The sequence below is a fragment of the Denticeps clupeoides genome, chromosome 2, assembly GCF_900700375.1.
Source record: "Denticeps clupeoides chromosome 2, fDenClu1.1, whole genome shotgun sequence".
In the NCBI taxonomy this organism is placed as follows: Eukaryota; Metazoa; Chordata; class Actinopteri; order Clupeiformes; family Denticipitidae; genus Denticeps; species Denticeps clupeoides.
Genome location: NC_041708.1, coordinates 21,996,300 through 22,052,464, shown reverse-complemented (window position 1 = coordinate 22,052,464; position 56,165 = coordinate 21,996,300). Strand labels below are relative to the sequence as shown.

The window sequence follows — 56,165 nt, the reverse complement described above, 5'->3', positions numbered from 1 at the left end:
TTTGGTTGTCTAGTTACTCCATGATTGCGTGCAGCTGCAGAAGGAGAGATCTGTAAGTTCAGGTAGATAGCAAGATCCTGATGTGAAGAATCTGCTGGAATTAATATTTTTTTGGATTTGGTGTGTTTTAGATTCCATCCAAGATTAAATGTCTGTTAGACATGCATAGATTTTGAAAGTGGCATGTATGTCTGAGGGAGGAAGAGAAGAATTGTGCCTACTAGTACCCAGCTGGGAGCAGAACTTCTTCTTATAGAGCTCTGCAGCTGTGGAACAGCTTGCCAGTCAGTGTTCAGACACAGTCTCAATGTTTAAATCTAAACTGAAAACACATCTGTTCACTCTGGCCTTCTGTTAAAATTCCGGACCGTGTCAGTTTCACATTTTCATTGTGAAACACTGCAGTCCAGCACACAGAGACACAATGAAACAAGTCCTCTGCATTTAAACATCACCCTTGGTGAGCAGTGGGTAGCCATGACAGCCTTCTGATTACAGGGCCACTTCCTTAACCGCTAGGCCACCACTGCCCCGTTACGGTACCGGGCCACTGTTGCACAAATATAACACTATAAGCACATGTTTCAGTGTCAGACGTACAGTGCCACCATCTGCCGCTGCTTCTGTTTGTTCTCTCCAAGGCACTGAATCAAGCGGCCAGACCACAGAACTGCATCCATTGCCCATCCATTGTCCAGATGCAGAACTGCATCCATTGCCAGATTGGACATTTTCTTCCCATAACCTTCACTATTTTAAATGAAATCTTGATTTTATCCTTTGACGTGTCATTTCAAGACAACTCATTGGCCGTCAGACACGGAGCAGGGTCATGGCAGCATCTGGCTTGGTGTTACTGGCAGATGTGACGTGAAACACTGTTGATGTTTTTGTTTTGTGGGATTAAGGAGGGATTGACATGTAATCCCAGCAGAGACAGGGAAAGTGCTGTGATTGAGTGCTCTCACACACAGAACACAATCTCACACTGCTTTTCTTCAGGGTTGCATCAGAAGCAGATCTGAACCTAAAGGCTGGTGTGTATATGTCAAATTTGCATTCGTTTTTGCACGGCGTGCGTTCATGTGTTTATTTGTATTTGTGCTACTGTTCAGAGTTACAAACATTGATGTAATATGTGCTTTAATCTACGGTTTTAATCTTTGCTTCTTTTTTTTTTTTTTCCTGTGATGGGGAAACAGAGCCTTGTAGGATTATTGGACGATTGCTAATCTAATAAAGTTGGGTGCTGGGGTCTGTTTTTGTGTCAATTCCCATGTCTTGGCCTCAGTTTTTGTACTCTACTCCCATGATCACCTTCACTCTGTCTCCTACAGCAAGCTTGGGGGAAAGTGGGTTGACACACAAACACACACACACACACACACACACACAGACGCCTGCAAACGCAGGCAGAAATGCAGTATGTATACAGCGGGGAAGATGTGTCTATAGAAATGCATGCATTTGATATTCTCCATCACACTCACACACAAACACAGTGATTTGCCTACTGACTACAAAAACTATATTGTGAGTGCATTTTGTGCGTGTGTTTTTGAATGAAGGTTAGCTGCACGCTGTGTCTGCCTTGCTCATTCAGCGTAAGAATAAACCGCGTTTAAACGGCCAAAACGCACACATAAGCCAGCACATGCCCAAAAACTGGACGCTTTTTCAAGACCATTGTCCCCTAATGATGTCATTACGGAGGGTAAGACCCATATGGCCGCTAGTTGCGTGCCAGCATGTGTCATTTTTGTTTAACAGGCCCATCTGGAGTGGTGTCATCGTGTTGCATTAATTATATATGTCGCTGAGACGGCCGAGCGGAAAGGCAGAAAGAAGTTTCACAAGCACAATGTGGCTGAACTGCCAGTGACTCGGCTGGGCTGGGGTCAGGATATCTGGGCTCTTGATCAGCGCGAATCTGGGGATTATCCCTACTACCAGACCAAATTGTATTTTCAGTCCAGATTCGACATTAATCCCTGTTCATGAAACTATTTGTGGATTAGAAAGCTGAGACTGTAACAATAACTACATGTTCATTATCTGCATGATTTTGTCAAATTTGATTTCTTTTGGTGAAACAAACAAACAAAAAATGTGGCTTTAACAAGACAGCAGGACATGCATACATGTAAAATCTGACAGCATTCAGTGTAAATGCATTTTATCCAAAAGAAAATATCCATGCTTATTTTTATATAAAACAGACATTGTGAAATGACATTATTAAAGGGGTCACACAGTGCCTTTCAAGGTTGTGAGTTTGTATCTTGGATGCCAATCCATGCACCCAGATGGGCTCTGTAGGACCCAAAACTGAAGGACCAAACATTTTCAGATGTATTTTTTGATAGCTGTACCATCCTCTCATGTCTCCATGATTGTCCTCTTCCACAATGTTTGACTTCAATTGACTTCTTTTCATACAATATCCCACACAAATTTCTCTGATGAAAAAAAGAGAGAACTCAGAGCCAGGGCAGGAACCCATGTGCTGATCAGAGGTCTAGAACCTGGGAGACCTAGCATTAAATGCATGCTGCACTTCCTGTTTGTCTGAAGTCACAGACATGGGAGCGCGGAGGAAGGACTCTGCTGCGGATGCAACATGACTGCATTTGGGTCAAGATACATTTTTAATTTTTCCTTCACCTGTAGCAGAAAAGCCATTTAAAGAGAGATACCCTTATTTCTGCAGAGTGATGCTGGTGTGGTTTAGACAATGTGGTTATTGCAACACCAAATTGGACAGGATGCACCCAATCTGGCAACGTTTGAAACAAACCAATGCAATGGATGCAAAGGTTGACCATTTCATGTAGTTTACAACATATTCTGCCTACTGTATTACCACACTTCTAGCAAAATATGGTACGCAAACACACTTAATGGACTGCCACCTACTGACCTGGCATACATGAAACCACACTTTCTCTTGCATTTGCATTCTGGTGTGCAAACAAATATTTTGGAATGGCTGTCCCATACGTCACCTTGACTGACACCATGGTCATGTATGGCGCAGTGTCACATCCCTGTCTAGGGGTCAGGAGACGCGACAACAAACGAGGGGAATGTGTGCAGTGGGAAGACACAAATACCAAACCCAAGTGAAATATTGTGCTTTTATTTACAGTGAGCAGTGAACAACAAACCAACCAAAAGTGCTATATACAACAACTACACAATTCACAGGAGGACAACACACCATGAAAGGAGAGACAAAACAACTACACAACAAAGCCACACTAATCACTAACACAACAACAACTCTTATCCAACTCTAACACAATCCAAAACTCCAACTCTAAACTCCAAAACTCTCCTCTTGCTTCCTCCTCCTCCGGCTCCACAACAATGAGCCCTGAATGGTGGCTGGAATGGTCCTTATGTAGTTCTCTGTCCTGTGCGTTGATTGGCTGCCAGTTGACGAGGGAATTGGTGGGTGGAGCTGTAATCAAAATCTCCTCCCCCCAGCAGCCAGCCTAAAAGAGAACACGCACAAAACAGAGCACCCCAAGCCATTTTACGGCCTAAAGGACGTAACAGCAGTCTTTCAATTGTTCTCACCCTTTCATTTGTTCTGACGAAGTTTGTTACCTGTGGTCAAAACTGTCCTCGTTATCCCAATTGGTCGTCCTGGGGATCAAACAGGTGCAGTAACGTACTGCGGGCAACAAGATCTTGATTAAACATCAGCACCAGTCAACCACAAAAAGCACAGAAAATCAATGTCACTCTCCAACACCCCGGACTTAGGAAACGTGATGCGAATGCCAAACCCCGCCGGAGCCGACCCAGGAAAAATACTCCACATGGGGTAAAATGCAGCCAAATAGATTACGTGGCTGATGGGCATAGCAAGGGCATTGAAGATGAAACGTGGCTGGGTCTTTCAGCATGACAACGATCCCAAATACACCGCCCGGGCAACGAAGGAGTGGCTTCGTAAGAAGCATTTCAAGGTTCTGGAGTGGCCTAGCCAGTCTCCAGATCTCAACCCCATAGAAAATCTTTGGAGGGAGTTGAAAGTCCGTGTTACCCAGCGACAGCCCCAAAACATCACCGCTCTAGAGGAGATCTGCATGGAAGAATGGGCCAAAATACCAGCAACAGTGTGTGAAAACCTTGTGAAGACTTACAGAAAACGTTAAACCTCCGTCATTGCCAACAAAGGGTATATAACAAAGTATTGAGATGAACTTTTGTTAGTGACCCAATACTTATTTTCCACAATAATTTGCAAATAAATTATTTTAAAAATGATTTTCTGGATTTTTTTTTTCTCATTTTGTCTCTCATAGTTGAGGTATACCTATTATGAAAATTACAGGCCTCTCTCATCTTTTTAAGTGGGAGAACTTGCACAACTGGTGGCAGACTAAATTCTTTTTTGCCCCACTGTACGTGCTGGATAACAGGCGTGAACCTTGCCTGAGTTATAGCACCACCTACAGGTGTGGAGGAGCGTTAAAACAGCGTTCGGGACATTCTCTGTCTCTCCGTGTGGATGTCAACATTTCAGATAACGCTCCAGTGTGGATGCAAGTAATTTTGAAACCAAAAAAAATAATAATGTTTTTGAAAAAACTGTTCTCGTGTGGACTAAACCTTGGTTTCTTCCCGGTGTTTGTTGATGTTATGTATTAGTATGCAGCTGATTGGTCTACAGTTCTTTAGTTGATTTATTCCAAGATTTATGGGCTAGCAAGCCTGAATTAGCCTTTCTTAGATGTGGCATGAATACATGGACTCAACATGACCAGACACCCCTATACGCATCATATGTCTCTGCTGGTAGAAGCAGGTTTCCCCAGCAAATCTTCACAGTTGGACCTGAGGTTTTTCAGCTGCACATTTAGAGCTACAAAAACTTCAGCACATGTACAATATAATGTCGATAGAACAGAAGATCAGCGCAGAGAAGCTGGTGTTCTTGTATTCTGCATGTTCTCCTCAAGTCTTCTCATGGTTGCAGTCCTAAGAAAATTGCTGTGTCTGTGCGTGTTGTGTGTGTGTGTGTGTGTGTGTGTGTGTGTGTGTGTGTGTTTGTTTCCAGTGGGGCAGTGGTGACCTGGCTGGTAAGGAACTGGACTCATAATCGGAAGTTTTCCGGTTCAAACCCCGAACTGCCAAGGTGCCACTGAGCAAAGCACCGTCCCCACACACTGCTCCCTGGGCGCCTGTCGTGGCTGCCCACTGCTCACCAAGGGTGATAGTTAAATTTTACATTTCGTTGTGTGCACCGTGTGACAATCACTTTCACTTACAGTAGTCCTGGCTTTGTTGCTGCTTTGCACCTGATGATTGCTGTGAAAGGACGTCTCCAGTTTCCCCTGCAAAGTGGATAAAATTGAGTCTACTGCAGTCTAGCAGTCATCTCATCTCCTATTCCCTCTGTAGTTAGCAGAATAATGAACATTTCAGCATGAATATCCTGACTGCAGGAACCTCCATCAAAAAACGTCATACAAAAAAAATCCCATCAAGGTGAACAAGAGTTTTTCTTCCCCGGGTGACAGACGAGAGAGATGGGAGCCGCCACAAGCCGACGTGTCATTCTGCCGCAGCAGGATATAATAAAGTTGGCCTCACTCCACGCCATCACAGAAGAGACATTCACATTTCGGCCCTGTTTCATTTTTCCTGACCGCTTAATGCAGCGCATTAAAACACCGCCTCTGGTGGCCATTCATCATTGTCACCGGAACGTGGTGACAGCAGCCCTTCTCCTCTAGGCTGTTTTTTATATATATAAATCCCACTATGCAGGTCCCCATGCTGGCTTTGGTTTCTCACTTTTGCGCCACAGTTTCAGCTCAACTGACCTCAGAACACCCAACCACAGGCCTGCAAATGCCAGCTTGGTTTTTGTTGGCTATCGATTTATTTGCGTGAAATGCGCATTATATATCCGTGTGTCCCTTTTGAAAACACTTCACCCTTGTGCACTTTTAATATTTGAAATATTATTGCCTGCAACCAGGCAGATACTGAAATGCTTGATTACAGTAATGCTGTCTCTTCACTGGTCAACCTTAGAAATCCCATAAAGGTCATTTAAAAATGGACCTTTTCTGTCCTTTTAAGGCCTTTACATTGGTTTTTAAAATCACTAAATTTGGTTTACACCATGTAGGTCACTGACACTGACCTCTTACATATTCCTCAGTTATAATGAGATGGTGTTTAGACTCCAGGGATCACACCTTTACTACATTATTCATTTAATCAAAATTGATCTAGAATTCTTTCTGATTTGTAATTTGTTTACTTCATATTCTTTCGCATTGCTCTACTATTGCGTTTTTTTGCACACTGTGGATATGACTTTTTGGCCTTGAAAGGACAGTTTTTTGTAAATAAAAAAATGAGACGACAGCTACCAAATTCCAGAACTTTAATGTGGCCTGATACAATTTACAATTAATATGATTGCCTGAATTTAAAAAAGGGGGCTTGCATAAGTGTGCACACCTGTAAACTAATACTTTGTTGCTCCAAAAGTCCTTTATGAAGCCTGAATGGTAGATGGATTGAGTGAGGGGACGTCTATGTTGAATGAGTGTGGAGCGCCGATGCTTGTGGCTCCACCACACTCAGGTCTTGCTTTATATTTGAGTCGAGCAAATTTTGCCCCCACAGCAGCAGAGTGGCACTAAAACATCCCACATCCAGCTGCAGATCTCTTTTTTTTTTTTTTTTTGCTCCTCCATCCACTCGGCTTTTCATTGTATTGCTCCCCTTGTTTCTTTTGCCCTCTTGTCTTGGCGCTGAATAGGTCATGCCGCAGATCTCGGAGGAAATAGATTCACCCCCCTTCCTCCCCACAGCACTCTCTCAGTCTGCACCCTGCAGATAATGCCATTTTCTGGACTTCAACATTTCTGTCTTCGAGTCTTAATTGGCTGTGAGGATGAGGGAAGCCGAGTGGTTGACTGGTAATGAGGTTTCTGTCTTAAATAGTTCAAAAGGAGATCCGCTTGTGAGATATTTGCATTTGTTCCCCTTTTTATGGCTTCATTTCCGCCTCAGTTTAATGTGTCATGGCAGGCAACATAATGCCCCGTTTTTAAAAAAAAAAAAAAATTCTCTCTCCAATGTCTACGGTTCACCATTCTGGATTAAGTGAATGGCTGAACTTCTAAGCAAAATGATGAGTCTCATCACATCACAATTCCTCTGACATCTGTGGAGGCTCATGGTAGCTCTGCAAACATCTAAATTTATTACGTGGCTACTACAGGAGTCAGATATCGAATGGAAACAGGGAACAGACATTGTTGGAGAGGGAGAACAACGTTTCCAAAACCCAGAAGTAAAATGATGTTTTCACTAGCATGGTTTAAAAAGGAAGCCGCCTGTGCATGACTGCAGTCACTGCAGGCTGCGTATGGTAGTAGCCTAGTGGGTAAGACACTTGCCTGTGAACCAGAAGACCCGGGTTCAAATCCCACTTACTACCATTGTGTCCCTGAGCAAGACACTTAACCTTAAGTTGCTCCAGGGAGACTGTCCCTGTAAAATACTGATTGTAAGTCGCTCTGGATAAGGGCGTCTGATAAATACTGTAAATGTAATTGTAAATTGTAAATGCGTATAGGTGTCATTCACAGAATTATGTGAATTGCAGTTTGCTAATCTAACAGCATTTGCATGCACCTTGCACAAAACAACCGTGAGTGTATTTGAGAATGGATTTCCTGATGTTTTAGGCGGCCAAGGCCGGAAACAGGTCTTTTTATTGTCCTTGTCCCTGTTTATTGACCAGCAGGTTATCTAAATCAGGTGAGATAAGCAGGCAATAAAGGCTGAGGTTCTTTTCCCCCCTCACGCTTCAGTGCAGTCTGTCCACCTGTAAAACACATAACCGTCTGGTAATAACATACATCAGAGGATGCTTATTACACACAATATCATGCAGGTTACCTCAAAGCAAAGCATGCACGTTCTCCCAGCGTTCTTTCATGTTTGTCATACATTCTATTACATGATCAGGGACAATGCAAAAGTTGTTAAAAGCCTGTGGAACCTTGTCCATTGGTAGGTGACAGTAGAGTGGAACTGTCTGTGGTGCTGAACCACAATGGTTTAAGAATGTAAGAGGGCGTGAAGGATTAATGTCATGAAGCATTATTTTACAAACTATAGCTTTACATAGTCATTTTATGACACTCTCAACATGAAATGTTCATGAAATATGTTTAGACTGCTGAGTTCACACTTTTCTCTAAAGCATTTCACTGCATATCATACCGTGTATGACAAATAAAATTAATTTGAAAACCGCACCTCTGTCATTTCAGATTGCAAAATGTTTAAATAAGATGTTGTCCTTGTTTACATGTGATTATTAGCCCAGCTTTTAGCTAACCTGTCTAATTGCTGTGTATCACATGTGACAATCACTTCACTTTGTAATTGCTTACCATAGATGGAGAGCGTGCTATGATGAGAGATTAGAATGGGTGTACCCACTAGTGGTCATAAAGGACATCATCAACACCATTCACGAACCACAATGATTGGCGTAGACAGAACGTCATAAGGGGACAAATTCCAGATCTGAATATCTGAGCTGCCGCTCTCTGAATGGCGAAGCAGAATGACTAAAGTATTCGTTACACCTATCACCATTTCTAGCCACTACAGGACCATAGACAGGAACTCGTATTAATGTTGAGTTTTCATGTTAGGGGACCTTTAACATTCACACATTTAATAACATTCTGTAAAAAGCTGATCAGGATGCTGATAAATGAAATCATATATGTTGAGCGCAGCAGAGTAGCCGGGCCCTCATAAGAAAAGGCTCAAATAAAAATAGATGCATCACTTCCAGGCAATGAAGCAGTTCCAAAGGGGCTTCTCGAGGTGTATGGGACCCTTGATAATGTTGTCAGGAATGACAGACTACAATTAATATAGTTTTTTTTTGGGTGGTACTTGAATGAGAAATGGATCGAAAGGACCGGTTTGACATTAACAGAAATGTACATGAACAGCAGTGTACTGGCCATCCGGGTTCACGCAGGGGGTCCGATGAGTTATAAAAAGTCAGTGTCCACCCACCCCCATGCGCTGACTAACACATTCACAGATTTCTCACGCGGCTGGAGATCCCGGCGGGACATCGCGCTGTTTCTCGTGCAATGGGGAGGATTTTATTTACGGTTCATCTGAATCATCGAAATTAATTAATTCCACTCGCTGGCGCTGTCCTCACAGCACCGTCACATACAATTAATTTGCAGTCTAAACACGCTCTGTGCACCTAACGTCTCCACTTGCACCTTCCACTCTGCGGGGTTTCATGAGACCCGCCTGACAGTTAAGAGATGCCAACCCAGTCCTTTCTACTAAATGGACTGAACAGTCCTTCCGGCTTTTTTCGAAGGAACTAAATGTGATTAATCATCCAGTCGTAACTGGCAGCAGCAATTTTGTTAAATGGTTTAATTAAACGCTACTGAAAAAAGATGCAGAACAAGAGACAGAGGGAGAGAAAAGATTAATGGAGACAGACAGAGAGAGAGAGAGAGAGAGACAAGAGAAGTAAGTGGTAGACAGAAGGCCCTGTTTCCGAGCACTTTGTTAGAACTTGCACTTAAGTCACATTCTGAACATTTTAAATAAAAAAGTTTATAACCTGCATGTTGGTGGTGCTAGTGGGCGTGGTCACATTTGTGTTCAAGAGTATTAGGAGAGAACGGAGGGAAACTGGGGAGAAAGGGAGAAGCTGGACCTTGGCGAGAGAGGGTTTCAACCCTCCAGAATGAGGAAGCTGGCAGTCATGTCTACAGGCTCCTCCCCTTTTAAAAACTCATCTTCTGGGTGTCAGAAAGAAATAACACGGCAACGAAAAGCCCTGGGTGGGTCTGCATTCAGGTAACCAGCATGCAGCCACTTCTTCGTTCTCTACGTTTATGTCCGTAAATCCAGAAGAAATATTTGATGTGGCATCAGTGCTACATCTGAAGATAAAGAGGGAGTGAGTGAGACAAAGAGAGAAAAAAGAGAGAAGAAAAGTTTTTCAAAAGGCCTCTGGTCTGCGTCCGCAGTCAACATTAGATGAGAAAACTTCCTGTTCCCTCAAGACGTGATCAATCCAAAGTTTCTCTACTACAGACACACACACACACTCAGGACTGTGATACACGACTCCATTCCCAAGCCAGGAGAACGAGTGGCGATGGATCTGTGTGTGCATCCCCCGCTGACAGAGCCTATTTGGGAGACTAATGCTTGCTGTCTCTAGGTGAACTTTGACATGGGAACTGATTACCCCCGTGCTCCCAGAGCCTGACTCAGGAGCCATTTGGGTCCATTTTGTCTTAAAGCAAGGGCAGGTATGTCACATCATGGGAGGAGGAACACTTAAAAAAGTTCCAAAGTCTTCGTCTGCTGTTCTTTACAGCTTCTTGTCCGGTAAATAAATATTACTTTCATTAGAAATAAATATCGGTGCATCGTCACCAAAATGACGACAGGACAGTGGAAGTTTTAAAAAAGCAATCGGTCAGGAACCATGGAACCATGTAAATTCTCTGGCAGAATGAGATTTATGGAAGGTCAGTCACCTGTGAGTCTGTGTCGGGGCTATTAGTCTCCGCCACTCCCCCTCTCCCTCCTTCACACTGAGATCTGAAAAAGCAGCTGATGGAAGCCGCATTGTCCTTCGGCCAGCTGCCCTCCTGTAAATCTCGTCTCGCCGCCGATTCTGTAATCATGCAGACCCAGTCCTTTCACATGCAGGCCCTGTATACTCTGTAATCAAAGGGCTTCTGGGAAATCTCTGCGTGTGAGCAGCGAGTCGGTGAAAAAAACAACAGCCTGAGACTGAAGGATGAATCACTATGACCGATTAATTATCAGTCAAGCCGCCGGATTAGATCATGCCCCGATTCTTGACCGAAAAGCCTCTAGAAGGGCTCTAGAGAAGGTCACAGGGTTAAGTGTTTCCCACTCATTCTGTTTAACTATGACAGAACCAGCACAGAGATCAACAGCAAGAGTTCATGCTGTTTTACCTTTAACTGTAACTAATTTATATACTGAACATCCTGATGCTGTGAGACCAAGGTGTCCATGGGGCCACCATGTGGCTCCAACTTAATATGTGTGCTGGGTCCTAATAACCCCCAGGTTTGGGCACTGGGCAATTAGAACCCACACTCCATTGTCAATCCATCAAACAATCAATCTTTATTTATATGGCACTTTTTACAATGCACATTGTCACAAAGCGCCTAACATAGAACAGTGCTCAAGGCCCCAGGTGAGCAAGCCTGAGGCAACTGTGGAAGGAAAACCTCCCTCTAACCGAAAGAAAACCTTGACAGGAACCTAGACTCAGCAAGGGGAACCCATTCTCCTCTGGTCAGCACTGGATTACATGTTAAATGAAAAAATCCAGAAAATGTCAATGTCACGTTTGGAGGAAACCGATCATCTCCAGGCCAATCCCTACATTGAAGCATGGTGGTGGCAGCATCATGCTTTGGGATGTTTTTCACCTGCAGGAACTGGGAGACTAGTTAGGATAGAGAGAACGATGACTGCTGCAATGTACAGAGACATCCTGGATGCCAGATCCCAGACTTGAATCTGATTGAACATCTCTGGAGAGATTTTAAAATGGCTGCACTGATGCTTCCCAACCAACCTGATGGAGCTTGAGAGGTGCTGCAAACTGGAATGGGCCAAATTGGCCAAGGATAGGTGTACCAAGATTTTGGTGTCATATTAAAAAAGACTTGAGGGTGTAATTGCTGCTAAAGGTGCATCGACAAAGTATTGAACAAAGGCTGTGAAAACTTATATACATGTGGTTTCTCAGATGTTTTATTTTTAATAAATTTGCCAAAACCTCAAGTAAACATTTCATTATGGGGTGTTTTATGTAGAATTATGAGGGAAAAAATGCATTTACTCCATTTTGGAATAAAGCTGTAACATAGCAAAATGTGGAAAAAGTGATGCGCCGGTGTCACGATTTGGTGCACCTGCAGACGCACCTGGCACCAATCTGCATGATCATCCCCGGCATCCAGCAGCAGCACAATCACCGGTCCCAGGGCCGCGGTCAGCCTGTGATTTTAATGGTCATGGCCTGAGTCGGTGGAATTCGAGGGAATTAGCGGTTTCAGGTGCTGTGCAAGTGTGGAGTGTCTCCATGTGTGCAAGATTCTTCCTTTCCCCGTCTCCACTTCCCCTTTCCCGAAGCGGAATTTTTTAAATCCCATTCTTGCCTGGGTCCTCCCCCTTCCTTGGTGTCATGACAATTGGGGTCAAACACAAATCATACATGATTTATTGCACTTTATTCTCCTGCTCAGGCCACATCTAAATTCACAACCTCTACCTCTCCTAACTCATACATATACAGATGCGTATGTACACACACACACACACACACACACACTTCCATTATTTAAGAAGTGTGACAGAACTGAAATAGCTCTCCATTCTGTCTCGGCCTCTTCCACAGCATAAATTTGTTTTGACTACAGTCCACTGAAAGCAAATTGGATCTTAAACATTTGTTTGATAAGATTTACGTCACAATCCTGCTGCACCCACTGCTCTGTTATTTACTACAACACACACACACACACACACACACACACACAACCAGATGGGCCTTCGTTTCCGTGGAGCAGGTTTGCATGTGTGTTTGTATGTATGTACAGATGTGTTAAATTCTGATGCCGCTGACGTTACCACGTCGTCCTGAGAGGTTCCCCAAACACGATTGTCCGGGACACATCATCACTCACCACGCCAAACACACCGAGCACAGCCATCACGACTCAATTGACCTCATGTCGGCCCGTAAATCGAAGCGGCAGCGGCTTTTTAACGTCAGTGCCAGGATTCATCACTTTCTCCTCCCGCCACGCCGGAGTGACGGACCTGAGCGTAACACCTGAACCACTGGCAGTTAATCATCGTCTTAATAATGCCCGCCACACCACCACTGAAGACCTGGTGGAGATGGTGCAGCTCAGACCTTCAGGGGGGGGTCAACTCTAGTGCTATTTCTGTCACCAAATTGTTTGTTCTGTCAACAAAAACAAGACAAGACACAACGGTCATGTGATGATAACTATAATGAAATATATCATGTAACATTGTTGACGAATAAAAACGGGATTCAATGTTGTTTACAAAGTAATGACTAGTCTAAAATGTCTTCATTTTTGTTGACGAACAAGATTTAATCGCATTATTATTATGCGGTATTATTATGCTGAGGTATATTTTAGCATATTATTATGCTGGGGCAGTGTTGGCCTAGTGGTTAAGGAAGCAGCCCTGTAATCAGAAAGTTGCCGGTTCGAATCCTGATCTGCCAAGGTGCCACTAAGCAAAGCACCGTCCCCACACACTGATCCCGGGCGCCTGTCAAGGCTGCACACTGCTCACCAAGGGTGATGGTTAAACACAGAGGACACATTTCGCTGTGTCATCGTGTGCTGTGCTACAGTGTATTCACTTTCACTTATATATATCCATAAATATTTTTGTCAATTTTTAGTCAACGAAAACTGATGACATTTTAGTCACCCCGCTATCCCATTGACATGGACAGGACAGATGGGCCACAGGAACGGGGGAGTTTCATTAATAATTTACTGCTCACATGTACAGGAAACATAAAGCATGTTCAGAAGATAGCATAAATGAGATATACAGAGAAATGATTGCCTCTACTTCAGCTATTAGTGTATGTAAAGATGCTTCGTAGAGCTCAAATGATATCACAACAAATATAAGCTTTGAAATGACAGAACATTTCAATGAGACTTTCCTTAGGAATGTATCTTTGTTCTACCTAAAACTGCAAGGGCAGCTTCTACTTCCAGCTTCAACAATACAGATAGTTGTGGAAGAGATGCAAAATGTGCACGAGTTGGGACAGGATTACACTTTATGTAAACTACGGTCACTTTAAAAAAATTACATGGGTCTAACTGATGATGCTATTGCTAAAATATGTGATTGTATTGTAACTGATTGTATTGTAACTGTAATTTTTCAGGACGATCCTGCTATTCTTCAGGACGGTTCATGCTGAGTGTGGATTCGAAATATCATACACGACAGCATCCCCTCCTTCATTTCTGCCTTGTGCATGATGTTTGGGAGCTATTATTGCTTTAACATACCATCAGAGCTTGCATCAACCTTGGAGTTTCTGCAGAGGTGTGTATTTGAATTGACTTTATCCAACTAATTAACTTTATTAAACTGGGACAGATATAAAATAACTGTTGATTTAGGGTTACAGGACATGTCATGCTACTTTATTTACTGTTTGTGATCTTACAGCAATGGTTAAATAATACATAAAAAACCCTTTGGAAAAAGATGAAAACACAGACAACAGTCTTCATGTGAACCCTAGGGTCCTTACCTTGATCCTGGAACTTTCAGACCATGAGTGGCATGATGTCTGAAAATGGACTAAAGACAGTAATATTTAAAACATGTGATAATGTGCCACAGTCACAAGAGTTGTATTTTTTTTCTCAAGCACAGTTCTGCTCAGTTGTTCAAACTGAAGAGGCAGGTAAAAGTTTCAGACAAAATTTTTGTTTTTATCAAGTTATCGAGTTGTATTACTCTTCTATTTCCTCATGTTCCAATGAGGCCTAACTGTAGTCACTTGCTGTGACCAGGACACCTGTGTAGTAGTGGCTGGTTGTGCGAGCTATGGGTTGACAACCTCAGCACCGAGTGTTTGTGATTAGTCAGAATTGTTGATTTATTGTTGTCTTTGTTTTTAAAATGAAAGCCTTTATTGTACTTCATTGCACATAATTAGCAACCGTTTGCGAACTGTCTGCACTTGTGAGCACTTTCATAATTGTTATAGGTTATTATCTCTACTACCATTATGTAGCTCACAAAAACATAGCAGTGTCCAAATCATTTATCATATTTACAGATGTTAGTTTATTGCTGAATTACTCAATCAATAACTAACAATTATGCATGTGTTCACATAGATAACACACTTAGCAGACTGTTAGCCTCATAGAAAAATATATAGAACAATGGCAATGTAACAGATGTCAGGAGATTTTTAGGAAGAAAGTCTTCTCCTCTTTTTATCTGTTCTCTTTCAGGTCCATTGAGGTCCTCACTAATTTGTTAATTACTTCTATTCCCAAACTTGTAAAGTACATATTACAATTATGTATGTGGAGGAGTGATTGAAGCTTTGTTGAACTTAATAAATACTTGGATAAGCTCACTATTTAATGTGTATTTATTTGTTTTTAAATCCTTCTTTAAATTAGGTTTGTTACTGGGTAAAGCCAAACATTTGTAAGAAGGCAGTGTAGTTTAAATGGAATTTTCTGTCTGCCTACCAGAAGCTGTTTTTATGTAACATTGAAAAATAATTATAACTGATGATAGAGAACTGCTGGTAGGCAGTTTGAGTTTATATTTGAGACCATTTATAAGAGTAATAAAACATGATAGTATGCTTTTAAATTGCAATTAATATAATTTACAGAGAATTCAGTTCCAGGATTTAGAAGGTTTCACAGTAGAATTGTTATTAATACTGCAACACACATTATAATATAAAGAACTCTTGAGTAAATTTTGCAGGAGAATGCAGTTAAAATACGGTATTATAATGTGGGTTTTAGAGTTAAATAGTGTTGTTTTTAAAATGAAATAGAATGAAATGCTGTAAATGAGATTCAATGTCCAATAAGCATCAACTACATGTAAATATTACCAAAGAAAATGGTTTGAAAACAAAATTGTTATGCTAATTCAACAAAACATGTCCATTAGTGTTACATGTTTAAAATGTTTTTTGTCATTTACAACAGTTTTAAACTGTTAAATTTACAGATTGTTCTGTAAAGTTTTTTTACATTTGTAATTTTTACATCATCGTATTGGCAACCACAGCTGCCAGTATTTTTTCGTAAATTATATAAGTATCAAGCACGGCTGCAGGATAAGGGCATGTGTGAGTTAAGAAGGCTTTTCTTGGGTCTGTTGGTCGTTGTGATGCACCTGTTGTGTCTCCCTGAGGGCAACAGGTCAAACAGATGAAAGCCAGGCAGGAGCTGTGAGGTGGGAGTGGGAGAGGGAGGTGTGAGAATATTTCAGTCATCCTGTGATAACGAAATATGACCTTGCCGGTGAACAGGCTGTAAAAGTTTAGGCTACTGACACTCAGCATTGACAAACTGATGCTAACTATCTGGGCAACGTTCTCTAACAGTAGTCAAGTTGTCGTTGTTTGTGCCAAACAATTTATGAATTTGTTGTAACATTGAAATAGAAGAGCGCTTACTCTGTGCTTGAAGTGATGCTTGGAGCTTCTATGGATGGGGTCATAGAAGCTCCTGGAATTTCATGAATTCCAGGATGCCTTGAGACGTTACTCAAACTAATAAAAACTAAAATGACAGCTTGACGCAAAGACTGGACTAAAACTAAAATGAAGATTCTGTGTGGCATTCCACCTGAGGTTGTAGGAAGTGACGCGAATGAGCCTGGACAACACACCCACATGGACACACATGGCCAGCGTCCTTGCTGTTGGAACAATAACAGCGAATGACTCGCGTTAGCGCTCCCCCTAACCATCTGTACCGCTTAGCTAGTCAGCTTCACTACCCACACGCAAACACACACACACAGGCAAAATACATAACATGACATGTCACCATATACATTAGTTTCAAATCAAACCATTTTCATGTGTACATGTGTAAATAAGAATATGTAAACAGGGCCAGAATAGGATCTCAGGGTCAGTCCCGATGGTTTGTCACTTGACCTCTGACCCTGCTGCTGGGTTGTTTATAGACACATTAGTCGAAATGTGAGCCAGTAATTGATGTGTCCATGGCTGAATTTATTATGCTGGCACTAATTATACAGAGCATAAATAGTTTAACAAGCTGTAATTAATTTTAAATATGTAATGTGTCAACGGAGCTGCGTTTTTGTTGACTGTACACTACGACATATGTGATTTGTTTCATGGAATAGAGAGGGATATTAAATTCATATTTTGTCATGCATTTTTAATTTGGATTTTAATGTGAAGGAAATACTTAGATCTAAGGAAATACTTAGATCGGGACCTAGTGACCTAAATGAGGGATTTCTAAGATGGACATTTAAGGTTGCTCTGGATAAGAAAATGCACTGTGACTAATAATGTACAACTGAGGCGACTGGCAAGGTGATAGGTGAGAAGCGCTGTGTTCGTTGGAGTTTGTCACAGTCACACCTCGTACCATTTAATTTGGATTTTAATGTGAAGGTTCCCACCTCTAGAGGGAAGACATGGTGCCAGGATGCAGTGTTGGAAGAAGTCTAGCTGACGGGGGTCGAGCGATGCTTTCACTGATCATCTGCTGGGAAGTCTAAAATAGTTCAACAACGATTTTAGAGACACAACCACGAGTTTCAAGTTCTCCTGATCTGAATCATTTACATTTACGGCATAATGATATGCTAATTCATGCACATGCATGCCACGCTAATAACTTCTAATCCTTTGGACTTTGTGAATTTACTTTGTGCATAGATCCTCAGTCTCAGATCTAAACTCACCCCACTGTTGATCTCCGAACAGTGGACCTTTAGAGCACTAGGTCCTAGGTAACCATGGAAACCCTGTTTTATAAGTTGCAGTGCTGCTGAGCTGATGCAGAGGGTTCGAAATGTGGCATGCCAGTCCTCACCCATATATCTGTTTAAACAAGTGCAGCCTTGTCAGACACACCTGACAGGGTCACATGACAGGGCTAACTGAGCAAGAAATCAATAACAATCATCTTCTCAGCCGTGTTTGACACATTGTCAGCAGAACTTTTCTTGACAAAAACAAAGGATGAAGCCTGGCCATCAGAATCTATCTCTGTGTAAATTTTGATGGGTCAGTGATTGTTATGTTTGTATTTGAGCCCTATTTTCCCGGTGCTAGATAAGACATTACACATGGGCGTGTCCACTAACGTCAAAGAATGTATGTGTTAAGGATTATCAGAAATAATCAGATGGAAGTAAGAAAAGGCTGCTAGTTTTCTGTATCTCGGTGATGAGGAGCAATACGTTCTGAAACATAGAACATGAATGCATAAATTAAGTTATTCTGGACAATTTAAACCAATCCTGTCAACACATCACACATCCAAGTGTAGCGAAGAGTCCATCTCCTCCCTTTCTCCTCTGTTTCCCTCCGTTCACTAGACTCCCATGTGCACAAACGTGACCACGCCCACTACCAACACCAACATGCAGGTTATCAGGTGCTTTAATTCCTGCATTCTGATGGGGATCTTTAACCCATCTGTACCCATTAAATTACTCTTCCTGTTCTCTCCTTTGTACATGCAGCACTGTGAGATGAGATGATGCCCCCAAGTTATACAGAGATCAAAAATGCATGTGTAAAACTGTGTTCACACAATTCAATTATTTTACTCTTGTTCAATCTTACTGTTTCAGCCTTTATTTTTGGTGAACTGAAGAAGTTCCTCGCAAAGTAATCAGGGCGGCTCATGAATCAATTGTGCAAATCGGATTGGAGATTCTGTGTCTGTTCAAGGGAGCCGTAAAGCCCCACTAAATGCAGAACAATGCTGAACATCAAAACAGTAGATCGTCAGAGAGTAAAAAAAAAAGAAAAGAGAAAGAAGGTTCCATCGATCCCTCGCCTCCCCCGGTGGAGAACAGATTCCGGGCCTGTATGTGGGAGGGAACAGGAGGAGGAGTGTGTTATGTGGGTACCCATGCAGATTAGAGTGTGAGATTACAGCGTGGCGGTTCTCTGCTTGTCAGCAACCAAAAATACTCGTTTCATCTGACACACACACACACACACACACACACACACACACACACACAAATGCAAAGAGAGAGAAAGAGTGACACAAAAGAGTATAGCATGTTGTCACGTCTGCGCTGATTTCCATGTCAGATTATTGCCATGTAAATCTCAGATCGGTTTTCTATTGAACATCTACAATCAAATCACTTTATTAGAAACACCCATGCTGAGCTAGAAACTGTAGGCCAGCTGATGTCACCTACAATTTCTGTTCATTAGGGGTCAGTTTGATATTTTGGATGGTTGAGCACCATCTATTCAGCAGCAGAATCATATCTGTGGTGGGATATCTGAAACAGATTATGTCGGAGCACATTTAAGGTGCAAAGTGTGGCCGACGCTTCATTTTAAATGTTAAAAAAGTGAAAAACACATTGAATGTTTTATACAATACCGTGCTCAGTGGTATCGGCTTATGCTGATCTCGGTGCATGACCAGTAAATAATCGCCCACTGAGTGTAAATCACTCTAATTCACTGCTGTCACCGTGGAACGGCATCTAATGGCCTGTGACAGCGAGCCCAGGTATGAGAAGATGTCCTCCTCCCTCTGTTTACAGAGCAGCCTCAGACACACATTCTGTGCTGCAAACAGGGGAAAAAAAGGTTAATATTTTATGTCAAGGTTTCTTTGGTTCTGCAAGTCCCACAGGTGCATCCTCAGAGTTGAAGAAGACGCATCGAATTTCAAGAACCTTCCTTCTCCCATGCATTTCTCTCGCCAGGTACTTGCTTCATAGACGGTGAACAAAGGAATCTCTTCCACATTTCAATTTGAAACGTCCTTCATATCGGGACAGCGACGCGGAATTTCAAAGGCGCAGAACGGCCCCTGGAGCACCGCATAGAACCGTCCCGAGAACGCAGCATGACGGCGGGTCTCTGAGGAGCGAGACTCTCTCTCCCCGGAGACCTCCCTTCATCTCGCCCTTATCAGTCGAGCCCACTGCCTCAGCGGCCCCGTTACCGTCACTCCGGCAAATTTTGCACACGGTACCGTGTCCAGAGGTGACATAATTCGGCGTGCGGGTTCATGAATCATTTAAATGGCGGCGCGGACGAGTCCTGATCAAGGCCCTTAGCAGCCGGTAGCCTGCAGCCGTGATGTGTGACGCGGCGAGATCGACTCGCAACTAATGACCATGTCAATGTTTTTAGTTCGGCCAAAGCAGAACCTTCGATTGCAATTTACCAGCGCCGAACCTGACTGCTGGCCCCCATTAGTTTCCAATCTGTGCATTTATTGCAAATAGTTACAGAATGTTGATAAAACAGAATGATGATGTTCTGGCATGTTAGTTCCATATTACCATATTGCCCTTATTAGAGCCCTTATTCCAGTTAATTTATAGGATCAACTGAGATATACTGACGCTGGCCTACAAAGCCAAGGAAGGGTCAGCAGCAGCCTCCTGCCTCAAATTTCACCAGCACTGCTCCACTGGTACCACGTCTTTCAAGGTACCACCTCAGGCACTCATCTAGACTCTTCTCTGTCTTAGAGACAAGGTGGTGGAATGAACGTCCACTAGACGTTACACAAGATTATCTTCAAGCATTCTTTTTTTAGCAAATACTTAGATCGGGACCTAGTGACCTAAATGAGGGATTTCTAAGATGGACATTTAAGGTTGCTCTGGATAAGAAAACGCGCTGTGACTAATAATGTACAACTGACATTCCAGCAGCAATAAATGGCAAGGTGATAGGTGAGAAGCGCTGTGTTCGTTGGAGTTTGTCACAGTCACTCCTCGTACCATTTACTTGCCTGTTTTAAAACAGTAACATTGTGCACTTAACAGTATGTTTTTTATTGTCTTAATTTCATCAGGTTCCTGTGATGACGTCTTTATTAAATCATCAGTATTGTAAAATTCCAGGGAGTGAATATCTCAAGAACGGCTCTGCCGGATTTTGCTTCTTTCATTTGATTCATTCAGCCTTTAAACTGCCTTTAATCTGCTTTCTCTTCTTCCTTCTTACATGTTGTCTTTTTATATGTATCTGCAGACAGCGGGACGACATTTATCCTCTACCGTCCTGCGGTCCCGAGGAACCCTTAATTTCCCCATTTCGCCTCTTTTCCCCTCCAACACATCGCTCCACTACCCTCATCGCCATGGAAACTAATGGAGTCCTTAATAGCAAACAATCAAAATGTGAGAGCTGTGGTATGAGGGTTGGGACGAGAGCGCTGGGATTCATTTACACCTTATTAGTGGCGTAAATACGGTCGCATTAACTTCTCCGCTCCTTTCCTCTTCCCCTCCTGACATTCCCGCAGCAATTAATGACAAAATGACTGTCAAATTACCCCGTGCTCAGCAGGATAAGGGCCAATCATCACAACGTAATTTTCTTTTCTTGTTATTCATAAATAAAAATGGACATTTTGCCGATGGACAACCCGTGAACCCTCGAGGCATCGGATGGTTATTTTTGGCTTTAAAAATAATGTCTTCCCTTTTTTAGGGGGAAGTGCACCTCATACTGTGCAAGTGATGTGTTATAAAGTTACACTCAGACCTTTTAACTCCGCTGTGTGTGTGTGTGTGTGTGTGTGTGTGTGTGTGTGTGTGTGTGTGTGTGTGTGTTTCTGTACATTTTGTATTGCTATTTCCCAGAAATTCAATACTTATTTAACACAAGCAACACAGCTTATTCCTGAGCAATGTTCATACACACACACACACACACACACACACACCAACTAATGGTACCAACATATCATGGCTGCGATTCGTCCCCGAGGCTCAGAGCGTGTGGCAGACGAATGTGTGATGGAGGGAACACTGAGAAATGATGGATGGTGCTTTGAAGGGATAAAGGAGAGACGCCGAGTTGCCAGGCCTGTCGTGCTAAGAACGTTCCCACTTGACCACGGGAACCTGTAGGTCACTGGCAGCAATTATTTCTTTTATAATAAATTCATATTCCATGGATGGCCTGTATGGTGCATATCAGATGTTTATCGGTCTCCATGAATTCAAGTCTGGTCAGGATGTGGAGAATCACCACATTCAATGCTAATCGAAAAATTTACAGCAGAAATTTAATTAGGATGAGCAATCGTTATCGGTCCAGTTGTGCACTCATTGTGCCGCCGGCCTGAGCCTTTATAACCATCCCTTTTTTCTGTCTTCCATCATGTTTTCCAAACCGTACATGGTGTCTGCTGTTTTCTCCTGCTTCGCCAGTATGGGTACCTGTCAGAAAAATGATGAGGACCTTTCACATGCCTGTACTTTCCTACACGGGCTCCATCTCCAGCAGCACAGTCTGTCCAAGAATAACGCCTGTGTCTGTGCGTCGTTTAGTAAAAACATAAACTCAAACTTTACAATGAATCAGATGGTGATTCATGGTGTGGTTAAATATGAATCATATGTCCACAGGTGGGCCAAACGTTGGAGATGAAGTCCACATCGACCATGTTGAGTTCAGGACTGAATTCCTGTCAAATAGAAATGATAAAAGTAAAACAGTAAAACAGTAAAACAGTAAGGGCTTCTTGTTGCAGTAATGATGCAGAGTCTCCACTTTATGCCGATTGATGCATTTATTCCTTCAGTGGCCACATCAGAGGAACGTGATTCTTTTGGTCTTTTAAATCATGTTGGTGAGTCTGAAATGAACGCCTTCTGAAGGCCATGAGCATTTTTGCCGCGTTTTCTAGCTGCGTTCGATCGGCGTGTAACTAGTGTTTGCTTGATGTTGTTTAATGTGCATCACAGAAAACGCTCACCGTTCATGATTCATTGATAATCAAGGTATTGATAATCGTAATCGAATTGAATTGTGAAGGTTCCCACCTCTAGAGGGAAGACATGGTGCCAGGACGCAGTGTTGGAAGAAGTCTAGCTGACGGGGGTCGAGCGATGCTTTCACCGATCATCTGCTGGGAAGTCTAAAATAGTTCAACAACGATTTTAGAGACACAACCACGAGTTTCAAGTTCTCCTGATCTGAATCATTTACATTTACGGCATTTGTCAGACGCCCTTATCCCGAGCGACTTACAATCAGTAGTTACAGGGACAGAGTCCCCTTGGAGCAACTTAGGGTTAAGTGTCTTACTCAGGGACACAATGGTAGTAAGTGGGATTTGAACCTGGGTCTTCTGGTTCATAGGCGAGTGTGTTACCCACTAGGCTACTATCACCCGTTCCGAGCATTCGTGGGACGTGCTGGCTTGGTGGCAGATACCTTCAGAGACCAGTCCATAACTCCACAGGGTGTGTCCACACATTGGCTGGCAACAGCAAACCTTCTCAACGTTAATGCAATGGCTGCACGGTGCTCAGAGGGGCAGGACGCTCTCTGAGACTCCTGGCCAGGCTGGCTGGAGGGGGGATCCCAGAAGACCCTCCCCGTGTCACAGGGGTTAATACTGTGGCAGCTCTGAGTGATTTCCGATGTGCACCCGACACCTGTTGATCTACCAGGCTCCTCTGGGTCTGATCATCTCCTGTATTGATTCGTTCCTGGGTCTTCTTGTCATCTTGTCTTTGGTGAAGTCATGGCTCATGTAGACACAGAATAGCCAGCGTTCTTCTCCCAACCGCTCTGCAGTTTTTCACACTTTACATCCCATCAGTTATTTGCAAGTACATCTATGTCGTCGGGGATAACGCTGCTGCAACAAGTGAGTGGATTTTGGAAGTATTACCTGCCTGCCGCATCTGACAGGAGAAGAGATTTTATTAATTGGTTATTAAGATATTCATTACATGGGACCTTCTTATGGAGCATGGATATCATCTTCATAGATCATCTTAACAGATCGTTAAAACAGAAATACAATTTATTATAAGATCGTTTTAATGCAGAATTCTATGCACACAAATTGAACGAAAGCCCTGGTGTAAAAGGCATGGTGGGAAGGACGGGGGTCTCGCTAATTACACTCATCCTTTCTTTCTTTTTACATCACTGGTGCCACTGCATGTGCTGTCGTGTTTTATCCGGCCATCGTCGTGAAGCGGCCGTGTGAAATGAATTCTGAAATTATGGGATGCCGGAGATACGGCGCACATGGCTCTGCGTGTGGCGGTGGGGGTGATGCGGGAGGGGGGCGGGGTCCGCGTGCACGCGCCCGATGCCACCCAGCCCGCCGCGCGAGGGTGTCGCGCAGTCCCCGCCAGTCCCCGCGCGCGCGCGCAACTCCGAACTTTCACCGAAGGGACCGACACGTCTCGCCATGGAGGTGTTTAAAGAGGACCGCTGTCCCTTCTCCGCGCAGGACGAATGTGCCATGTCCAACGCGTCGGACGCCCGCGGCGGCGCGCAGGAGCCCATGTCCCCCATCATCCCGGTGATCACCGCCGTCTACTCCATGGTGTTCGTGGTGGGGCTCATGGGAAACTGCCTGGTCATGTATGTCATTGTCAGGTAAGGCGTGAACACTTCTGTTCTGTTCTGTTCTTTTTTAAGCTTGTCAAGTTCTATTGAAATCTTCCAGCCCGGGTTCGAATCCCAGACACACGTGTGTAATGTATCTCAAACAGCCGATTAGAAGCTGTGGGTTCCCATCCAGGTTCTACAGCACCCACCGAGGGTGCCGACACAACCAGGGCCACCCTGCAGACTGTGTGTGTGTGTGTGTGAGTGTGTGTGTGTGTGAGTGTGTCCAGGGATTCACCTGATTGTTGCTGTCAGGGGTTTTGATTTGTCTTCTCCATCTGGCTCAGACATTGTCCATTGTGTGTTGGTACGTGTTCCCATTGGTGTGACCGGTAAGTCGGTGTGGTTAAGTGTGATTTACTGGAGTGATCACCTGCTCTGACACGCATCGTGCTGATTCGGTGGCTTTTTATGGCACTGCTTTAGACGTCTGCAGCCTGCGGAGGTGGATTTATGAAGGGGGACACAAATAAATTGTTATGGCGAAGGGACATTACGAGTGTGTCTGTGTGTGTGTGTGTGTCTTGTAAGCACACTGGAAGTGCGATCTCACACCTCCTCCATCTCTTGCCCCAGCCAAAGCTAATTTGACTTTATGCATTTTTGTTTTCCAATCTTGTTCTCCAGAGCATACATTATATTTATTATTTTACTGCTTTAAAATTGAAATAACAAGCCTATTGGATCAGATATGGCAAGAAGAGCAACGGTGGAGAAACCCTCGGAGAGGTTCCATGACAGCCTGAGAAGACGTAAAATATTAAAAACAGCATAAATTGCAAAAAAAATGTCATTTCTCTTGTGCATTTTACATATTTATGCCAGGTTCCACCTTAAGTTCTTTTCTACAATTTATGCTCAAGGACAGAAATGGTTCAGTGAAATCATGAAAAATGAGTCTTTATTGGTGCTGTCAGCAGTGCTTCGCTCAGCAGCGACCATGAAGTTTAATCTTCCTACAGGTACACCAAGATGAAGACGGCCACCAACATCTACATCTTCAACCTGGCCCTGGCCGACGCGTTGGTGACCACCACCATGCCCTTCCAGAGCGCCGACTACCTGCTCAATTCCTGGCCATTTGGCGAGGTGGTCTGCAAGGTCTTCATCTCCATCGACTACTACAACATGTTCACCAGCATCCTGACACTCACCATGATGAGCGTGGACCGCTACGTGGCCGTGTGCCACCCGGTGAAGGCTCTCGACTTCCGCACCCCGCTCAAGGCCAAGGTCATCAACGTCGGCATCTGGGTGCTGTCTTCGGCCGCTGGGGTGCCGGCCATGGTGCTGGGGGGCACCCAGACCAACAATGGTGAGATCACACACACACACACACACACACACACACACACAGTAAAGGCCAAAAGTTTGGACACACACACCTTCTCAGTCAATGTATTTTCTTACATTGGTATTCTCACTGAAGGCATCAAAACTATGAATGAACACATTTTGGTGATATTTTTCTATCACATATATTTTAATATTTTAAATAATATTTTAAAATTATTATAACAAAGTTGTGAGTTTTTTGCAGATAGAGTCCTAGTGAGGAGTTACAATGATAGACGCCTTAACGTCGCTCTAGATAAGAGCGTCAACCTAAATGCTGTAAATATAGACGATTTTCAACCTCCGCATGTTACATGCCTAGCTCATCCTAGCGTGGTTGATTATTGGAATATGTTCGATATTTTAGTATTACACTTATTTCAATAGCATGCATGAATAGCATGCATGAATATGAAGTGAAGTTAATGAGAGGTACTTGTGAATCGTGACCGCTAACTTACGCTCAAGCTAAACTAACTGCTAAAATGAACAGCACATTTACACTAACAAGATTAGTTCATGACGTACTGACGTTAAGCCACAGTCAGGTTAAGAGACTTCAGAGTGAACCGTGGACTAGAGATTTCCCATCTACAACGAAATGTGTCCTCTGCTTTTAACCCATCACCCTTAGTGCCCAAAGAGCAGTGTTTGGGGACGGTGCTTTGCTCTGTGGCACCTCAATGGCACCTTGGCAAACGTCTGATTACGGCAACCTTCTGATTTCCTTAACCGCTAGGCCACCGCTGCCCCAGTGGGAATCTTGGTGAAAAGTTTCTCAACCCCAATTGACATTCTCAAAAATGTAGCAACCAAGCAATATGGAAAGCAGCCATGCTGTTTTTTTTTCCAGTTTTATCCCATAACACGCGTGGATAAGGTTGCCAGACGGCATATGAAATTAGACGGTATTTGACAGTGATACTGAAACAGATGAACGCAGCGTTAAAAAAAACAATCATTGATAGGCTCTAAGGGGATAGTGATTGGGTAAGACATGCAGGATCTGGACCAATCAGAAACAGTGGCAGTAAGTGGAGGGTAGTACAGGTACTGACTTTCAGCTCTGTCAGCTCTGATCTGAAGTTAGTGCTAAGTTCACTATCAGTTGGATTCATTTCAATGTCTGTTGATAATAAACTGCTTTTAATATTAAGTGTGAGGCAATGGTTCGAGTTATGATTCGCCACCACTGGTGCATCATGCTATGTTAGGTGTCCTGCATGAAATGTGGCATCACTACATGAGGAGGTCCCATTTCCCCAATGTACTACTCTCAGGTTACTACGGAGTTACTAAAGCCTGACTTCTGTTTTTTTTTTTTTTCCAACGTGACCTTTTCACATCTTTTTCATGCCATTAGTAGAACCTTCTGGAGGTTGCTTTTAGTCTGGCAGCTCACATTTTAAATCGGTAAATAACTCACCTCGACCAGAAATGCCAGCTTGGGAGAGGCTCTAATTCCCAGAGTGTTAAATCCGCCAGGGCGGGTGGAATGTAGGCCACGGCAACCTTGGCTGGACGTGAGGGTCCGCAGTGTCAGACGAAAAGATCTGGCTCACCCGGCTGGGTGATGGATTTGCCGGGTCATGTCTGCTGCCGACTAAACTGAGGGCATGCGTCACTGAAGTGCCGCAGTAATTACTGCACCGATCATTCATATATTCTGCCCCACCCCCCCGGGACACAGATTCTTCGTTTATGTCCCCTTTTTCACAATTTCTCTCTTGTGACAGGGACGACGGAGTGTGCCCTACAATTTCCCGACCCGTACGAATACTGGGACACGCTGATGAAGCTCTGCGTCTTCGTGCTGGCCTTCGTCGTTCCCGTGCTCATCATCACCGTCTGCTACTCGCTCATGGTGCTCCGCCTACGTAGCGTCCGACTGCTGTCTGGCTCGCGGGAGAAGGACCGCAACCTGCGGCGCATCACCCGCCTGGTGCTGGTGGTGGTGCTGGTGTTCGTGGTCTGCTGGACCCCCATTCACATCTTCATCCTGGTCAAGGCCCTGGTGGGCGTGCCAGAGACCACGCCGGTGATGGCGGCCTACTTTTTCTGTGTTGCCCTCGGCTACACCAACAGCAGCCTCAACCCGGTCCTCTACGCCTTCCTAGACGAGAACTTTAAACGCTGCTTCAAGGACTTCTGCTTCCCCACCGCCCGAGGTGGCAGGGGGAGGGGCAGTCACGAGGCCAGGGGGAGCGGCAGGGAAGGCGGCACCGTACGTCGGACCCCCTGCCCGGCTGAGAGCCCACCAAGGACCGCCAAGCCGGCATGACTAGCGGTGGAGCTCTCTTCCATCACCCAGACGGGGAAGGAGGACTCCCACGAGCTGGGCCTAACGCAGGTCACGTCCGCCTTGTGACACAGGACCCCGTCTGGGGCGCTACCGCAATCCCATATTCCCCCAAAACGGATGTAGCGCTATGACTGATTGCATAAAAGTGTGGTCACGCCATGAAACCCCACAGAAGGTGCCAGCGCTGTCCATCTTGTAATCGCCACACTGCGGTTCCCCGTTAAAAGCTGTGACATTCGGAGCAGGACGGCTCCTTCCCCCCATCTGATAAGGTCGCTGGTGGCCGCGCTCGCCCACAGATCCTCCGATACGGGATGGCCGCGTCCTCCGCGGCTACGAGACTCGCGCGGACTGACTTATTCCCTACGGCGAGATGTGTCACCCCGTACAGCCTCCTTCCCTAAACCTCGAGCTTTCTCCTGAACTCATCCTCACAAATCAGAAGACAAATCATCCCGCCTGCGAAGCGCGCCAGTAGTTCATCTGCCCACCTGACGTCATCGATTTCACGGGACCGCGTCCAGCCCGGCACTGCGTTTATGGCCGCGTTATGTCTCCCATAACTACCGCAGGGTAATAGAATTCCGGAGGGTTCCGCAGATTAAGGAGTCAGGGAAGTTCTGCACCGGTGCCTCTGGGAGCAGCTGGAGATGCGGATGGAATCGCTCCTATTCCTCAGGGACATCAGTGCTTTCAGCTGGGACGTCCTCCCTTTCTTTTATCTTTCTGTTCTTGTTCTTAACTCCACGCTCATTTTTTGTGCTACTGGCGTGTCTTTGAAACGTTTTATTGCGTCCTTCCTTCATTTTAACCTGCTACTGTTCAATTGTACTCTCCGTTTGAAGCATCCACATGTACACTTATCAAAATTCATATCAATTATTAGGCTTGTAAAGCTTTGTTCATAAAGCGTTGCTTTGAGACACATCTAGTTCTGCTTTGTAGGGCTGATGCCTTTTGTTACGATTATCAGAAATTGTTCCAGACGATTACCAACATAGAAAAGATTGGTGGGAATAATTAGGTGAAGCCTAAGTGTAAGGGGAGTACTCTGGCAATCATAGACACACCTTAAGACATTGTCAAATTTCACTGTTATGTAAGAACATGTGGTCTCCAAGCGCTAGTATTCCAGACTACGTTCAACAGAGGGACAAAACTGAAAGAATTGGTAAGAATTTGAAAGTTTTAAAAAAACACGTTGATGAAATGGTGAGGACTGCTCAAGAAATAATTAGCTCCTGTTCACCAAACAATATGGATTATTTGTCCAACCCTGGTCTACATTAGTAACAGTTCAACAGTCAGCTAATCATCCATAGATAACGTGCGAATGGTCCACGGCCTGATGCAGGCTTCACACATAAATCCATCATCCCATTCCCAGCTGTAATGACCTATCGAATGTGAAAGAGGGCGCTTCAAATAAATTACACTCCTAGTAGTAGTAAAAAATCGAAACAAATCTAAATCTATAGTTTATTGAAACAAAGCGCACTTTAAGGTCCAGGATGTAAAGCATCCAAAGCAAGGGAGAGAAGACTAAACACATGCACACACATGACACACACACACACTAATGCACATTTTTACTGACACAATGCTGGCCTTAGGTCAAACTGAAGAGGGCAAATCCTGGACCGGAATGATGTTAAACTGGACAGGGGGCTAAAGCTGGCCATGTTCCACGGTGTCAGTCTGTATGAACTGTGTGCTTGTAACATGTTGTCGGCCCGCCGGGGTGACGCTGTCATCTGCAGCAGCGTGCATGTAATCTGCATGCTCAGTACTTACTCGTGACATGTATATAATCATAACGCTGATGATTGTCGGATTTTAGTGTTTCGCTGTAGAAAAGTCAACCCTTTACATGCTGCTGTGTCAATGTGGGGCATTGTCGTCATCGGCTGTACGTTCCTCTGGGATTTCATTGCCTCTGTGTGGGAATGTATTTGTGTGTACAGTATGCAGAGTGTCACCTGTGGGCTGCTGTGGAACATGCCGCCCCGCTTCTGTTTGCGGGGATTAAATATTAATCTGACCACAGGTTACACGTTTCATCTCAAAGAGACGCCATTGTAGGCTTTGAACTCGGATTTGCCACAGATACGACACACTCTGGTTTGGGGAAACAAACGCAGGACCCCGGTTTTCCCTCACTGCGAAGGAGATTTTCCTGAAAGCAGCCGAGCATAATGCGTCATTAAATTATGGTTCTGTATTCTCCTGGGATGTCCCTTCAGGAGATTATTATTCTGATGCACGCTGTGTGAAAGCTGCAGATGGCTGACAAATTAAAGGGAAAAAAAGAGCAGAGAAAGGAATTTGTGGGAAATGTTGCTAGATGGTGCACTTGGGGGCACATGGAGTGAAAGGTCAATGCGGTTTAGTGCAAAATGATTTATCTTATGATGAAATATTTCTATCCTGACAGAGGGGGCTGACCTTCAGTGCTGAAATGTACATTTCCAACAATGTTTAGTGCTATTGGCTGTAAAAAGTTAACAACTTGCTCATTAATCAATCCCATGGAAATCGAAAAAAACAACAGAAAATAATGTAACATAAAGATGAATTTTTTTCACTTTTTTAAAGCTTTTTTAATTTTGTCACCCATCTTAGAAGCCTCTAGATGGCTGAATTTTCCAGCAGATATGAATGTCAACCACGGTTCAGAGAAGTGGATATTTTTTAAATGTAATTGTTTGACTGGAGCATTTGAATGAGCAGTCGCTTGAAGCATCACTGTGAAACTCTCGCCAGCATCAAATCCTATTAGGCTTGGCGGTGCAAATGGAGTGTGAACGACCACTTAAGCCGTCCGACTTTTACAGTTCACCTCTGTATAATTATAAAGTACCGGGTTATTAATTATTGGTTTTAGCGTATGTAATTTATCTGCAGAATAGCCCGACTGCGGCCATTGGCTGTTGTCCTGAGGGTGTGGGAGGGATGTGGAAATGGAGATGTGTGCTTTAATGTGTTTGATGCCTTACTCTGACACCCCCTGCTTTTGATGTTACCCAGTGTTCCGTGTGCATTTTGCTGTAATGACCTGTTCTTATTAAAATGAGTGCCACTGTCTCTGTGGGTAGTGGACTCTCACAGCACCGCTGTCTTGGACATGGCATCTCTAGACTTTCTCTGCATGGCGCCGGTTATTTTATCAGCCTTTGAATTTCGTGACTGACTTGGGATTCATTTTCTGAAATGGACAGATCTGCTTCCATTAACATATGATTTGCTAATTAATTGCTCATACTTAGTTTGCCGAATGATAACGCTGAATTTTTTGGAGTTGAATTTCTGACTAGTTGAATTTCAGCATACTTGAAATTGATGCTTTAATCTTTTACTATGAACTTGTTGGCATTGAAAAATATTACTGAAATTACAGCAAAACGTTCAGAAACTGTGTTTCAATGGCAAAAAAAATCAGTGCTTGAAATTCAAAGGCTAATAAAATTTCAAAATCCAATGGAACCATTTCTCTTCCATACGGTACCTTCAAGTGCAGATGGCCGAGATGAGAAGACCACTGGGACCAAGGAGACCTGCCCTTTGACCTGCTATGGCATACAAAGTCACCCCTCCTGCAGTCATGGCGCTTTTCAACCCAGCCCTAATGAGGCCGGGAAATAATGCATTGGCAGAAGACAGATGCATGAAGGGAATCTTCCAGAAACAGGAGTTCAGTGCCACTCCCCTGAGTCTCCCCCGATGACTGAGTCTGCTGCCTCGGTCTTGGAATTTATTCCACGAATGCATGCCACAGAGAGAACCACCATACCATAATATACATTAAAAACTGTATCTACCTCCTTTAATGATCAATTTCAATCACTGTAAATGCTATAAATATTACATTTTTTCTTTTTTTTTATTAACGTACACATAAACAATATACACACATAAAATGTTCCTCTATGTCAGAACAATAGACAAACACAGTCTGCTTAAACTAATACCACACAAATAATTATAGGTTTTTTTCAAACACACCATGTGCAGTGCAGGGATAATAACATCTCCAAGAGATAACTGGAGTCAGGAGTCCAATCAATAAGATGAAATTGAACCCTGCCCTATAAAAATGTGACAACAGTTGTGACAAAAATTATCAGATCTGATTATATTTTATGACCAATATATAATTCCAATTGCAACCTTATGTGTGTGTGTATATATTTTAATACATACAATACATAATAAATATATATACACACACAAATAAATATAGAATTTACACAATATAGATATGTGTGTGCATGCATGCGTGTGTGTGTATAAAAGTGTATGTACATATAAAAGGACTGAAAGACACATTAAATAACCATGGAAAAGCTGAACTTGGCAACCTGTCTAGACTAAATTCAATTTCAGTAAATCTTGGAATAAATCTGACGTCCACGGTGGAAGGTGTGCATACATAATATGTGCGTGCATATTACATATTTAGCGGTTTTATTAAAGGAGGGCAGAGTGATAGCGCTGACACTGATGCATTAGTGACCTCATGTCTGTGTTCTAATCAAACACCAACAAAAGTGTTCCATTTGCAGAGGAACCTTGTGCCTTGTGCATGAAAAATAGACTTGCATAACATACAATATGTAATCATGGCATGGACAAATGAATTATACAATTATTTTACTGAATTATCATGTTACTGTAATGGTTTGATCATAATAACTACAGGGCCCTTCACAGCAATTTGGTCAATAAAAAATGTATTAAATCAAGCATTTTCAATCAATTACATTAGGTGGATTTTATGAAATGCATATTTGTTCGATTTGGGGGGTTTGAGGAGGATCAACTGAAGGATTGATTTCGGTAGAAAAATTGACTGCAAGAAAACGTTGCATGCAGCATCCCAACGCGCAGCTGACCAGACGCTGGTGCTGAATACCCGTGTGGACGCCTTGAAAAATGGTCGGTGTTCTGTCCACGCTGGTTAAGATGCCTGTGTGAATGAGGCCTTAACTCTCATCTCACTGACGTATTTAAAAGATAATATGGTGTAATGTACAAAAATTGATGGGATGCATCGTGATGCATCGATAATCGCTAGTCGAATTATGGTTAATCGAAGGCCTCTAGACTCTGGTAGATGGAAATGTCTGCTAATGATGAAATATCTGCATAATATCTGGCTCATTATAAGCAATAATTTTCCAGTGGATGCAGCATCTCTTGCTTGATTGATTATTAGAAAAAACATTTGACCTTAGTATAGCTGATTAAATAGAACTGGTTAAATTCACTCTAGTTGTGTATCTTTTGCATCAGGAAATGGGACAATAATTATTCTTTTTCATTAATATTGACTAATATTGAAAGCATTTCAAATTCAATTTCAAACTAATTTTTCATTGAAACAAGGCCATTTTAAATGACGTAGCACCAAAGGCAGCGGAGGTCTAGCGGGTAAGGAAGCAGATAGTCAGAAGGCTGCCGGTTCGAATCCCAAGGTGTCACTGAGTAAGGTCCCCACATGCCTTTCATGGCTGCCCACTGTGAAGGCACGGTGTGGTGGGTCAGTATGGGGTCAGAATAGTGCCATATTTACTTGTATTCAAATACAGATCACTTGCCAAATATATCTGTTCATTTTATTCTAAATACAAGTAGTTTTCAGTGCGAGCAAACTTCTTTTTACGGGTGGAAATTGGAAATTGAAAAGCACGCATGCAAGTATACATGGCACTTGTATTCTAATATTCTGGCTCCACATTTCAGGCTTCAATTTAGGGAAAGTGCGACATCTAGAGGTGAAGGACGTTCCTGCTCCTCCCACCTGCAAATCACACCACGAGGAATTAGTACATAATCTGGAGTAATAATTACGTCTTGATGTACTTTAGGACACTGAACCAAAATTGTATTGTTCCTTTACTGAGGCTGCAGTAATTTAAAAAATGTAATTCGTTTTTGCCATTTTGAAACGAATGTTTTGCATTCGCATTATGGGACTAAAGCCACGAAATGGTTCTCAGAACAATTTTGCGCATATAGATGCAATGAGGGCAAGTACTGAAATCTTGGATTTGTGTTTGTATATATTAATTTTTTTTAATAAATGTAAATCTTTAGATGCTTAAATAAACTCACACATCTTCTTGGATGCCTGTTTCTGCGTTAAACAATGAATACATCCAGAATGTTTAGGATGTACTTAGGCTTTATTAGTGCAGGTTTTATTACAGATCACAATAATAATACACAGGACTGTTTTAAACAAACCAAAACCACTGATTATCTGAGCTGCAAGCTAAAATATGTATGATAATAGCAATAATAAAAAATAATAGCTGCATTTGTACGTTTAAAAACAACTTAGTCAGGGAGCACAATAACTGAAAAAATTATTTCTCAATCAAATAAATGTATAGATTATGGGGCATAGAAGAAAAAAATCCAACTTTCAGCCACAGTCCTTAACTGTGATACGCGATGAATCGATCCAGGCCTCTGTCCATCGTGACGTGGGAGGCCGGGTGCCGGCGCGCATGCGCGCAGCGGCGCCGGCCGACGGTGGAGCGCCGACGCGCAGATGGGTCTTATCCGGTGGAGAGGCGTCTGCGTCCAGCTCCCACGGTGATGCGGTGAGTAGACCTGGCTCTTTAAAGCCCCCTTTTCTGCTCGTCTTCGCGTCCTCGGTCGCGGAGCTGCGAATTCCGGCGCTGGTGCTGATGCTGCGGGCCAGATGTGGGCGGCAGGACGTGATGGCGCGGCACGATCGATGGACTGATGTCCGTTCCGAAATACGATTTGTAAAATGCATGCAGGAAAATAAAGGAATGGTGGATCCCTGGATTTTAATAACAGTTATTATCGTGGTAATCTGACATCTAATCCCAAATTCTGTCGTAAAAGAGTGCTGTGCATGTTGCGCTGTGAAACAGGTGGAAAAGAAATATAAAAATTCAGTCAAAGATATTCAGGAAAGTCACCTGTGGTATGTATGTATGTAACGTGCATATGTGAACATTTGAATTGGCAATTAAAAAAAGGAAAGTATTTTGTTACCAGATGCTGCTGCAGGTTAATTGGCCCCTCGGGACACCGCTGTCTCCTCCAGGACGCCGCTAATCAATTTCCAACAACTTCATTAGGCCCTTACAGCCTACTCCGGCATTTTCCACTATGAACTACTCTGCAGCTGACACTGCAGCCTGGTGCAAAGGCCGATATTCATAATATATCTATTGCAATTGTACAGAGTATAAAGTATTACAGAGTATAAAGTTTAAAGTATAACAGAATAACATGTAACAGCGAAGTAGATTTTTAAATATGCATATATATACAGCATTGTGCAAAAGTCCAATACAAACCTGTGAAAAATGAACCACTGTTTATCTAAGATGCAAGCAACGTAAAAAAAAAAAAGCCCGTATGTCAAATATTGATCAAATATTGAGTTACCTAATGTGTTTATAACAGAATTTCCATATTTTCATGAAACAGTGACATGATATGTGTAGAGAAAGAGACCCTGAGCTGGTATATTGCATATAATAGTATTAGTAATGCATATAGGTATTATACACACACACACACACACACACACACACACATATATATATACATATGTATATGTGTTGAGTTCAGAGTGCGTTACTACTTTGAAGAATATATTGCCAATCATGTATAATGCCTCCAGGTTTTTAAAAATGCTATAAAATGCTTTAAACCTTTATGAATGCATTGATTATGTTTGTTAATAATTCATGCGGTGTCATGAGTACGGTGCACCAGTACTACTTTCTCTGTGTGTTTTTTTTGCAGCCCATGGGTTCGGAGCAGGTGCAGGAGGCACCAGGCACGGTGCAAACGCGCAACACACACGCCCCGAGCAGGACACACACCCACCCCGCTGCAAACACACGCGCACACAGCTGGATGAACGCGCCCCCGAACGCTTGCTGCTTCTGCTGGTGCTGCTGCTGCAGCTGCTCCTGGTACGGTAACACCCGTGAAGGGCAGCACACCGGGGGACGGGGACCTCAGTAGCACCGTGCCCTTACCCGCTAGGCCCCGACTGCGCCAGGGGCACGCACCAAAGTGGCTGTGGGGACAACAATGGCGCGCACGTGTGAGGCCGACATGTTTTTGTCCGTCCATGTGATTAAACATGCATGAGCGCCGGGGTGCAGGTGTTCATCCCGCCTCATTAGGGGCATCAGGAGCAACGGTGTTTACAGCGACAGTCCCAGCGGAGCATATTACTGGCTGCGCCTTACACATGTTACATATTTCACATTGTTTCTTAGCCGCTTTGTATGTGTGTGTGTGTGTGTGTGTGTTTTGCGAGTACAAGGGAGGAAGAACAAAACACGTTTGTTGTATAACTAGGTTATCTTCAAAAAGTGCATTATTTCGGGCTATTTCTGGACAGTGTGTGTTTGTGTGTGTGTGTGTGGCAGCTTGACGGTGCGGGCTGCTCAGGATGAGAAAATCCAAAGACTCGTCTATGAACGTCCAGAGGTGACCAGCAACTGTGAGGAGATGTAAGTTATGTCCTACATGCCTTTATAAGAATATTATTAATCACCATAAACTATTATAGTAATTATTATTGTTGTCATTGTTATTATTGATATTACAGGCCTATTAATGTTATTAAATCTGTCTGAACTGGTTTACTATGTCAAAAAGATTTGATTCGGATTTTTGAACCGTCACGGCAGGAGGTTCATGCAACCCTTCAAATTCCGCTAATGCAGTTAGAACACGGCTGCACGTACACATCTAACAACAGTACTGCGCTCGCGTCAGCTCAGACCAAATAAACAGCTCAACGGGCAACCTTGACATCCACCCACAGCCCCGAGCCGAGCCTGGAGGAAGCCCGCTGCTGGGCACAGTCGTTCGAGCGCCTGATAAAGAGCCCCGCAGGCCGCGGCCGCTTCCGCCAGTTCCTGCGGACGGAGTTCAGCGAGGAGAACCTGCTCTTCTGGCTGGCCTGCGAGGAGCTGAAGAAGGAGACCAATCGGACCGTGGTGGAGGAACGGGTCCGGCAGATCTACGAGGATTTCATCTCCATACTGTCCCCACGAGAGGTACCTGCAGCACATTCTAAGATGCCTTTTACTTGCTCATGGACTCCCCCTACAGGTAATAAAAATGTCTAATAATTCCCAATGGTGCAGGTTTATTAGATGTTGTATCTGTTTTGATGAAAAATCGTGTGTGGGGACGGTGCTTTGCTCAGTGGCACCTTGGCGGTTCGTAAATTCAAACCACAGCTAGCCGCCGGGCCGACCACAGTTGCCATTAGTCTATTTCAGAAGCGCTGCAGCTCAACCCTGGAAAATGGACGTAGACACGCAGATAGACAAGTATTCCAAATGCCTTTGGACGGCGGGAGGAAAGCGTAGGTCCTGGGGGAAAACGGCGCTAACACGGGGAGAGCATGCAACAAGGTCCGAGCCAGGATTCAAACTCAAAACCTTGGAGGTGTGAAGCCACACTGCTAACAGTGGCGCCACCGTGCGGCCTGTGCTTGTACCGCAGAGTCCAGACAGACAAGTTGACGGTTCTGACATCTCAATATGTTTGCATAATATATAGCTAGCTGCTGAGAGATCTCGGTTTGTCTCCTGCTCTGTGTGACTAGGTGAGTCTGGACTCTCGGGTCCGCGACGTGATCAACCGGAACATGCAGGAACCCTCCTCCAACACGTTTGACGATGCGCAGCAGCAGATCTACACCCTGATGCAGCGCGACTCGTACCCGCGGTTCATGAACTCCAGTGCCTATGCAGACCTAATTAAAAGCCTGGAGGATCCTCCGTCAGAGACGTAGAACACACACAGACACACAAAGAGGTTCTCGTCTGTCCATCAAGGTCTCCAGTTTTTTTTACTAAGAACCTGTTCCAGATCATGATTGTAGTCAAGTGTGGTGAACCAAGGAGCAGGTCTGGGACCTGATGGACGTTGAATATCTGCACACATATATACATATATGTTCTCCTTCTCACACACACACACACACACACACTTACTGTACAGCCTCAAGTAACTTTTCATGCCTTCACAGTTCTCTGATTATTAGCACCGATAGAAAACAGTTTTGTTTTCGCAATGGGTTTGAATTCAATATGGATTTAAACTGCGGTATAATTGCAATAATACATTCTTCCATCGACAGCACACCAGTGCTATTGCTTGCGTATTATTGCTACAGAAGCCCATCTGACCAAATCTTTACTCCCCAACGTCTCTTTTGGTAAATGTTTTGGGCCACTATTTTATCAGAATGGTGCTAAAGTGCGGCGCTAAGCATGTTCACTGGTGCCAGGATTTACATAAGTAGACGAAATGAGACTTCCTTTGTAGTTGATGTGTAAATAATTCTGTCACCCAGAACACAATCTTTATATTAAAGTGACCGGGAGAAAAAGAAAGAAAAAAAAAAAGAGAGAGAAAAAAATGTAAGTAGGAGGAGCCTTTAAACAACGCAACCCATCAAAAAGCATGTCAACGTGCAGACGGCAGTTTCCCACCCGCTGTAAATCACATGCAAAGACAGCGCGACTTTTTATTTCATTTTTTGAAGGCCTGCCAGAAAAAAAGCGTCTTTGATCGTAATACCACGTGAAGTGACAGGAACGTCCAACTAATGTTAGCTGCTGTCCGTAAAGCGTGTTACACTGTATGTGGTTCTTTCTTTTTTTGTTGTAGTTTGTCTACACTGCTCAACCACTGCCTGCATCCGCCCTGAGAGCGAGGGACCCCCCTCCTCCTGTGCCTTGACTTTGTACTGAAGAGAAAGAAATAAACTAAAAAAAAAATTGACATATTTATCATAAAACAGGCCCACAATCGGTTTATGTTATGTAATTGTGCTTTTTGTGTTTTCTTTTAAAAAAACATGCAGCACATGAGATGAAATGGTCCCTTCATTGCAATACTGTTGCATCAATAATGGCATTATTTATATGAATGCATGGGTAAAAATAATTTTTTTCAAAAACATGAAGAGTTTAACATTTCTACTTGGTGTTTATATTGCGGAAACGTAACGGTGCAGGGGGTTGAATAAAAGCACAAAGACATGACCATTCTCACTGACTATTGCACTGTGTGCATGCGTTTCTGTTCAATACTAATCAATAATTTAGCACACTATTCTTCATGCGCAGCCCTATGACAGGAACACGTAATATTGCCAGTATGAAGATGCTTGTCACCTTTCATTTCATTTTGCTATAAGAGATGTAGCACGTGGGGAGACTTCGCTAATGTCACAAGATACGTTTGTTCAGGCCTTGCAGATCTAACCAGATAGAAACAGGATATCAGTACGCTGGAGAGGAGGAACCAACTACCCAGCCAGCCCTTTTTCTCTGGTGTTTTAGAAGGCGAACTTGTTTCATGGTTTATTAAGTAATGTGTAAAAGATGAAAGTGTTGACACTGTTTAAGGCACGTTGCTGTTTAACGCTTGTCAAGATTTCAGTAGAATTTGACGTTAAGAAAACAGCGTATGCAGCATTTACGTGATGCTGAATGCCTGCATGGAGACTTTTTTTTTTTGTTCCACCTGACGCCAGAAAAGCGCCTGGTTCAGACGTCCGTGTGAATGATACCTTAACCCTTGTCTCGTATTTGAAAACTTAATGTGAAGTCATGCAGAAAAATTGATGGGCTGCATCAATAACCAACGCACTGATAATCGAATGGTTGGACCAGTGACCAGTCCCTCTTATCCATTTCTCTACACCGGCGCTTCACGTCAAGCATCTAGTGGGGTGATCTAGTGCATATGACATCAGTGATATCCATCCGGATCCATGTGCTGCATCCTATTCTGGGAAAACACGCTTCTTCAGTCTTCGGTCAAGTAAATCTCCACCCACAGAATAATGCATGCTGGGAAGTCAGTGTCAGATTCTGGTTTATTAACAGAGCGTGAGGGAGATATGGCTTTTCAACATGAAACAAGCCACACCCACAGCTGCTATAAAGCATCAGTAGACTTGGTTCAGCCGCAGCGCCTGGTCCGACCCTTGACCTGAGGCTGACTTGGTATGGCAACGTATTCCTTGGCCCTCTCGGTCCACTCCGTTCTATGGTAAATGTAAATGTAGACGTCCTGCGTGTCCAGTCGGGGGGAGTCTGACCACCACCACCAGGGTTCACACAGCAGCGTCGAAATTTTAGTCGATTGGAGGCAATCGTTTCTCTATGAACTCTTGGATGTCGATCATTTCCTGTACACACGAGCAGAAGCAGTGAATTTACATCCGGGCATTAAACATGGGGCACAAAGTGCTTCAAACTCATCGCTGGAAATCCAACCTGCGGGCAAGAGGTGTGCTGCATTCTGGGATACGTCTTGAAGGTGATGTTGCCGGGGTTGATGAGCGTTTTCAGCTTCTCCACCGTCAGAGAGCCAAACACCAGAGGCACCAGCGGGTCGGCCTCGCCGTGGCACTGCAGCACCGCCACATCCTTGTTGGCCACCACAGATGAGGGCTGGGGGTTCACAAACGGTTCAAAGGTCATATATGTGAATGATGGGGGGGTTTAGGAAAGAATCGGGTGAGTGACCCTACCTGCGCAAACGAGCTTCTGAGAGGAAGCCAGGAGCTTAGAGCCACAACGCCAGCCAGCTCTTGGTGTGTAGTAAGAGCGGTGTACAGAGAAAGTGCTCCTCCCTAAATCACACACACACACACACACACACACACACAGAAGAATTTGTAACCTCAGGTGGATTTGCAGCCAAGGGTAAGATCTCCTATATAAGCTCTAACGCAAACCCTGGAGCTCGTTCTAAATCCTTGAAAGAGGATATAAGCAAGGTGCAGAGCATTCAAATGAGAAAGGACACGGACAGACAAAAAAAAATCCTTAATAATGGGTCAATAGCAACGCTCGATTAAATCCACTGTACCTGAGAGAATCCGCCAAGCACGATCCTGTGTGATGGAATGCCGTTCTTGACTTCCTGGTCTATCAGCGCTTTGACTGTGGAGGAAAAAGCCCTATAGCCGTTAATCCAGGCCATCTGAAGTGATAAGCACATTTGTGCATTAAGGATCTGCAACGCACTGTTTTCTGCAGCCCGTTTGATTCCAGGCTCGTCCTCAGCAGCATCCGGACTCAAACCAACAATGTTGAACCTGCAAGGACATCCCAGAATGAATATCGGGAAGGACATCACCACATGGCGGCACATCACAATCGGTCCACCAAATACTGCAGGGCTGTCCCAGTTTTAATTAGTTTAAAGGTTAAACAATGTTCACCCTACATCTGAAAATGGCAGAACGGAAACACGGCGGGATCAGTGCTTCCGTGCCCTTACGGAGCGGCACTGAAGGCAATCTGACGCGTGCAGATCCTGCTGATGCCGAATTTCTTACCAGGAGGGCATGTGCATGTTCATATTCAGGCTCACCGGCATGACTGGCCTAAATATTCAAACAAAAAGCAGCTTGGTTAGTCCAACCTAATTCTCGCGTGTAATCTGGCTTTATCTTGGCAGCACCTGTACAGCATATTAGGGGCAGCCGGTGTACTCACGCGTGAGGACATATGTATTTCACATGGGGGGTCCGGATGCCCGCCAAGGCCTCTGCCCAGCCATGCCTGGTGGAAAGGACAGCAAGAATGCATTCTTTTTTTTTATTTTACAGAGCCGGAAGTTCATTCTAAAACGGATACGTACCCCGTGTCGCCTAAGCCATGGAGAAATATTACCTGCAGTGGTGAACAAAGACGCGGAACATCAGTTCAACTCACCAAACGAGCACCAATCACCCTGCTCCATCACAGCAGCGTTTTACACTCACTCACCGCTGCGGTGGCCTTCCGGGCGGCAGGCACTATAGCGGGCAGCGGCGCGGACATGTTATTACCGCACATGCAACGGGCGGAGCGCTGACCTCCACCGGCAGAAAAGCACCCCGACCGCCGCCTGCGGCCCGCTCGACTGTTCGCGCCGTCACACGCTGATCTGCTGCATGAGCGGTCGCGTCCGACTGGGCGAGAAACCTGAGCGCAGGAGGCCGGGAAGATCCGCCTCTACTCGGCGGTGATTGGATGCGCGCAAACCAAGGTCAACTTCCGATTGGCCACTGTAGCAACACTCATTCTTAGCAGCAGTTAAAATAGCAGCAAGCGAGCAACGGCCTCGAAGGGGATGTAGCTCAGTGGTAGAGCGCATGCTTTGCATGTATGAGGCCCCGGGTTCAATCCCCGGCATCTCCAGGTGGCTCCTTTTTTACTATTAATAATATGTATTTTTTATCTCTTTATTCACAATTTGTACAATTTCTTTGGTTAATACTCACCCAGTTAGTGAATTAATTTAAAAAAATGTTTTGTCTATGGTACCGAGCGCCCCCTAACGCCCCACCGACGTACGCACCTAAAATGATACTATGCTTTAATTATTATTATTTTTTAAATAAATTATTAAAATGGCACTTTCTCTACGCATTTTCCGATAAGCGAGAAGGGGAAACACTACCATCCGTGACCCGCACTTCCGGCTTGTCGCACCACGTGAGCGGCCGCCATCGCTCTCGCCCTTGAGAGCGGCGCGTCGGGACGCGATGTCTGCGTCCAAGGCGACCGGTGGCAAGTCTTTGGACATTTTGAAGAATTTACCGCGGATCACGTTGGCTAACTTGCGGCCGAACCCCGGCTCCAAAGCGAAAGTAAGCTCGGTGCATTCTGGGTAACAAGCCGTGTCTTCTATTCTAACGCCTTCTGTCGGTTTTTGTCCCGAGGAAGCTTGGCGGGGTACAAAATTGTCCTTTAATTAAACGTCCTGTCTGGTCACTAATGATCGTTTGGCCAGAAGCTGTACATTGGTCAGTCTAGTAGTTCAGTGTACGGTTTCTGGCCGAATTAGTGCAGGAGGGTCGGTGTGTCTAATAATAAGATTCAACATTTTTATTTGTGGCATGCACGCAGTGAAATGCTTCCTGAACCGCCCTGTTTTCACTGTGCACAGTGAAATTAGGAATTATAGAAATAAAAGTTGCCCCTTTGAATGGTAAACATGTTGGTGCATTTGAAAATGCTTTCCTGAAGTGCACGGATGCTCATCTGACCGGTGTCGTTTAGGAAAAGCGTCGCGGCCGCGGGGCCCACGGCGGCACCAAGAGCGGCAGAGGTCACAAGGGCGAGCGGCAGAGAGGAAACCGTCCCCGCCTGGGCTTCGAGGGAGGGCAGACCCCCTTCTACCTGGCCATTCCGAAATACGGATACAACGAGGGACACAGGTGAATGTGGTGGCGTCATTTGGTTTTTATGAACACTGTTTCGGTGGGCTGACCCGCACGCGCCCGTGTTCAGTCTGCGTCCCCAGTATCCGCCGCTGACCCTGCGCAAGCTGCAGTACCTCATCGACCTGGGCCGACTGGACCCGACCCAGCCCATTGACCTGACGCAGCTGGTCAACAGCAGGGGGGTCACAGTCCAGCCTCTGAAGAGGGACTACGGCATTCAGCTCGTGGACGAGGTGTGTGCCAGCCGCATTTTTATTTTGTGCATATGCTGCCAGGCCCAGAAGTCTTAAGAAAAGGAAAACTAAGAAAATATGCTCCAGGGTTCTTTGAAAGTTTAGTGATTGTCACATGTGATACACAGCAGCAAAGCACACCTCATCGCACACAGTGAAATTTGTCCTCTGCATTTAACCCATCACCCTTAGTGAGCAGTGGGCAGCCATGACAGGCGCCCGGGGAGCAGTGTGTGGGGACGGTGCTTTGCTCAGTGGCACCTTGGCAGATCGGGATTCGAACCAGCAACCTTCTGATTACAGGGCCGCTTCCTTTACCACTAGGCCACCACTGCCTGGGTTCCTGCGGTCAATAAAAACCTGGAAAAGTCATAGAGATTTTTCCAGAGCTTGTAAAGTTGGAGGAAGAAACACTGTCGTCTAAGTTAAGGGTTTCAGGGTTGTCAGAAATTAAGTTTAACAATATTTTGATAAATTTGACTCTTTGTGATTTTTTTTTTCTTCCTCCAAATTCTCACAGAATTTCTGACAACATATGTAATTGAAAAGCAATGGAAATTCTTTTATAAAAATGTGTAAGAAAAAAATAAACAGGCTTGTGACCAGTGTGTGACTGGTTTTGACTTGTAATGTGAAGAGATCCACTGTGAGTGCAATATCAGGGTCTGGAAGTCCGGAAATTATCTGTTCGGATAAATTGTATATGTTTTAATAGAGTGCACTACGCTTGTGTAATTGCATGGTTTACTAAGTGATAGTCCAACAGCCAGTTGTACCCGGTTTTTCTGTACATGCAGCTTGTAATTCCCATTCCTGTCCACACAGTGGCAGTCAGGTGACACATCTGAGCTGTTTAATCTGTATAATTGATATTGGGTAATTACAGAATTAAGTGATACAAGTGTTCTAGAGCTTTGTAAACCTGCTTCTGTGTGCGTGGTAGGGAGCCGACCTGTTCTGTGCCAAAGTGAACATCGAGGTCCAGATTGCGTCCGAGGCGGCGATTGCTGCGGTGGAACGGAACGGCGGTGTCATTACCACCAGCTACTACGACCCGAGGAGTCTCAGTGAGTTTCACGTGGAAGAATACAGACGTTTTATTACCGTATCATAATACATTTTTAGCTAATGCTATAAGGCACGTTTTGCATCATTTCACTTCTATTCATGCAACTTTTCCTCTTTTGTGTGCTGCCTGCAGCTGTCCTAATAAAGCCGGTTCCGTTCTTCCTGACCGGCCAGCCCATTCCGAAACGCATGCTTCCCGGGGAGAACCTGCTGCCGTACTACACGGACCCCCGTAACCGTGGTTACCTGGCCGACCCGGAGCTGGTGCAGCAGGCCCGGCTGGCCCTGGCTCAGAAGTACTGCTACGTTTTACCCGACGCTGACACGGGCGCCCTGTGCAGCATGCTGGCGGCCAGGAAAGGGCCGCGCCAGATCTTCTTCGGACTCTCGCCGGGCTGGATCGTCAACATGACGGAGAAGAAGATCCTCAAACCGACAGACGAGAAGCTGCTGCAGTATTACGGCTCTCAGTAACGACCCGAGTTTCCTGTAAATAAATTATTCAATAAAAACGTGGCTTTTCAACATTGTGTTTCGTGTGGGGTTTTTGTGTGTTTGTACCGCTATCTAGGGGCTTGACAACCTGACCTTTTTTAAACATTCACTCTCATTCAGTCACATAAATCAAGCACAGACAGAGACTACAGGCTGCTGGGGGCAAATTTACATAAAGGGAGAAATTATGGCCCAGCGAGTTCGATTCGAACCAGAAGACCACAAAGACAACAACATTTATTTTTTATATAGCCCATAATCACATACAGTGTGTCTCAATGGGGTTTGACAGGCCCTACAGTTGACACCCCCCACACTTGTCCCCTCCACAAAACTCCACAAAAAAAACTCCAGGAGAGAGAAAAAGAAAGGAAGAAACCCGCATTCAGGGTAGGGTGAGCCTTCAAGTGGGTTGGTGATGATTTGTCCAAGTCCTACAGTTGTAGAGGTGGAGAGGTCCACAGACCCAGGTTCAAACCCCACTTACTACCATTGTGTCCCTGCATGTCTCCAGTAACTACTGATAGTACGGTGCTCTGGATAAGATGGAAAGATCATCCCAGAGGGAAATTCACAGTTTCCGGCAGTTTGAACTTACAAACAGACCAGGACACACTGGACAGAGCGTACATAGCACACACATTGTGGACAAGGCAGATATACTACATACAGTATAAATTTAAGACAAAAGAGACATGTTGCTACTGTGTAGTGCAAAGAAGTGATCGTCGTTGTGAAACACTGTCAACAAAATGTGTCCTCTGCATTTAACCCATGGCAGCCATGAAAGGGGATGTGGGGACAGTACTTGTGGTGGTTAGGAATCCACAGTCCCTATCCACAGTCCCTACCTACCCGCTAGGGACTGTGTGGTTAAGGTAAAGTCTAAAGTGAAGTGATTGTCACATGTGATACACAGCAGCACAGCACATGGTGCATACAGTGTGTCCTCTGCATTTAACCCATCACCCTAAGTGAACAGTGGGCAGTCATGACAGGCACCCAGGGAGCAGTGTGTGGGGACGGTGCTTTGCTAAGTGGCACCTCAGTGGCAGATCGGGATTTGAACCAGCAACCTTCTTTGGATTTCAGGAGGTCCAGGTCTCGCCAACTGAACTTCCTCAGGAGGTTGGCCTCCTTCAAAAAGCTGCTGCAGATGTTTTACCAGACCGGGGTGCTGGGCTGAAGACAACTGGACAAAATGGTGATGAGGGCGGGTGGCTTGTCACCCATGGCAGAGCGATGCAGGCTGAACCCAGACGACATTTACTTTATTTACATTTAACAGTCCCCCCTGGAGACACTCACGGTTACGAGTCTTGCTTAGGGACACAATGGTAATAATTGGTGTTTGAACCCGGGTCCTCTGGTTCCTATGCGACTGTGTTACCCACCAAGCTACTACTCTACCCCGGGTAGACAAGCCGCCCGCCCTCATCACCATTTTGTCCAGTCGTCTTCAGGCCAGCACCCCGGTCTGGTAAAACATCTGCAGCAGCTTTTTGAAGGAGGCCAGTTCAGTTGGCGAGACCTGGACCGCCTGAAATCCACTAAGGTGTAAATGTAAATCATGTCCATGCATTCAAGGTCTGAAGAAGTTTGATTGACATGAGACCGAGAAGCAAGGAGCATCAGCAGATGCAAAGGAAAACAGGAAACAGGTGCCAGCTTGTGTGTGTATGTGTGAGCAAATATGCGGGTGTGCACATGGTTAATACTGAATAATGATGTGTGTGTGTGTGTGTGTGTGTGTGGCAGCTGTGTCCGGACCCCGCGCTGCTAGATCCGCCAAGGGAGCCGTGACTTGTTTTCCACGGAACCCACAGGTGGCCGCTGTTCTGTTGGAGGGGAACGTCGGCAGCGCGTCTTCCAAAACACACGGGCGATGACGTCACGCCACGTCGCTCCCGGCGCATTCCTGGAATTCCTGTCTGTGTGAACCATTTCACACACACACACACACACACACACACATATCTAATTCATTAATTAATTGATTCAAAAGCCATCGCCTACCCATATGTTCCTGGCAAGAAATTTCACCCGAATTCATCATTGTGAATCATTTATTTTAGTTTCATTGCATGTTAAATCTGGTTTGTTTCCCCTTTTCTTTCAATGGGGTGGCTGAAATAAGCCTTTTGTTCAGCCTGCTGCTTTTTAAATGTTAAATGTCCTGCCTTTTCCCCCGACGTCCAGGAATAGAAGCAGAACCCGCGGCCGTCTTGAGGGACGCAGCTATAGAATTTCAGCGGCTCCTGTTGCGCCGTTATCGAAGGAAGCACATGTGCGCGCCAGCGGGGCTGCCCGCATTCCGAACCCCCGGTCACGCGCACGCACGGGCTCGGTGCGTGCTGACGTCACCGCATTTCACGATTAGATGGCGCACCATTCACTAATGTTTCTTGATGCGGCAACAAGTGTAACCAGATTCTTAAATACATTTTACGACTTACAAGTAAATGTAACACCGTTCACAGATGCATTTCTCAACTTTACGTGATGCACGGTGCACAGTGCGGTTACATTTATTCACAAACCGATAAACCTGCATTTGCAAACGACTGTATATATTTGTGAATACCTTTACATTTATTTGTGGATTTTTGCAGCCTCCCTGAAGTGTTTTTTTTTTTTTTTTTTTTTGTCAATCAGATGTCTCCATAGTTTACAGCCAATCACATGTTGACAACATGTCGTTTATTTTCATGAAACGAATCGGGGTTAAAAAAAAGCCGGTGTTTAGTTGGGGTAGTAACTGTGTTTCTGCTAAAAAATCTCTCAACGGGTTAACAGCAGCACTGATCAATTCATTTCTGCACACGACCTGTGGGTGCCTCTGTACTGAAGTATATATATTTTGACCTTGTGGAAACCACGTGACTTCATGCACATTCACTTTCAAAACAAGCATTAGAAAATGTTGGCATAAAAGAGAAAAAGTCCCTGTAAAGTCCAGGGGCTGTTACCTTCCTAAAATTATACTGTTGTTAAATAATGACCCTCATAAAACTACCAAGTACTAGTTATTTTAAGCAAGTTAAAATGATCGGATGATTGGACTATCAATAACCATTTAAACAAATAGTAGAAAAATCCAGAAAAACTAAAAATAAGTGAGAAATGAAGTATCCAGAAAGATCTGACTCCACTGTAAATAAATCAAACTGCAGGAAAAGAACAAAGCACAATCGGCGTTTCTGAGTGAAGCGCAGCTCTTATCTTCAAAGCTGCAGAGCTCCTTTACAGCAAGATGCATGAACTATGTGTGTGTGTGTGTGTGTGTGAGATTTTTTCCATGGAAAAAATAAACAGCAGAGCAGGCCGAGCTGGAGTCAGCGGAACGACGTGGGTGACAGACAGGCCTGCAGATTCCATCACTGAAGGCCACGAGGAGAAGCCTGTTCACACTCCACTGATCTAATTAGACGTTTAATTGGACAGTGAGGGCGCAGGTATCTTCATGCCCTCAGGCAGCGTGGAAGAATCGCCATTCCAATTCCAAGTCGTTTGACTTCCGATGTGTATTAAAAACCATTCACATCTTACCAATTTAGAACAAATCAGCAGTCGCAGACTCGCTTTCTGTTTGCTGAGGTGAAGGTGAAGCTTGGAGCAAATATGATGTGAACATGTAGTCATATAAAACCGTGTGTGTAGTGTGTAAGTGTGTGTGAACGATAGAGCCGGGGAACCCCCCACTCAGGACAGCTCTTATCACCTGAACTGTAACTGGAATACAATTGTTCATTTGCAAAGAATGGCGCAGGGTCACTTACAGTTCCACTTCAAAGTCGGCAAAGGAACTTATTTATAACCAAGAGATCCTTAGAGTCATCAATCACACACACACACACACACACACACACACAGTGAGGATTCTACAGTTTGGACAGGTCTGACCTTTGAGGGTCAAACTTCCCCCAAACGATTCCCATCACAGCACGATAAACAGTCACACACACACACCCTAGAAAATACACTGTACTGATGCTACAACGGGTTTGTTTAACGTATTAGACCGGTGTGGCTCTCAGGTTTATTGCTGCTCCAAGCTGATCAGCCCAGCACTGATCTAGTCCTGATTTACATTTACGGCTGTGTGTGTGTGTGTTTGTGTGTATTATCTGTTTTAAGAGGCGGTCCCACATTGTGTTCAACTAATGAGGGCTCTGTAAGCGCAGCATCCCCGGGGGGTGTGTAATCCTCTCAGCGTGAGTGTGTGTGTTTGCCCAAGGTGTGTTTATCAGCGCCCGGAGAAGAAGGGAGAATACAGTCGGCCCCCTTACCTGCTGTGCCAATACAATCCAGCACGGCGCACATACAATGCCGCACTGTATGGAGGCCCGTGGGCTCAGAACCTTTTCTGGCCTGTAGACCATTTGGCAGGCGAGTGACACACAAAGCCACCGAATCTGTCACATTTTGGGCATATAGTCCACACACGCGACCAAATTCGTCCAGCTGTGAGCTCAGCAGGTCCGCTTGAGTCCGTACAACATCCAAACACTTCCGGAAGCCTCCGGCCGGCATGTCCTGGGCCCACAGCTCTGTCTCCTCTCCTGCCAGCTTCCTCTCCTCACAGAGCCTCTGGCCTTTTTGCCAGCGGAGCGGGACCTGCGCCGCTCTGGCTCATATTTGAGCGCCATCCAATACAATGGAACATTGTGACCCAGACAGTGGGAGAACAATCCCCATTCAGAGAAGACAGAGGCCATTCAACCGGGGCGCACACACACTCAGAGATAACCTTGATGATGCATACACACACCCACCAGACAACGCTTCATATTTACATTTATACTCTTTATATGATTAATAATAAGCACATATATGTACAGATATCCGGGGTGAAAATATGTCATACAGACACTGACAATTATGAATCAAATAACACATATTTGTGTGTAAATAATTTATTAGTATTTGAAATATATAGTATAATATAATATACTATAATACAGTACAGGCCAAAAGTTAGGACACACTTTCTCATTCAGTGTGTTTTCTTTATTTTCATGACCATTTACTTTGGTAGATTCTCACTGAAGGCATCAAAACTATGAATGAACACATGTGGAGTTATGTCCTAAATAAAAAAAGGTGAAATAACTTTTGTTGTTGTTGGTGAATGGCGTTAATGATTATTATTTTTAACCAATGGGCTCGCGTGTTTTATTATAAGAACAGTGAGACGTTTTTGCGGTAGCCCCTCGCTCGAAACCGGCGTTATTGTTTTCACGCTGCGCCGCGCGCGCTAATTAATTAACCCCATTAGCGGTTAACGGCAGCTCGCGCCAGGATGTGGATTCCGCGCCTTCACCAGCGCAACTGCGCGCGAACGAGCAGGGGGCGGGGCGGGGGCGGTGCACGCGCCCGCGGGCGCGCGCGCGCGCGCTGCCGTGTTATGTGTATTTGCTCATTACATTCATAACCAACATCCTCACTTCCTGTACGTTACCAACGTTTCGAAATGTTATTTAATAAAGAGAGAAAAAAATACACGAACACACAATAATTAACATGCGGTCAAGGTTAATTATTATATAATCGTCCAATAACGATGGCACTTCATTAATACCGGGTCGAATAAAAAGTCATGGATTTGCAATAGTAATAAAATATATCTCCGACCTGTTCTAGACCGTTCCGTTCACCGTGTGCATATGCATTGTTCCAGTCTTATTCGATTATTCTATTTCAAATAACTTATACAAGCCGAAGCACGCAAAGCAGATCTAATTAGACTACAATTAACATAGCCACCATCGCCAATACGGACAATTCAATTCGGTATCATTAGACAGTCTAATAAGCATTGTGGGTAAAGTGTATCGATTAAAGCCACACACGTCTATGTTTTGGGTTGCGCTGCGTTTTTGTCGCTGCCGTTGCGCGGGACGCGGCCGAGTTTCGGCGCCCTTTGAAGACGGCGCGGCACCACCGAGGTGTCAACTCGCGCCAACTTCTGCATCGCCCGCGGCAACAAGTGGCCGCGACGTCGCAGGTGCAGCGCGCCCGGGCTCCGGAGGACCTTCCCGGCCTGGAGAGGTGCGCTTCTCGCCGTCTCGCACTTCTCCTAATAAAACCCGCTGCGAGGGTGTTCCCAAATCGGTCCGCCCGGCAACAAAAACGGCGGGTTGCCAAACCGAGTTGTTTTCACGCAACATTTTAGCGAATTGGAAACAATCTACAGGCCACCTGTGAATCTCTCATTTATGTCAGCATTATTATATATTGCATACATATATACATATATTTTTTAAAAATCTATTTCGTTTTCCTGACGAAAAAAAACACACACGTCTTCAGCGCTGCAACAGTACGTTTCCTTCCGGACCAGTCCCGAGTTTTCCGGACTCGACCTTATCGTTTCAAAAAACCCGTGGCTTAAAAATACACTCGCAGCCCACCCAGTCTCTCACCCCGTCCCCCGTCCTCGTCCCCCGTCCCCCGTCCCAGCGTCCGCCAGGCGCGGGCATAGCAGCAGTTCATGTTTGGCCAAAAACTGGGCCTTATTGAGGCTATTTTTGTGCTTTCTCCGTGCGCTTCATGTTCCCCAAATAAACCATGGATTCGTGCATTCTGTTGCCGCCGTATTACAGTTTTCAAATCAATACTGTCATCTCCTGCAAATCTGCTTTTGCCACAAAACCTTTACACTCCTGTTACCGTAATATTACCGTGTTTAACTCGGTTCAGACACCTTTACACTCCTGTTACTTTAATACTACCAAATTCATACACATTTACACTTTTGTAACTGTAATATTACAGTATTTAACCCGATTCAAAGACTTTTATACTCCTGTTACCATGATATTACCGTGTTTAACCTGGTTCAGACATCTTTACACTCTTGTTACCATAATATTACCGTGTTTGACCCAGTTCAGACACCTTTACACTCCTGTTACCATAATATTACAGTGTTTGACCCAGTTCAGACATCTTATACTCTTGGCACCGTAATATTACCGGATTTAACTGAGTTTAGAAACCTTTACACTCCTCTTACCTCAATATTACTGTGTTTAACGCAGTTTAGAAACATTTACACTCCTGCAACTGTAATATTACAGTGTTTAACCCAGTTCAAACCCTTTTACACTCCTGTTACTGTAATATTAAAGTGAAGTGATTGTGAAACACTGCAGCACAGCACACGGTGACACAACGAAATGTGTATCATCTGTATTTAACCATCACCCTTGGTGAGCAGTGGGCAGCCATGACAGGCGCCCAGGGAGCAGTGTGTGGGGACGGTGCTTTGGTCAGTGGCACCTCAGTGGCACCTCAGTGGCACCTTGGTGGCTCGGGATTCGAACCGGCAGCCTTGTGATTACTGGTCCACTTTCTTACCCGCTAGGTCACCACTGCCCAAGTTACTGTGTTTAGCCAAGTTCATACACTTTTATTCTTCTGTTACTATAGCATTCCCATGTTTATCCTAGTTGGGACACTTTTACACTCCTGTAGCTGAATCATTACCCTGTTTAACCCTGTAATAACTGTAATACTACTGGGTAACATGTCCCTGTTGGGGCAATACTGCTCAGGCACTTTTTCCTCCTGTTGCTGTAACATTAGCGTTTTTCACGTTCTGTATAATAGATAATAAACATTTTATTTTTAAAAAGTGAATAAAAGTTTCTGCTTTTCTGTGTGGACGCGATGTGCTGACAGCCCGAGGCCATACAGACTGTCATTCTCACACCTCCAGATCCACTCCTCCCCGGATCTTATTGGCTGCGGGCGGCTTTAAAGTTCCCCCCTTGACCCCCAGCAGGCCGCGACCCTCTCCCGGGAGATCCAGACGTCACCCGAACATCATGTACTTCGATCGGATGCTCCCCAGCTTCGCCATGGGCTCCGGCCGCGGCGACCTGTACCACCCCGCGGCGCTGCTGGAGGAGCCGCCCGCCTCGCACCCCTCCAGCCCGCTGTCGGTGGAGTCCGAGTCGAGCTGCTCGAGCCCCGAGGCCAAACCGGCGGCGGCGGCGGCGGCGGCGGAGACGGATGCGGTGGCGGCGGCGGCGGTGGCGGCGGCGGAGCCCCGGGTGCGCAGGCCGCTCAACGCGTTCATCATCTGGACCAAAGAGGAGCGCAGGCGCCTGGCGCAGCTCAACCCGGAGCTGGAGAACACGGACCTGAGCAAAATACTGGGTGCGTTCACAGATATGCTCATTGTTTGACTTTCATCTCGTTGCGTTTTGTTGCGTGAGAGTTAATGCATCTTGTGATGTTGTGGTGCAGGTAGAACATGGAAGGCCATGACCCTTGCTGAAAAGAGGCCGTACATGCAGGAAGCCGAGAGGCTGCGGGTCCAGCACACCATCGACCATCCAAACTACAAGTATCGTCCCCGGCGACGCAAGCAGCTCCGCAAGGGCTCCAAGACTCCACCCACCGACAAGACCTCGCCTGGCCACGCTTCGGCCGACATGGGCTACGCCACACCCTACGACCTGGGCTACCTGCTGCAGAACCAGCACGTGCAGCCGCACACCTTCGCGCACACGGGCCCGTTCGGTGAGGCACGCGCGGCCTCCTACCCCAACCACACTCATCTGATGACGTACCCGAGTTCCTACACCTCCACGTTCCCCCATGGAGCCGCCTTCCCCGGTGGGGTCCCGCACCAGAGCCCTCCGGCCTACCCCAACTACGCAGAGTGCTACGGTACCCATCATGCAGCGCAGCAGCAGTGGCCGGGGCCCGCACACCAACAGCGCGCCGATGGCCGGGGTGGGTGCGGCTGCTCGCTGTGCACCGGCGGGCTGTCGCTAGAATTCTACCTGGACCAGGTCCGGCTGGACATGCTGGACCAGCTGGACCGCAGCGAGTTTGAGCAGTACCTCAATCCGGTGCAGCCCACGGACAACTGATCTCCCCTGACCTTTGACCCTGTGTAAATAAATGTTTATTTAAATGAACGTGCAGTGTTAATATTTATAAGAAGTATGATGGATGCTTGTTGTCAGATTTAATCTGATATCATTCTTTGGCAAATTGTCAATCCCAAATAAAGCCTTTTTCCTTAAAAGTGTTGCCATGGTTTCCACACTGAATAAAAGGGAAGGTTCACATTTTTAAGTTATCTTAAATTCACATAGATTCTACTTAATATTTTTACATTTCCAACAAAACGTAACATAGTTAAAAGAAAATAGGTTGATTATTTTAAGAATAATATGTTTCATTTGGATTCAATGCCAAATTACATTATGTATTACATGACAGCCTTAATCAATAAAAAAATTTTCAGCGTGTAACTGAACGGGAAGAACAGAGTAGAGCTGACGTCCCATGACTATGGCGACCGGCACAACAAAGAACACATACCTGAAGGGAAAACTGTGATAGTTTGTGCGACTTTCCCTTCCGGAATGCCTTTAATTCCCACTTTTATCTCATGATGTGGCAATTTTGGGACGCAGATATGACAAGTATGTGACTGGTCGTGAAGAGAAATTCCAACTGGTGGAACTGCGAGAGATTACATCTCATTCGGGGGCCCAAATATTGAATCGTGGAATGCGAAATATTGATTCCGAAATATCTTCAGTTTATAGTTGAGCCAAATTTAGTGCGGCATTTGCTTACATTTGACATTCCTCAGATTTGGTGCTGCTCCGAGACATTTTCCATTGATTATTTCCTGTTGGAGACCTCAGTGCATCCCGGGTAAGTGTGTGCTCAGATAGTGGTCATCTGGCTGGAACATTTGAGGAGAAGACGGAGAGAGATGACGTTAGATCAGTAGTGAACCAACAATAAAATTTTGTGTGTGTGTGTGTGTGTGTGTGTGTGTGTGAGTGAGTCTGTGAGAGACAGACAGAAAGTTAATCGTGACACACCTTCCTGATGAAATCATGTATTTGATGCTTGATTGGCTCAAAATGGATGTCAATCAATCTTAAATGGTCCATTAAGGACATGGGGGAGAATAACGTGTTTTTTTCCTGTGATAAAGTCAGAGAGAAGAACTGACTTCCTGAAGCTCTTTACAGACCAAACCAACCACTGCTGCTCCTGTCGACTGGCCCAGCGCAAGATGCACTTCATTTTATCAGTGTATAATTTCAGCACTGATTATTCATATTGTATGTAGTGTGTGTGTGTGTGTGTGTGTGTGTGTGTGTTAAATCAAGGCTGTCCCCCATGCAAAGATGACAGTGGCGGATGCTGCCTCATTATTCCATGAAAGAGTGTTGGTGATGGGAAAGGTTTTCGTGCGCGCGCGCACACACACACACACACACACACACAAAAACAACAACAGAACCTAAGAACATTTTTCTCAGACATGAAATAGAAGTGAAATTGAAAGGCTTACAGCTATTCACAAAGCACAGTCCCTGTCACTCCCTAACCCGCCAAGAGAGGGCGCTGTCAGGACCAGGCGTGTTGGTGTCGGGTCCTATTACATGCAGTGTTTATGGCAGATGCTGACACACTTCTGGACACTTTCTGCACACACACCACAATGAGCAGAAGCTCAGTATGACAGTCTGACCTACATACACCCCCCCCCCCACACACACACACACACACACACACGCACACACACACTGGTAAATAAAGCTCTCAAAAAGCCTTTCTCTTGATTAATTCCTTGCAGGTTTGACTAAACCTGCATGTGTATGTGTGTGTTATGAAAAAGGAGTGTTCCCTACTAAAATCCCAGAGATTAGCAACACAGATTAAACTCTCAAAATAGAGAAATCCATTTTAGGATGGTGATTAAAATTGCCGGAATACTGATGATGGACAGAGAGGGGAGTTTCAGAAACACTGAGTAACTGGTGATTATGCTGAGTGTGTGTGATTCAGGTGTTGGATATTGTAAATGAATCTAAAACATTTTGTGTTTGATGTTTTGTTCATACGTATGCAATAAAAAAAAACATAAATCTGGCAAAAGAAATAAAGGACTTTATCTGTTTACCTCTGAACACTTCTGTAACTGTAATATTACTGTATTTAACCCAGTTTGGACACTTTTACGCTCGTGTAACTGTAATATTACCACGTTTAACCCAGTTTGGACACCTTTACACTTGTGTAACTGTAATATTACCACATTTAACCCAGTTTGGACACTTTTACACTCATGTAATTGTAATATTACCACGTTTAACCGAGTTTGGACACCTTTACAACTCGTGTAAC

General features: G+C 44.7%; 5 protein-coding genes and 1 non-coding gene across 6 annotated transcripts; 5 read left to right on the top strand and 1 right to left on the bottom strand.

The window, feature by feature from the left end:
* Nucleotides 1-24,038: 24,038 nt before the first annotated feature.
* LOC114771708 (delta-type opioid receptor-like) lies at nt 24,039-30,987 on the top strand. The gene is made up of 3 exons (XM_028965022.1): nt 24,039-24,286; nt 25,261-25,613; nt 27,370-30,987. Exons 1-3 carry the CDS (start codon nt 24,096-24,098, stop codon nt 27,912-27,914), a joined length of 1,089 nt encoding a protein of 362 aa, XP_028820855.1. The 5' UTR covers nt 24,039-24,095; the 3' UTR covers nt 27,915-30,987.
* Nucleotides 30,988-34,462: 3,475 nt separating this feature from the next.
* Nucleotides 34,463-39,003, top strand: LOC114776038 (regulator of G-protein signaling 20-like). Its single transcript, XM_028966644.1, has 5 exons — nt 34,463-34,543; nt 35,730-35,902; nt 36,368-36,451; nt 36,769-37,003; nt 37,561-39,003. Exons 2-5 carry the CDS (start codon nt 35,733-35,735, stop codon nt 37,747-37,749), a joined length of 678 nt encoding a protein of 225 aa, XP_028822477.1. The 5' UTR covers nt 34,463-34,543; nt 35,730-35,732; the 3' UTR covers nt 37,750-39,003.
* An 824-nt stretch (nt 39,004-39,827) lies between these two features.
* Nucleotides 39,828-41,973, bottom strand: lypla1 (lysophospholipase 1). Its single transcript, XM_028966643.1, has 9 exons — nt 41,753-41,973; nt 41,625-41,656; nt 41,480-41,545; nt 41,320-41,367; nt 41,006-41,076; nt 40,848-40,921; nt 40,507-40,608; nt 40,250-40,426; nt 39,828-40,161 (listed from the first exon to the last, which is right to left on the bottom strand). Exons 1-9 carry the CDS (start codon nt 41,819-41,821, stop codon nt 40,108-40,110), a joined length of 693 nt encoding a protein of 230 aa, XP_028822476.1. The 5' UTR covers nt 41,822-41,973; the 3' UTR covers nt 39,828-40,107.
* mrpl15 (mitochondrial ribosomal protein L15) lies at nt 41,489-45,025 on the top strand. Its single transcript, XM_028966642.1, has 5 exons — nt 41,489-42,618; nt 43,031-43,188; nt 43,262-43,427; nt 44,371-44,494; nt 44,629-45,025. The coding sequence occupies exons 1-5, from the start codon at nt 42,514-42,516 to the stop codon at nt 44,967-44,969; spliced, it is 894 nt and encodes a 297-aa protein (XP_028822475.1). The 5' UTR covers nt 41,489-42,513; the 3' UTR covers nt 44,970-45,025.
* Nucleotides 42,095-42,166, top strand: trnaa-ugc (transfer RNA alanine (anticodon UGC)). The gene has a single exon. It is a non-coding gene; the product is annotated as a tRNA-Ala (tRNA).
* A 7,797-nt stretch (nt 45,026-52,822) lies between the features above and the next one.
* sox32 (SRY-box transcription factor 32) lies at nt 52,823-53,878 on the top strand. Its single transcript, XM_028961883.1, has 2 exons — nt 52,823-53,156; nt 53,247-53,878. Exons 1-2 carry the CDS (start codon nt 52,823-52,825, stop codon nt 53,876-53,878), a joined length of 966 nt encoding a protein of 321 aa, XP_028817716.1.
* Nucleotides 53,879-56,165: the final 2,287 nt, after the last annotated feature.

Bases quoted from the DNA above. Each gene is read 5' to 3' on its own strand.
- LOC114771708 (XM_028965022.1), top strand. From the start codon at position 24,096: ATGGAGGTGTTTAAAGAGGACCGCTGTCCCTTCTCCGCGCAGGACGAA. The intron at 24,287-25,260 runs GTAAGGCGTGAA...ATCTTCCTACAG, and splicing joins GTCATGTATGTCATTGTCAG to GTACACCAAGATGAAGACGG. The intron at 25,614-27,369 runs GTGAGATCACAC...CTCTTGTGACAG, and splicing joins GGGCACCCAGACCAACAATG to GGACGACGGAGTGTGCCCTA.
- LOC114776038 (XM_028966644.1), top strand. From the start codon at position 35,733: ATGGGTTCGGAGCAGGTGCAGGAGGCACCAGGCACGGTGCAAACGCGC. The intron at 36,452-36,768 runs GTAAGTTATGTC...ATCCACCCACAG, and splicing joins ACCAGCAACTGTGAGGAGAT to CCCCGAGCCGAGCCTGGAGG. The intron at 37,004-37,560 runs GTACCTGCAGCA...CTGTGTGACTAG, and splicing joins CCATACTGTCCCCACGAGAG to GTGAGTCTGGACTCTCGGGT.
- lypla1 (XM_028966643.1), bottom strand. From the start codon at position 41,821: ATGTGCGGTAATAACATGTCCGCGCCGCTGCCCGCTATAGTGCCTGCC. The intron at 41,077-41,319 runs GTAAGAAATTCG...ATGTCCTTGCAG, and splicing joins AACATGCACATGCCCTCCTG to GTTCAACATTGTTGGTTTGA. The intron at 40,922-41,005 runs GTGCGTTGCAGA...TTTCCTCCACAG, and splicing joins CAAACGGGCTGCAGAAAACA to TCAAAGCGCTGATAGACCAG.
- mrpl15 (XM_028966642.1), top strand. From the start codon at position 42,514: ATGTCTGCGTCCAAGGCGACCGGTGGCAAGTCTTTGGACATTTTGAAG. The intron at 43,189-43,261 runs GTGAATGTGGTG...GCCCGTGTTCAG, and splicing joins GGATACAACGAGGGACACAG to TCTGCGTCCCCAGTATCCGC. The intron at 43,428-44,370 runs GTGTGTGCCAGC...TGTGCGTGGTAG, and splicing joins GCATTCAGCTCGTGGACGAG to GGAGCCGACCTGTTCTGTGC.
- sox32 (XM_028961883.1), top strand. From the start codon at position 52,823: ATGTACTTCGATCGGATGCTCCCCAGCTTCGCCATGGGCTCCGGCCGC. The intron at 53,157-53,246 runs GTGCGTTCACAG...GTTGTGGTGCAG, and splicing joins GGACCTGAGCAAAATACTGG to GTAGAACATGGAAGGCCATG.